Source organism: Setaria viridis, chromosome 8, assembly GCF_005286985.2.
Source record: "Setaria viridis chromosome 8, Setaria_viridis_v4.0, whole genome shotgun sequence".
Taxonomy (NCBI): domain Eukaryota; kingdom Viridiplantae; phylum Streptophyta; class Magnoliopsida; order Poales; family Poaceae; genus Setaria; species Setaria viridis.
Window position 1 is genome coordinate 3,237,987 of NC_048270.2, and position 64,469 is coordinate 3,302,455.

General features: G+C 45.8%; 9 protein-coding genes across 14 annotated transcripts in view; 6 read left to right on the forward strand and 3 right to left on the reverse strand.

Moving 5' to 3' along the window:
- Positions 1-497, reverse strand: part of LOC117833424 (uncharacterized) — a 3,547-nt gene extending 3,050 nt beyond the window's left edge. Inside the window, exon 1 of the mRNA XM_034712900.2 lies at positions 72-497. The gene's annotated coding sequence lies outside the window, so the exon portion shown is untranslated. The remainder of the gene's footprint in view (positions 1-71) is intronic.
- Positions 498-8,036: 7,539 nt separating this feature from the next.
- On the forward strand, positions 8,037-9,652 carry LOC140223587 (scarecrow-like protein 23). Its single transcript, XM_072295577.1, has one exon. It carries the CDS (start codon positions 8,117-8,119, stop codon positions 9,509-9,511), a length of 1,395 nt encoding a protein of 464 aa, XP_072151678.1. The 5' UTR covers positions 8,037-8,116; the 3' UTR covers positions 9,512-9,652.
- A 2,144-nt stretch (positions 9,653-11,796) lies between these two features.
- LOC117833268 (putative disease resistance protein RGA1) lies at positions 11,797-13,789 on the forward strand. The gene has a single exon (XM_034712708.2). It carries the CDS (start codon positions 11,896-11,898, stop codon positions 13,387-13,389), a length of 1,494 nt encoding a protein of 497 aa, XP_034568599.2. The 5' UTR covers positions 11,797-11,895; the 3' UTR covers positions 13,390-13,789.
- A 3,182-nt stretch (positions 13,790-16,971) lies between these two features.
- LOC117833460 (serine/threonine-protein kinase STY46) lies at positions 16,972-23,435 on the forward strand. Of its 3 annotated transcripts, none has more exons than XM_034712962.2 (15): positions 16,972-17,434; positions 18,247-18,361; positions 18,668-18,750; positions 19,548-19,617; positions 19,962-20,072; positions 20,504-20,554; positions 20,695-20,828; positions 20,919-21,026; positions 21,215-21,288; positions 21,669-21,757; positions 21,951-22,046; positions 22,310-22,390; positions 22,497-22,547; positions 22,723-22,863; positions 22,970-23,435. In XM_034712962.2, the coding sequence occupies exons 1-15, from the start codon at positions 17,148-17,150 to the stop codon at positions 23,033-23,035; spliced, it is 1,557 nt and encodes a 518-aa protein (XP_034568853.1). In that variant the 5' UTR covers positions 16,972-17,147; the 3' UTR covers positions 23,036-23,435. The 3 variants fall into 3 exon arrangements, with proteins under 3 accessions (XP_034568853.1, XP_034568851.1, XP_034568852.1); XM_034712960.2 differs by having other exon boundaries at positions 16,976-17,434; positions 21,582-21,757; XM_034712961.2 differs by having other exon boundaries at positions 16,978-17,434; positions 21,582-21,757; positions 22,982-23,435.
- A 926-nt stretch (positions 23,436-24,361) lies between these two features.
- Positions 24,362-25,367, forward strand: LOC117833269 (vacuolar iron transporter homolog 4-like). Its single transcript, XM_034712709.2, has one exon. The coding sequence runs from the start codon at positions 24,362-24,364 to the stop codon at positions 25,073-25,075; it is 714 nt and encodes a 237-aa protein (XP_034568600.1). The 3' UTR covers positions 25,076-25,367.
- Positions 25,368-25,373: 6 nt separating this feature from the next.
- On the reverse strand, positions 25,374-31,067 carry LOC117867121 (autophagy-related protein 13b). Of its 3 annotated transcripts, none has more exons than XM_034751466.2 (4): positions 30,710-31,067; positions 28,892-30,249; positions 28,601-28,752; positions 25,374-26,061 (listed from the first exon to the last, which is right to left on the reverse strand). In XM_034751466.2, exons 2-4 carry the CDS (start codon positions 30,113-30,115, stop codon positions 25,677-25,679), a joined length of 1,761 nt encoding a protein of 586 aa, XP_034607357.1. In that variant the 5' UTR covers positions 30,116-30,249; positions 30,710-31,067; the 3' UTR covers positions 25,374-25,676. The 3 variants fall into 3 exon arrangements, with proteins under 3 accessions (XP_034607357.1, XP_034607356.1, XP_034607358.1); XM_034751465.2 differs by lacking the exon at positions 30,710-31,067 and adding an exon at positions 30,466-30,681; XM_034751467.2 differs by lacking the exon at positions 30,710-31,067 and adding an exon at positions 30,395-30,681.
- Positions 31,068-32,653: 1,586 nt separating this feature from the next.
- Positions 32,654-35,321, reverse strand: LOC140223563 (cytochrome b-c1 complex subunit 6-1, mitochondrial-like). The gene is made up of 4 exons (XM_072295496.1): positions 35,162-35,321; positions 34,078-34,162; positions 33,077-33,166; positions 32,654-32,978 (listed from the first exon to the last, which is right to left on the reverse strand). Coding segments are annotated over exons 1-4 (210 nt in total). The 5' UTR covers positions 35,164-35,321; the 3' UTR covers positions 32,654-32,945.
- A 2,372-nt stretch (positions 35,322-37,693) lies between these two features.
- LOC117833634 (actin-7) lies at positions 37,694-40,264 on the forward strand. The gene is made up of 5 exons (XM_034713205.2): positions 37,694-37,852; positions 38,518-38,589; positions 38,676-39,069; positions 39,148-39,761; positions 39,871-40,264. The coding sequence occupies exons 2-5, from the start codon at positions 38,530-38,532 to the stop codon at positions 39,934-39,936; spliced, it is 1,134 nt and encodes a 377-aa protein (XP_034569096.1). The 5' UTR covers positions 37,694-37,852; positions 38,518-38,529; the 3' UTR covers positions 39,937-40,264.
- A 2,647-nt stretch (positions 40,265-42,911) lies between these two features.
- Positions 42,912-48,731, forward strand: LOC117866167 (uncharacterized). Of its 2 annotated transcripts, none has more exons than XM_034750317.2 (4): positions 42,912-43,095; positions 44,551-44,678; positions 46,652-48,067; positions 48,345-48,731. In XM_034750317.2, the coding sequence occupies exon 3, from the start codon at positions 46,732-46,734 to the stop codon at positions 48,034-48,036; it is 1,305 nt and encodes a 434-aa protein (XP_034606208.1). In that variant the 5' UTR covers positions 42,912-43,095; positions 44,551-44,678; positions 46,652-46,731; the 3' UTR covers positions 48,037-48,067; positions 48,345-48,731. The 2 variants fall into 2 exon arrangements, with proteins under 2 accessions (XP_034606208.1, XP_034606207.1); XM_034750316.2 differs by having other exon boundaries at positions 42,913-43,095; positions 48,354-48,731.
- Positions 48,732-64,469: the final 15,738 nt, after the last annotated feature.

Here is a 64,469-nt window from a genome sequence, read left to right on the forward strand (position 1 = left end):
GGAACCGGGGTAGTAGTTATTATCCATATAGCATGAAGTAAGAGTTAAAGAAATTCATAAATCGACAATACCTGCTTTCGAGTATGCCAGTTAACGGCGGCAGAAGGATCGGAGATGATCCGGTCGCCTGTGTCCGGTTGTCAGGACGAGGCAAGAAGCACCGACAATACCAAGTACGAGTTGGGCAGGGAAGGCATTTTGCCCCTTGCGTCAGTCTTATATGGGGCCGGAAGCACTAGAACGACATGTAGAGAAACAAAAGGAATCATTAGATCGAGCAAGCTAGATGCTTGAGTGAGTCACTTGGGCAAGCAAAGGTGACAAAGTACAAATCAGTTGAGACTTGAGACTCGATGAAAGAAAGGAATAGCTTCAAAGCATCAGCAGTAAATAATACTAGATTCCCTACTGTTCAGGTGTGCGTGAAGGAAAGCACACATATTGTTTTTGCAATTGGCCATAATCCACCATGTTTACTCTCATCGCTGGGTTAAAAAGGCCTGTTTAGCAGAGCTCTAGTTCTGAAAAAATAACTTCAGGTCTATAGATCCAGCTAGCTCCACCATATAGCTGCTCCACCGTTGATATGAGATCTCAAAAAGCGTTTGGTATAGCTCCACTCTTGTCTTATCTCACTGGCAATTTGGGCTCATGCATCAGAATAAAAAAAGAAAAAATGTCTTCTTCCTCACAACGCCGATTGCTGCAGCGCGACGAGTGCGGCCTTACACACACGGTTGAGGTACGGCCTCGCCGGCGGCCAGGCAGCCTCGCACGCGCTGGCGGCCGGGTGCGGCCTCGCCAGGGCACTGCATCAGGGCGCCGGCCAGCCATGCGAGCGGGGCTTCAGTGGGCGGTCGGGGTGGGGCCACGGCGGCGCGAGCAGAGAAGGATAACGGCGCTAGTAGAGGAAGGACGGCGGCATTTCGCACATAGAAGAAGAAAGCTACGAAGAAATAGAACGAACCGGTCATTTTCCACTAACAAGTGGCAGTGGTGGGTAATTTCTTCCAACTCCACCAAATCCATCGATCCATAGATCCACCATTTTCGTGGAGCAGATCTGTGGTGGAGTTTCTGGATCTAAAACTGTTTGGCTGAAAAAATCTAGGATCTAGAGTTGCGTGAAGCTCTACCAAACACGCCAAAAGTACCACAGTAATCAGAAAAAAGAAGGGAGAGCAAAAGAATGGCAATTATTGTCACTAAAAGATTAGCCCAAAATACATCTATATATGCTTTATATTACCGCTGTTGCCATTATAAAAAAAATAATCTAAAATACTCCAATCTCTGCTTCAGTATTACGCTGAAAGGCATCGCTGCTTGTATCACACTATCACCTAGAGGAGGAGGGAGGGGGCAGGAGTGATCTAAAAACCTTAGCCTATTAAAAGAAAAAAAGAAACAAGAAGCCTAATTAAACAAGCCCATGGACAATTAGAATAGTGAGCTCAATTATATAAGCCCAGACGTAACGCGCCATCAATTGGAAAATATATTAATACAGTCAGCCAGCCCAAACCCAACGCAGGCCACCTACGACGGAAATAAGCCCAACTATTTTGAGCCCATGATCGTTGCACCGAAGACGTCGACACGTGTCCTCCTCGGCCCATCCACCCGTCACCCGCTCAGCCGTGCCCCTCCCCGTCTCCGGCGCGCGCCGAGGCGGCGCTGGAGGCCGGAGCAGATCGCTGGCCGCCGCGTCCCACCTCCGATCTGATCCCCTCTCCGCCCACCACCATCACCCGATCCGACGCAGCGCCGAGTCAGCCGCCGGCCATCGACAGGGGCAATTGGCATCTCGCCTTCTCCGACCTCCGATGCAGGTAGCCCGTCCGCCAATGCTTTCCACATGGAGATTCTCTCGTTTCCCGCCGCGTTCTCTCGTCTCGCGCTGGGTTCGTTGTCGCGGTACGGCGCGCACCGCGTGGCTCACGCGGTTGGTGGTCCGGCCGCTGGCCGCACGTGAGAAGACAGGAGTGGGGAGGGTGCTCCGCGCTCCCTGCTGCCGCCCGTCGATTGCCGTGCGGTTGCAGTTGCAGGTGCGAATCGAGCCGAATCGCACGCACAATCATGGCATTGTCGTTGCACTTCCTCATACGTAAGGGCTCACTACGTAAGCGAATCGCGCGGCACGATCATGGCATCTGTTCAAACCACGTGATTTATTTGTGACTGAATTCTTTGATCAAATCATGGGTAGATGCGTTACTACCTGGAATGGTCTTTTGATTTGTTTTGGGCGGAGGGATGGGGAAGGGTTTCGATTGATGAGCTGTTTTGATTTTTTGAAGCTGCAGAGAAAACATGCCACTCTGGCACTCTGTTTTTCTAATCTTCAGCGAAACCAAGCCAAAGTTTTCCCAGAACATGGTCCACATGATGTTTCTTCTCTAATCTTATAATCCGATCCTATTCTAGTCTTGAGTCACGAGTCATGGCCATAGCAACTGGAGGTAATCAGATAATCTGATTTCAACTTTGGAGTACGACTGACTTGGACCTTAGCTTGCTAATGCTAAGCAACTTGCTAGTCCTTTTGTTTTCAGTAGTTAGGCAGCTAGGTTATGCAAGTGATTGTGACAATGTTCCTTTTCTTACCACCCCTTTCCAAACTTCAATATGTTTCTGCTTCTTCGTAGCCGTTGAAATTTTTTCCATCATCTTGCTAGGATCATCTTTCAATAATAGCCTAGCCTGCTGAAAGAGAAATCAAGCTGACTATGCATTGCCGTCCTTGGATCGTCGTGCTGCTCAAGCTTGATATTTCTTGGCGCTCAGTGTGCTAGGATGAAAAGTTAAGACAACCTATGTCTCATCTACATAAATGTTGACAAGCACAATTGCACAAATTGCTATTTACCTAGACGAGAAATAGGTTGTCTCCTACTCCTACTGCTGCTGCTTAATCCATTTTACTTCTTGGAACTGATGTTGGAATCTTCACCAGGCTTTCGCTGAAGTTTCAGATTGGGATTATTTTATCCACCATTAGCTCATTTATCCTGCACCCTGTCACTCGTGGGGCCATGTGGAATCTTTTGTCCTCCCCTAGAAAATTTGTGTCCACAGAACAAACTAAGGGTAGCTGATGTAATTGTTGGAGACTAGATGAACTAACCAATGAAACAGCAATATAGAAATAGCATAGCCTTTAACATGTGCCAATCTGAAAGTGCCTTTTATTTTACATTTTTACGTAGAGGAAGATTGGCTTCTTGACTAAGAACTATGTTTTATCTTTGATGAAGGCACTACCAAGCAATGTAAACTACATTATTTTAACCTAGTTGCCTAACTGCTGGCATTGTGACATTCTACTTGCACCTGTTTCATATAAACCAAAAGGTACTGTGCAGTCTGTACTTGACTTGCCACTTGTTGATACATTTTTCAGTTGTTCATCATGTAACTTGTTCTGTATTAAGAATGATGATACTTTAAGGTACCTTCAGCCTTGCTGGTGATAAGGAGACCATACTGAGTTGATGCTGCCGAACACAAGCCAACAGGATGTTATGGTGCTGTTGTCTTCTGCTATTCGTTGGCCCAAATTGATCTTTTCCATTCAACACTCCCACAAAAGGGTCTTTGGGGTACATATAGGCCAACCATGAGTAGGTGGCTTAGAAGCTAAGCGAAGCATCTAAAGAGCATCTAAGTAGATAAAGTGCACACAGGCACATAGATAGATAAATAGCACACCCGACACATACATGACTTAATCTATCAATCTCCCCCTAAGTACTGCGTGTCTTGAGCGGCAACTGGACCATCCCAATCCTAGAGCAGAGTTCCTGGAACTTGATCCTTTCAAGGGACTTAGTAAGAAAGTCGGCGAGTTGATCCGTGGTGTTGATGTAGTTCGCCCTGACACTCCCTTCCTCCAAGCAACCTCGAATGAAGTGGTACGTCACTCTGATGTGCTTGTTTCACTCGTGGAAGATGGGATTATTCGCCAGAGCCAGAGCAGACTTGCTGCCCACCTTGAGCTCCACTGCTTCAGCGTTCTTGCCAAGAAGATCACCGAGCAGCCGAGCGAGCCAAAGAGCCTAAGTCAAAGCAGGAGAAGCAGCGATGTACTCGGCCTCACAGCTGGACAGAGCCACCACCTGCTGCTTGATCGATTGCCAGCTGACGAGGCACTTGCCAAGGAAGAAGAACATCCCGCTCGTGCTCTTGCTGGTGTCGATGTCGCCAGCGTGGTCGCTGTCACTGTAGTCGATGAAGTGTGCCGCCCTGGGACACCTCGGGTAGTGGAGGCCGTAGTCGAGAGTCCCCGCGACGTAGCGGAGGATCCTCTTGACGGCCTGCTGGTGCTCCATCGTTGGTCGCTGCATGAACCGACTGATGTAGCCGACGGAGAACGCCAAGTCCAGCCATGTGTGGGCGAGGTAGCGAAGGCTCCCCACAAGGCGCCGGTACTATGTAGCATCCACCTCCTCAGCCGTGCTGTCACGGCTCAGCTTCAGCCTCTCCTCCATCAGAGTAAGAGCCAGGTTGCATTCGGTGAGCCCACCCAGCTCAACGACCCGCTTGGCGTGGGCGGTCTATCGGAGTGTGATGCCGGAGTCATCCTGGTGCACCTCAATCCCCAGGTAGAAGGAGAGAGGCCCCAAGTCACTCATTTGGAACGCGGCCTTCATCTCCTCCTTGAACGCTTCCACCTCCTCGTCCTTGGTGCCCGTGATCACCAGATCGTCGACGTAGATGCCCACTAGCAGGGCATTGCCTCCGTTGCCCCACCGGTAGATGGGCGCCTCGTGCGGGCTCTGCATGAAGCCCAGTCTTCAGGGTGGAATCCAGCTTGGCATCCCAAACTCGCGGTGCCTGCTGCAAGCCGCAGAGGGTCTTGCGCAGGTGCAACACCTTGTCCTCCTTGCCGAGGATGACGAATCCCGGTGGCTGGTGGATGTAAACCTCCTCCTTCAAGTCGTCGTTGAGGAACGCCGACTTGACTTCCATGTGGTGGACGTGCTAGCGCCCCCTGGGCTGCCAGCGCGAGGAGCAGACGCACGGACTTCATCCATGCAATAGGAGCAAAGGCATCATCGAAATCGACCCCCTCTTGCTGCACGAACCCGCGTGCCACCAAGCGAGTCTTGTGCTTGACAATAACACTAGCTTCATCCTTCTTCAGCTTGTACACCCACTTAAGGGTGATCGCGCGGTGACCGGGAGGAAGATCAGCTAGCTCCCAAGCTCGGTTTTCTCAACAGCTTCCATCTCCAGCTTCATCGTGGCGCGCTATGCCGCGTGTCTCTCAGCCTCAGCGAAGGAGTGAGGCTCGTCGTCATCGTACGCGAGGTGCAGCTCCACCTCCAAGTCGTGAGGCACCAGTCCCGGCACCGGCTGGTCGCCGAGGATGTCCTCCACGGTGTGATACCTCATCGTAGTACGCGTCGACATGGTCCTCGTTGTGAGAGAGCGGAGTGGCGAACTCCATCGGGCTATGCTCGTCGTGAGTTGGTGCTGGTGCAGGCGTGCCCCCAAGAAGTAGCTGCCGGTGCAAGGGAGTGTGGCATGGCCGGCTGTGGTGGTGGCGGTGGAGAGCTTGTCGTAGCCAGAGTAGTACTCGCCGGAGTTAGTGGAGACCCGGGAACTGGGGTAGGCACGCTCGATGAAGAAGAGCTGCCCACTCCCTTAGCTCCCTTGAAGTGGATGTAGTCGACGGTGAAGTCGCCGTACGTCAGAGTCGAGCCGTCATCCACCATCTTGCCCCACGCCCAACCTCGCCCTTCGTCGAACACAACGTCGCGCGCCGTGCGCACACGTTGTGTTTCTGTGTCGAGGATGCGGTAGGCCTTCACCGCCTCAGCGTAATCGATGAACACCCCTGGGGTGCTCCTGTCGTCGAGCTTGCCATCGAGCTTGCCGACGTGGCTCAGCTCCTTAACGTACGCGAGGCAGCCGAAGACACGGAGGTTTGCGACCGCCGGCTTGCGCCCATGCCAAGCCTCGTATGGTGTCATACCGTTGAGGGCCTTGGTGGGCGAGCGGTTGAGGATGTGGATGGCCGTCAGCACCGCCTCTCCCCAGAAGATGGCCGGCATCCTCCTCTACTTGAGGAGGGCTCGGGCCATAGCCACCACCGTTTGGTTGCGCGCTCGACGACGCCATTCTGCTGCGGGGTGTACGGCGTGGAGTAGTGGTGCTAGATCCCCTTGTCGGCGCAGTACGACGTGAACTCAGCCGCCGTGAACTCGCCGCCGTTGTCGGTTGACTAAATAGACCATGAAGTCATTTCAATCTGTTTTAGGGAATTAATTATAATCCTTTATGACGAAACCTTGGTCCCTATGAAATTAAATGCACTATAAATATATACTACATATGGCACCAGATTAATAAAAAAACTCGACCTGCGGGGTAAGACAGCCCCCGGGTATTTTGCTAAGAAGAAGATCTTCTCATGTAGGTCGAGAAAAACCCTGAACCCCTGGGCCACCCTTACGTAGCGGCACCGTAGCTCGTGTGAGATGACCAACGACCTGGGCCAGACCTTAGACCTATACTTTGGCATGGGACAGATGAGGGGATTTTTTTAATCCCAGCTTGAAATTCGCTCCCATAGGGAGTCGAATAGAGGAGTGCTGCTAGAGCCACTTAACCGAGGCCAGTTCCCTTTCGCAGCACCAGATTAATGATTTTTCCTTTCTTTCCGGCAAAACCTGTAGACTATTATGCTTTATATGTTTGATTTTGTCCTGTTATTATCCTAAACTGCATAGCATTTCAGAATTTATTTTCTTTCCTTTTTTTATAACAATTTTTCCTTTTCACTGCCTAGGATTGTTCAATTATATTCTGAAATCCTTTTTTTGTTGAACATGACAAGAAGAGTACTATCAAATTCAAAATGCAGAGTTAATCTTTTTGATGTGCAGGTGGCACCAGCTTAACCTGTCATTTTGTACCAAACACATTTTGGAGCAATGCGTGGCCAATTCTTTACTTACTTCGTTCTGGGAGGGAAAAAAATTAGAATCATTAATGCCAGTCAGCCTAAAGCCATGCATCGTTGTACTCCATCCAGAAGCTGCTGCCACTGCCGCATGTCTGGAACCGATCATATTCCTTGCCATGTTAAAGTCCAGGACATGACTTCAGAAGTTCGGATTAATATCAAGGGTCAGCTTGGAGCCAAGAAGCCTATTTGGCCCGCACTTATTTTTTGGTGTAAGTTCCCCTTCACAACAACTCTACTCCTTGAGACAGTCATCATTGTCCTCATTCAGTTCCACTGTAGTGGAGACATCTGATAACCATTTATATGCTGTGAGAAAATGACTACATTGACTACGTTCAGAGTATGCCAGCAGGTAGCTAGTGAAGGATCATCCTATACAATAACGGTGCTATATGATTGCCTAATAGGCATAAAATAAATGAGTCTGGAAGCAAGTTGGTGTCGTGAGCTCATTGGACACTGGTAAGAATTAAACGCACAATATGGGGTATGATAACTGTGTTTCCCCTGGCCATATCAAATATAAAATTTTAGGTCATATACATTTTTAGGCTATCAGAACTGTCAAATATAAATTTTAAATTTTATACCTTTTTTTCTGGATTAGATTAAATGAACTGTAGATACACTGTCGGAACTCATAGAGTCGGAGCTATTTCTTGTGCTCAAAGTTGAGATCGAAACATAAACTCTGCATATAGGGTTGCATTTTGGGTTTGCTTTTATAATTGTAATTGCCACATGAGCTTATCCATATATATTGTTGAGTCCAGACAAGGATTTATGACTTGATGCTGACACGTGGCAAGAAGCACTACAGGAATATGCCCTCAGCGCGCCCTGAGTTCCATCTGCTTCGCTGTGACATGCCAACAAAATGACACTGCACAGTGTCCTTTGTTTTAGTATGTACACTGAAGTTGGTAGAGAGCCACACAAAGCGACGAACACCTTTGGTTAGATCCATGTTGCACCAGGGCTCCAAGTTCAAGACAGTTTAGCTTGCATTAGCATGAAGGTCCACAACCTATTCTCTCTTTTCTCCTCCAATGTTCTCTCTGCCCTTTGTCTCCTCGCTCTCTATATAAGTGACACTAGAGCATATGGACCAAAGCAACTCTTAAGGTAGGCAGTGAGCCAATGGAAACCATGTCATATCCTTGTTCTCCTCTTCTCTCTTTTCCTATACACGAAGAGAGTTGCTATCCGCTATGGTCTCCTGAAGTAGCCTGCCATGAGAATTCCCCTGTTGATCCTTCCCCTTATCATCATGAAGATTGTGAGCTCTTTGACACCATAGCCACAGATTCTAGCGATACACATGGCCAAAATGCTTTTGGTGTTGATGCGCTCACCCATCGTCATGAGAAGCTTCTGCGCCAAGAGAATGGTAACTTGGCGGCTATCCAAGAGGAGCTCATGGAGGAGAACAGTCTAAGTGATCTCCTTCTCACTGGAGCAGAGGCGGTCGAGGCTGGGGATTCAAGCCTTGCCTCAGTAGTGTTCTCAAAACTTGATGACCTCCTTCATGTCACCTGTGAAAATGCAGCAACCAGCTGTTTTGATCGCTTGGCCTACCACTTTGCCCAAGGCCTGCAGTCCCGGATGTCTGGTGCCTGCTCTCCATGCTACCCGCCAGAACCAGTTCAGTCTGGTACCATGTCGGTACACCAGATGATACAAGAGCTGTCACCATTTGTCAAGTTCACGCACTTCACCGCCAATCAGGCCATTCTAGATGCCACCACAGGCAACATGGATGTCCATGTCATCGACTTCAACCTTGGCGAGGGCGTCCAGTGGCCGTCACTCATGTCAGACCTTGCTCGCCAAGGTGGCAAGTCGTTCCACCTTACGGCAATCATAACAGATGCTGATTACAATAACAACACTCATCACACAGCTGCACGGTGTCTTGCAGAGTTTGCCGAGTCCTTAAACCTACCCTTCCAGTACAGCTCTGTTTGTATACACAATAAGGAGGACCTGGAGGACTTTTCCAGGAACCTTGAAGGCTCAGTGGTTGTCTCATGTGACACAACGAATTTGTGTTACAAGTTGCGGAACAAGTTACAGATGCTACTACTTGGATGTGTCAAGAAGTTGCAGCCTACATTAGTGGTCATCATAGAAGAAGAGCTGGTCGGATTTGGAAAAGAGGCTTCTCTAGCTCAAGGTTCCTTTGTAGAGTTCTTCTTTGAGGCATTGCACCATTTCACAACGGTGTTTGAGTCCCTGTCGAGTTGTTTCAGAAGTAGTAGCAATAGGATCTTCCTGAGGCTTGTGGAGAGGGACATGGTGGGGCCGAAGATACAGGACTTTGTGGCGCAGTACGGGTCTGTGACACTTGAGGCTCCTCCTAGGAATTTGGAAGGGTTTATGTCTTGTGAGCTGAGTGCTCGTAATATTGCCCAGGCCAGGATGCTGGCTGGGTTGTTCAATAGGAGCTTTGGGATTGCACATGAGAAGGGCAGGCTTCAGTTGTGCTGGAAGTCCAGGCCTTTGATCTCTGTGTCAGTTTGGACTCCTGTGTGATAGAAAATGAGTTTGTGATGGTCTTAGGGCTAAAATTTCTTGTAAGACAGTAAGAGTTTGCACTGGAGATTGTTTTTGGTTGGAAGATATCTTGTAGAATGTAATTATGAAAATGCCAGTATTCTGCTAGAAGTTTAGGGCTCTCTGGTCTGTGGTTGCATAATCTTTTTAGGCCCTTGCAATGCTAAGCAGGGACTTGCATCGACGAAGCAGTCGTGGAAGTGCATCCTAAGCAGCGGTTCCTGGACGGGGAGGCGGCGGCGGAGGGCCATGGGAGGGGCGGCGGAGGGGCGCAGGAGGAGCCGGCGAAGGGCGCGGGGAGGCAGCGGAGGGGCGCGACCGTGCGGGAGGAGGCGGAGGGGCTGGGAAGCGGAGGAGGGAGGTGGCTAGGAAGGGGTAGCCGGGTAGGGTTTCGGGAGGAGGAGCTCCAGAAGTCCAGGTTATATATGGCTTCTTAGCCGGGTCGAAACAGGTGTAAAGTTTAGGCCGTGCCGCCCATTGGTGGTCCATGGGCCAAATGGGCCAGGCCGTGCCGGGCTAGCCCACGAGCTAAGGCAGCGGCCCAAGGATGGCCCATGGTGTAGGCCGGGCCGGGCCGGCCCATGGGCTGTGGGTCATATGGACAACTATACTCTGGTCTGTGGTTGCATAATCTTTTTAGGCCCTTTGCAATGCAACTTCTACGCATGATAAGTGACAGTATGTTTTATCTTTCTCCAATCGGGCGTTTCTTCTGAATTTTGAGGTTGTTGCCATTCCTTACCTGCCTTTGAGTTTTGGAGGCTGCTAGCAGCCTAGCACAGCAAGCATCGACATATAGTTGATGGAATGGTGGGCCCTTACTTCTTCTTTCTTTTTTTTTTGGTTTTCCACAGTGATTTCAATCGCGCGCGGGCTATACCACAGTGGGTCAGTGATTTAGCAGCGTCTCCATTTAGCGGATTTTACTAATGAACTAATTATAGCCAAATTTAAGAGACCCATTGGCAAACTCAGGAACAAACGCATGGGCCTCTAGCCCAGCCCATCACCACCACGCAACGCACACATAAACCAGCCCATCATCCGCACCTCTCACCCTCTGTCCTCTCCCCCTCTCGCCGGCGGCATAAGAAGGCGAGGAGCCCACCACCAAGGTCGCCACCTTTCCCACCTCTCCCTCTCCTTTCACCCCCTCCCACCTTACTAATTTCAGGGAGCAAGCTGATTCATGGCTCCCTTGACTTTCAGCTCGCCAGGCGCCAGCGTTCATCTTTGGGCGGACCTCCACAGCCTAGAAAATAATGTTGAACATTCAGTTAAATTGACAGATTGGAATCGCCTGGAGAGAGAAACAGAGGTAGAGAGAGCGTTGCCGACAGCGAGAGGAAGATTAAAAATGACGCGGCTCTACTGACGCACAGGTCGACATGAACGCCAGCGTGGAACCAAACCAGGGTGGACTGTGGCACTGGGCTCCGGGGGGTCACGTAACTGGTTTTTACAGTTCGGGGGGAGGGTGTCATTTAGACGGTTTCATAGGTCAGAGTTGAGTTTTAGACTTTGGTTAGAGATCAGGAGGGTAATGTGTACTTTTTCCTCAAAAAGATCCTGCAGGCTTGATGTAGACTCGCTACATCGATCGTACTCCCTCCGTCCCTTATTATTTGTCGCTCGGGAAGCGGGTTTATAAGGGAAACATGATTTTCTAGAGACAGATAAAAAAGATAGAGGGAGTTGACTGTTGTTTCCCTTTGCAGACTTCCTAGAGCTTACTGACCATACGTTGGAACAGACAGGTCAATTTACCATGTGAACTGCTTTCTGGCCTGGATTGGTTCTTTTGCTTATTTTTAAGCACCCGTCACATCGAATGTTTAGATACTAATTAGGAGTATTAAACGTAGATTATTTACAAAACCGATTACATAAGTGGAGGCTAAACGGCGAGACGAATCTATTAAGCCCAATTAATCCATGATTTGACAATGTGTTGCTACAGTAAACATTTGCTAATGATGGATTAATTAGGCTTAATAGGTTCGTCTCGCTGTTTAGCCTCCACTTATATAATGGGTTTTGTAAATAGCCTACGTTTAATACTTCTAATTAGTATCTAAATATTGATGTGACACTTGCTTAAAAATAAGCAAAGGGAACTGTCACTTTCAAAAACTCGACCATCGGCAAACTTTCAAAAACTCGACCATCGAGGTGCCGTGCTTGGAATTCGGGTCGGGACGGGAGTTTCGACGTGTCTGGTGTTCATTCGCTTTCATTAACTATTTCTAAAAGGACTTTCTACTTGTTGACGCCATTAGTCATTTGGTCACCTGAGAAGTCCTGGCTAGCTGTCTCTGTTTGCAGACTTCAATTCGATCACTTCGTCCCAGCGAGTTCTCATCATGGAGGCACTGATATCTGCAGTTGCAGGTGATCTTATGAGCCGGTTCATCTCTTTTGTAGCACAGAAGTTTTGCAATCATACAGAGAATGAGGATAATTACAGGAGGTTGGAGCATGTCTTGCTAAGGGTTCATACTATTGTCGAGGAAGCAGAGGGGCGGCACATCAGAAATCAAGGAATGCTCCTACAGCTGAAGATGCTCATCAAGGACATGTATGTTGGGCACTACATGCTTGATAGGCTCAAGATTCAGTCTATTAAAGAAGAAAAAGCTGAAGGTGAGGTGAGTCATCAGAATCAGCCATTTTCTATGTCTGCTCTTAGTGCTGCCAAGCGCTTTCGTTTTGCTTATACTACCAGAATGAACACACCAGTAGCGTCTGGTACCAGACCAAGTGCAGCAAAGCTTAGGTGTATGCTTGAAAGTTTAGAAACAAAGATTCAAGATATGAGGGAGTTCGTCATACTACTTGCCAGCTGCCCTCGACTGCCTCATCAGCCTTATAGTACATATCTGTTCATGGATAGGTGCATGTTTGGTCGCTACTCTGAGAAACAGCAAGTCATCAGTTTCTTGGTATGCAATGATACTCATGGCTGCCCAAATCTAGACATCCTTCCGGTCTTGGGTCCGCATAGAGTTGGAAAGAAAACGCTTGTGCAACATGCTTGCAAGGATGAGAGGGTATGCAATTGTTTCACGGATATATTGTTCTTCAAAGGACATGATCTAGAGAATGGAGAATTTGCAGCGAACTTAAAGGTTAACTCACGGAAGTGCTTGTTTGTTATTGAGTTCAGTTGGGGTGTGGATGAGGTAGCATGGATGAACTTTAAATCCTATTTGCAGAACGTGGTAGGTGCTGGAAGTAAAATTGTTCTGATAGGAAGAACTCAGGAGGTTGCTAAGTTTGGGACGGCTCATCCTATCTGGATGAAGAGTTTGTCTGAAGAAGAGTACTGGTACTACTTCAAGGCTCTAGCTTTCGGAAGCATGGATCCTGATGAGCATCCAAGACTTGCATCTCTGGGCATGCAGCTGGCTACTGAACTAAAAGGCTCATTCCTGGGTGCAAATATTCTTGGTGAGATGTTAAGATCTAATCCTAACCCTCAATTCTGGCACGCCATCTTGTCAAGTGTCAGAGCGCTAGTACAGGAACACCTGTTTTCCTCTGGCGTACACCCGGAAGACCTTCTCGAGAGAAATGCTCCTGTTGATTTTCCAATGGCCTTTGTGGGTGCTCATGGTCAGCGATGTCTGGTGTATGATCTTAGGGAGGCTGACCCTGGACAAGATGAGCTGCCGTTACCGACTTCTCAAGAAGTGCTAGTGGGTGGCAAGGTTCCTACTGAGGAGAAGTTTGATGTGCTGGTTTGGAAGTCTCGCATCCCACCATACTGCAGCTTCATAGCTACTTACAAGAAACAGAAGCCGCAGCGCATGGTTGGCAAGAGGAATCGTCTGGCACTGAGAGAAGCATCAGTGTAGTTGTTTGCTGGAAAAGTTCTCAGCAAGGTATTGCATGCATCCTCGGACATCTTTGCTCGAGGTTGTCTGCTGATGCATATGATCTCAAGGCAAGGGATCGAAGCCAACCGTGCCCACTGACGTATGGTTAGAAATTTTCTGGTGATGGGAAGTTTGATGTGCCAGTATGGAATTCTGGTCCTGCCTTTCAGCGAATGTCGCCACCTCTGTGAAGCCAAAGCCCATGTACATATTGGCATGATCTTGTTTGAAAGAACATATTGTTGCCACTTCCATTGTGAACTGTATGTAGCCCATTGTAGCCTTGTAGGCTTCTGGTCCAATGCTTTGTATGAAGAACATGTTGCTGTAACAGTGTAATCCCCTCCTTAGCTTGCTGCCGTCCATATGTTGCCCGTCACTGTTCCTTGCTCCGGCTTCCATCTGTTGGATGCTGTTTATTCTTTTGAGAGTTCAACTGAAACAGGAGTCTGATTCATGTAATCTTTGAAGCTCAATCTTGAGTCTGATATTCCTATCAGTGCACAAAGATTGCAAAACCGGCCCGGCTGCAACTTGGGCCATTGTTTTCTCAAAAAAAAGAAGAAGAAAGATGAACATCATTGTCGATTTGGTGTCAAATGGGTCTGTCTACTGGCTCGTGGAGTGCATTGCTGGACACGTCACGCTTACGACGGAAAGCACTAAACCTGCTGTCAATAAACATATGAACATCTTGACTCATGTGAAGTCACGGCCTAATCATGCATGCCAATCAAGTAGAAGGCATTTCAGAAGCTTCAAAGCAAAGTGTTGACGCTACATGAGATTGTGGTGCCTGATCATGACGCACATTATTGGGAGCAGAAAGTTGCCATGCATCATTGACCAAGCAAGAGAAGCTTCAAACGACGAATATAGCTAGGAGTAACCAGTGGATGAATTTCGCGTATATAATATATCACCCAATTTCAGGGTGCCCTTCAAATATTTTCTCGTATTTCAAGTATTTTTATAAAGTAATGCAAAATCTTTTTCATGGTGCCTTGATAGTGGCCAATCGAAGTGCTCTTTTTCTTGAGAATCTTATAGCTTATCAACATCCAAAAGATTTCCCTTTTCGCGGGCAGGTCTTGGTGACGTTGATCCTAAGCCTGATCCAGTGGAGCCAAGCCAACACACATCAGCCAGTTTCTTTCACCTTTTTGCACAAATAGTGCTTTGCACTGTTTATATGTCGTGCAAGTTGATGACATGGATAGACTCTTTATAAGGTGAAGGGATGAGCAATGAATTACATGTAAATCGATCTAGAGTGCTGCTGTTATATGAAATTGTATTCCGATCCCTTCTTTACTAAACCCAACTCTTTATTTGGATTGATAAACAAGGTGGTTTGTTTTCACTACCAATTCAAAAAGATTTGCCTAATCCAGTAATCCCTGTTCGTCTAAACAATTTTCATAAGATGCATCACAGTATCACATTCACAAGTGTGCATACCTTCTGTTAGGGAAAAAAAAAGGTTCAACTACACATGAAAAAGGAGGAATTATCACTCATGTGGCATGTAGTAGCCATTAGTAACAACTCTAGCTTTTTATAAAAACAGCCCTTAGGAAAGGAATCACAAAAAAGAAAAGGGTCCCCTGGAAGTTTAAAATTAGGGCTAAATTTGAATAATAGAAAGAAGGACCATCCTATGTAGAATCCATTATTAGGATTCTTAGTTTGGCCAATGGGAGATATGATAAGTGACGTGCCGATTGGGGAGCAATGGTTCACTTGGAGTTGTTGTAGACCCAGGCAGAGAGATTCATTATCCAGGTTGCCTCACTCACATCATCCTTTTTCCAACTTGCACTTGTATGGCTTGGCTCCAATCCGCATTTTGGATAGAGCGGCGGAAGGTCAGTGAAGTCCACATCAAGGGCATCTTGGTCTTTCCTGTTCACCCGGAACCTGCCGCCCATTATTGCTGTACAATACACTATTGCCAGCGCAAACTGGATACTGAAAACAGCGTTCTTGTTTAATAGGAACTGTGCACAGATTAATGTCTGCAATTTATTTTCAAGGACGACTTTGATGCTTTTCTATAAATCCAACAAGATGGCTTTCAAAATATGCGAGAAATTCTAGCTATCTTCCTAGTAATGTAATTTCATTGCCACTTTCAAAAGTCTGTCGAGTATGTGTGTGAAATGTGGCTGGATTTGACGAAATCTCTTCTGGTCATTGGTAGCGGGTGTCATGATTAACTTGGACATGATCGAATGCTTAAATCATTAGTTTCACAGGTCTACTAATACCTTCATCCTCAGATATACGATGTTAAGAACAAGCTAGTCATGAACTAATTAGCTTGTTCTAAACGTCATATATCTAAGAACTAAGGAAGTATTTGAATTGGTTGTAAATTTCCTTATAGCTGGCATGCATATATTTGTTGAGCAAGTCATTGGCAAGCATATTCCATGACATATCCTGAATCCCTATTCCTGACCCATTTTTAAGGGAACTTTTTGCACACATGCAAGCCAAATGGTTATCACAGAAAGATAAGTTATTGGATCTGCAAATAATTTTTCACAATATATTACAATTTGCTTGGCAAAAGGCTATGGCCTTATAACATGAAGTTTCCAGGAACTTCATTGCCATGCATGTGTCGCTTTTGTGACTAACTTTAACTATAATACTAGGTGCCGTGAAAGCAACTTCGTACCTAAATGCTACACTTCAGGCAATGAACTATGAACTTCTCTGCTGTTTTCTTCACACATGGTGCTCATTGGATTAATGAACACGCATTAGCTATTGCTACAATCCTATAGTAAACAAACATGCACAAAACACATTTGCCGCAATAAGGGAAAGTATAGACTAAAATACAGCCTTTGAATTTGAATATGAAATTCAAGCCAATACTATTGCTCCCCAAACAATTCTAAATGACACCGGTCTTACTGCAAGTTGGACATGTAGTTTGCAAATTGAAATAAAATAATTTAAATGTTTATATTCAGTCTAGATTATAAATAAAATGTTCTATCTAAACGCTCCTGATGTAACTGCAGTTCCAAACCCAGAATTCCTTGAAGACACCAATACCAGCTCCAAGTGATCTAAATTTTTTTTTCTTCTAAAAGTGGAGCTCTGCCGGACATGATAGGTACCTCATTTACCCCCCACAACAATTTTAAATCCCATTAATAATTAATACAAGTATAGAAAACCATTTTAATTAATATAATAGGCAGATATCCTGTCCATTCATTTCAAAAATAAAAAAGGAAACCGTTGTTTATGCCTCGTTTGCTCGAAGCAGCAGCAGCGAGGAACAGGATCGTTCCAAATCACACCAGCACAAACGGCATGCTTCCCATTTGTGACTTGTGCAGTTGTGCGTGTGACCCTATCCACTTCCCCACCTCCATCCTCCTCCCTACACCGCGTCCACGGGCACCACCCACCGGCTCGCCGGTCCCACCAGAACCGGTCCCGAGGACGGAGCCCACCCGGAAACGCATTCGCAGGACCCGCGACGATCTTACCATTTTAACCCCGAAACTGCGTCGTATTTCCAACCCGAGTGCCTGCCCCCCAGCGCCCGCACGGCACGATCCTTAAAGCTTCCATTGCTCCCTCGCCTTGCCTCGCCTCGCCTCCTTCGACTTCCAGCAGCACACTACCACGCCCGCAAACCCCCCACCTCGCGACGAACCCTCCCGGAGCGCACGGCGCGGCGGGAGAAGCCCTAGCCCCGGTCCCCGGCGATGGCGGTGGAGGGAGGTGAGGCTGGCGGTGGCGGGCCAGGCGGCGCGGAGGAGGGCGTCGGCGAGAGCTCGTCCCCGCCTCGCGCGCCCGCGCCCGCGCCCGCGCCAGCTGCATCAGGCGGGAGCGGTGGCCGCGGCGGCGGCGGAGGAGGAGGGGCGGGAGCCCGCGACATCTGCCGCGAGGTGTTCGAGCGCCTCGTCGCCGACGGCCACGTGGAGGCGGTGGGGGCGTCCGGCCCGGAGCTCCGCGCCCGGCTCGAGGCCCACTTCGCCCGGCTCCCCACCAGGTGACTCGCTCGCTCCGCTCGTCCCCGCCTCTCCCTCTCTCCCTCCCCTCGCTTCTACACCCAGCCCGGGGGGTCGGTTTCGTTTGGGTGGGTCGGGAAGGTTTGCAAAATGGTTGGGGAATCCCACGAGTTCAGGGGGGCGGGAATCGCGGAATTCGCGTCGGTTCGTGCGCGGATTCCGCCTGAAATGTTCGTTCGTTTGTGGATTTGTGGGCACTGCAATGACCGTACTAGCCGTCAATCCGCCATAGCCCATACCGTGCGTGACTGAATTTTTGTTGACCTGTGTGCTTCAGGATTCATCAAGTCAGTTTACTTCACTCGATTATGTCAATGGAACAGTACTTGGTCCAGAGACCCTGCTTGTTTAGCTGTGCTTGTTGGGCTTTGAAAGGGTGGTTTCCGGATTAAATTAAGTGCGTGTGTTTGTTTATTTGACTTTGGTTGGTGCGCTCTGCTACTTCTTTGTGGTTGTGGGACGTGGTTCTGAATTGTCGACAACATTTCTGTTATTCCTGCTGTGTCTGTAGCCTTGTTGTTTGATCTTAGATTTGGACTAACTCAGAGACTAGAATATTTTCGTTAGAACTGTGGGATCAGGGGTCGCAAGTGTGTGACACTGATGGGTGTTTCGCACTTCCACTTTCGTAAAGAATATTTTGTTCTGGTTCTGATTTATTACACTTTCTTGTTACCTCTGTAGTAGTCTTGTAGGGTGTTTAAAATTCGATTCCATACTGTCACATATTGTTTCGTTGCTGCCTCCAATGTTTGCTTTAATGCTATTCTTCTACTCTTCCATCGCTATGTAGCTATCAGCTGGATGTGAATGTTGACAAAGCAGAGCAAGTGTTAATCCATCAGAAGGTTTTGGCAGAAGCAAAGGATCCTGATAGGCGCCCAGCATTTGCTGTCCGTTTCCTCAGGGTAATGATTTTTCTTGCTGTTTTTATGTCCTATGTGTTGGGTTTTAGTTACACTCAACAAGCAATTAAGGGTTCTGTAGAATTCTGTGTATTATTAACAAACTGTCATAAGAAGTCACAGGGACATGCTAGTACCACCGCATAACATTTTGCCTTCATAGCAACTTAAACCAGTGTATCTTCTAAATTAAATTAGTCTTGTCATAAGAAACAGTTCTTGATTGTTCTTTTTTAATTGATGCCTGTTTATATCAATATCACCAGTAAAAGTTAGAGTAAACTATTGACACTAAAACTTTGATCAAAGCTTGATGAGGTAAATGTGGACGAGACAACTAACTCTGATGCACATGAAGAAGGGGCTGATATTGGTGAAGCTCTTTCTACCAGGTACTCATGCACTGTGCTAGTGTGGTGCTTTTGTAGTTTGAGTGACCTTGACGAACAAGTTATGTGCTGTTTCCAATCCAACCTTTACTTCCAGACTGTTTGAAGATACTACCTATTGTTAGATTATGACAGATTATGATGCGGAGATAATACTGTAACAGCAGGACATGCATAAGCACAAAGGGAGAACACACAAAATGTACATATTAAACAAATGGGAACTGCTGCTGTAGTTTCAATGCATATTCCATTTTTCATATTTTCCTTGGATTTGATAAGTGATGTACTTGATGTTTAGGCTAATGGTAGAAATATGCTATTAATCTCATTATTTTGCTGGTGAGTTGAGGTTGGAAGTCTTCTTAGTCAATGACAACATGAACCAACACAGCACCTAACCATAGTTACCTTATGCAGTTCAGGATTAACGTAGTGGCTATTTTATTTTACCACATAACTGCATGTTCTTTGTTTGTCTCCACATGAGAAACCAATTAATTTATATTTAGCTTGTTTTACTGTACCTTAATTGAACTAACCAAAGAGGCTTAACATATTAACAGATTGAGGTTTTATACATTAATACACAATTTTCATATAATTGTTTCAGAGGTGGTATGGAATAATAAACATGGTAAAAAATTTTAGGCATGTCACCGCACGATGCTTCTTATCAAATTTAAAACTATTTTTACTTTTAGTAGCCCAGCATTGGCACCTGTGCTCACAGAACTACCCCTTTTAGTGGTCCCAGTGCTCGAGCCTCTCATGATTGTGGTTCTCTGTATATTCCATAGGTCAAAGGCATATACATACATTCATGAGATTCTATTCTCCACTACGGACAAACCCAAGCTCCTGAGTCAGGTCAGCAATACTACAGTTATAAAGCAGAAAATACTGGAAACCTAAAGCATCTACATTCTTTACTAGTTTCTATTTAAAAGAGCTTGGCCTTTTAGCCTTTATGCTTGTTGATATAGGAACCTAATGTTGCAGTTCTTGTTTTCAATCTTGTATGCTCTCAGATATTTTCATACTAACACTGGCTGATCTCTGAACTCACTTGTGTATATTGTAATAAAATTAGCTGGTCTTTTAATTAACTCATGTGTCAGTGCTAATAAAGTACTAACTGTCACTATATGTGCCTTTTTAATTTCCTGGGCACTACAGGGCTTCTAACTAAGTATTTCTTTTTGTTCTGACAGCTGTCTGCTTTGCTTTCTGACATTGGACTGAACATTAGGGAGGCACATGTGTTCTCAACAACAGATGGTTATTCTCTTGATGTGTTTGTTGTCGATGGTTGGCCCATTGAGGTAAGTTTGGTTTGTTATCGTGTGATGTGTTGAATTGCCTAAACAACAAAGTTGTGGATCTGATGTGCACTGATATCTTGTTACCACTTGATGTTCTCTTTTGGATTCGATTTATATGGGTTATTTAATAAACTTCAAGATTCCGACGGATTTAGTTTTTGGATAAGTATGCTACTTTCAGTTATAAGGTTACCTTTGCTGTGTGACAATTGCTTTCCTCTCTTGGCATGGCAAATGAATTCTAGATTTGTTTTAACTGAGAATGATATCTTTATTGGATGCATAGATAAAAGAAAATTGATCGCATTTCTATATGAACAGCAATGATATATCATACAATGTTCATCGACGCAAAAGGAGCATGGTTGTCCTATATATGATCAGTTCTTTTTTCACTGCTCAAGTTTGACAAGTCTGCATCATGTGATCAGGATACTGAGGGTTTGCATAAGGCACTTGAAGCATCAATTTTGCGAAATGAGGTATGTTGCGTTGTCCATACACGACTTTACAACGTTTTGAGCCTGCTTAAGTATGATAACTCAAATTATATTCAATATGTACCAGTCCAATATCCACAAGCTAACATCATATTTTTGACTCCTTTGCAAAATATAAAAAGGGTTCATGGTCTGGCTCTGATTCCTCAGCTTCAGGAAAGTCACTTCCATTCCTAGCACAAGATTGTGAATCAGATATTGACACAAGACTTCTGAAGATTGTAAAGAAGGTTGCTTCTGGATCTTGTGGGGCTATGTGAGTCACTGTTATACTTCTGAGTTTAGTTGCTGATTTGTCATATAAAGTAGTGCTTTCTTTATATAATGCATGTATGCTTATGTGAAGGTTTCTTGGGACTTATGGTGGTGAGGAGGTTGCTGTTAAAATCCTTAATCCTGAGAATTTGGACCAAAATGCATGGAGTGAATTTAAGCAAGAAATCTACATATTAAGGTATTCCACATTTCTATGATAAGACTTGTTCGGTTATGATTGTTATGTGCACTTCTTGAAGTTATACATCCTGACTATACTATGGTCAGAAAACAATAGCATAATTGGGCATGCGATTACCTCAACCAGCTTGTTTGTTGCAAGCACCATATATATACCTAGCCTTCACCTTCCACACTTCTTTTCAGGGAAGTTGATCATCCCAATATTGTCCGATTCATTGGCTCATGCACAAAGCCACCTCAGTTTTACATAGTTACAGGTGAGGTTTCATGCAAGCAAGGACCAAATCTTTAAAAGGGAAACAGCATAATTTTACTCATTTTCATTTGTCATACTCATACCGATAGTTAGACTTCCATAGAATTTGGTACCATGTCCTATAATTTGGTAGCATTGACTTAAGTGAGAAGAAGCTACTGTTCAGCCTTGCCATGCGGGAAATAGTGTTTTCCCTCTGATAAATATCTGTTATTGCTTGCTTCATAGGAGTATACATCTTATAGAAGTTCATTTCAGGTAGTGTAGCATTAATATCTGTATTTTATCTTGCAGAATGCATGTCTAGAGGAAGTCTGTTTGATTTCTTGCACAATGAGCACAATGTCTTGGACCTCCCAGCAGTTCTGAAGTATGCATTAGATGTATGCAGAGGGATGTCCTACTTGCACCAGAAGGGCATCATCCACAGAGATTTAAAGTCTGCCAACCTTTTACTGGGCAAAGATCATGTATGTACCCAATGTCTATTAAGTTTGTTGATAGGAACTGTGTGTAATTTGCAACTAGTGGATGTTTAAGATACTTAATGGCACAGATTATATGGTCTATTTCGTTGCCTTGCCCATGTTAGGGCCATGGTTATGGATTTAAAAGTACATAAGATGTCAGTTTATAAGTCATTTTTTTTGCTCATTTTTCTAGGTTGTGAAAGTGGCAGATTTTGGTCTAGCCCGTTTCCAGGATGAAGGAGGTTCTATGACAGCTGAAACTGGGACCTACCGATGGATGGCGCCTGAGGTAGTATTATTAGCTACTGCAACATTTGTCTGTTCAAGCTAACACAATTTCTATATTTTCCTTTGTTCGAAATTGACTTGGGCTCATAATATATTTGAAAGTGTATGTGCATTCACAGCAGCATTAGGACAATCAATAGTTGTATGCATAAGCATCTGAATCGGTGGTTTACAACATGTCATTCATATAGAAGTACTTTGTAATTGTTATCAAAGATGACAAAAGAAAACCCTGAACCTCTGATCACTTTTATTTTTGGGCAGGTTATCAATCATCAGCCTTATGATAACAAAGCAGATGTGTACAGTTTTGCTATTGTACTTTGGGAGCTCATGACATCCAAGGTGTTTATGTTATTTTATATGAGCTTGCAGCTCCCTACAAACAATGAGATTATCAGTTATCAGAGCCAATGCTTATCTTTGAAACTGTTGCTTCTGATTCTTCCAGATTCCGTATACTACCATGAGCCCCCTCCAGGCAGCTGTCGGTGTGAGGCAGGTTAGTTCTTACGATCATACACAGTGCTAAATAAAGCTATTCGTATGCTTTTCCACTTCAGAAGTTATTCTTTGTTGAAACATAGGGTGTCGTTTGAGCAACATCTATTTGTTAGAAACCTAAAGTGATTCATTGAAACATCGCATTTATGCTAACATTCTAATGACTGTACCAGGGATTGCGACCACAACTTCCAGAAAACGCACATCCCAGGCTATTAAACTTGATGCAAAGATGTTGGGAAGTCCTTCCATCTGACCGGCCTTCATTCACAGATATCATTGCTGAACTAGAAGATATTCAGGCGCAAGCTCAGGTGCGACCACAAACCCTCATAGTTGCTTTCAAACGAATCCTACGCATTGCTCAAAAAAAACTAAAAACCCTAATCTGGCTGGTTCTGAGAATGTGACGCTCTCCAGCTGCTGTTGCAGGGAACATCAGGGGAGTCGAGCCAGAAACAAAAGGATGGTGACAGTGCCCACTAAAGATTGACACTCAGCACGTACTTGACGGCAGTTTGGTGCATCTAATCTGATTAACTTGAGTTAGGATCCAGGCCACTAACATTGGAGAAAATATACGTAACCCAGTTTTGTCTGCGCTTCTTGGGGCCAATTTCTCGGTCCTGTTCTCGTCTTACGCGGTCCTAGTCCCATTTTTCTTGCACAGAGAGGAGGAAACCAGGACCTTCTGAGTTCTGACTGAGTTTTGGGGTTGCGGCTTGATATGTGAATATTCGAATGAGAGGAAATCTTTGCTGCCTGGCATGTAAAATTGCATGCTTCTTGTATCTGCTTCACCCGTGTTATTGAGGCGCAATGGTTGATGAATAACTTCAGGAATGCGAAATGCTCAGATCAGTGCGGATTGAGGTTTTCATGATTATGTCATGTGTTGCGGATGCCTGTAGGTGACTGGTTCTCGCTCTCAGCTTTCATATCCTGCTGCAACCATGCTGGTTGGCTCATCTCCTGTTTTTTTCTTCCCTGTTACATCTTCCATGCAAGAAAAAAAATTATGGCGCTATCACATCGGTGTTCACAGCAGCCGTCTTTTGGCATTGTCCTTCGATTTCAGTTGCACTTGCTGACTTGCACCTTCTAAAACAATGATATCTGTGAATGAAGGCTCCTAGGGTCCGTCAGTCACACGCTTGTACTAAGAAAAAAAGACAAAAGGAGTACCTGAGTCGTAATTGCTGTTTCAGATTGTTGGATCGGAAATTACTCCGGCCCGGCCAGTATGGGTCACAGGAGCTTTTAGAGTGGTCGACAGCGTAGGTTTGCAGCTGTAGCTTCTTCCTAATAGCGTAAACATCCAACAGGTGCTAAAATTGAGATGATATACGAAAAGGCAAAAGGGTACCGGGATTGGAATCGGCGATTACTCCGTTCACAGATACTAATGTTCTCTGTTCTGTTTCTTTTTTGGACAAGATCGGATCTAGTCAAACGTGCAAAATTTCGATTATCAGTGTGTCGAAAATGTGGTACGGAAATATGAGAATGCAGTTGAAGGAATCAAGGACGTACTACTGTGATTGTCATTGGAAAATTTTGAACATTTTTTTTTATACATGTGGCAACTGGTTAGTGTGCAACAGTATGCTGCTGTCACTTGTACGTTGTAACATCAAAGTAGCCATCGGCATGAGCGCATGCGAAGACGTGTAAGCTCTCCCCCTCATCGATATAAGTAGAGCAGGTGCTCCACCTCTCGCTCTCAGTCTTGTGTTCTCCACGCTCCTGCGCGCGTCGGCGGCGTGTGCCAGTCACAAGCGTTTTTCTGCGTCCCATCTCTCCCCGGCGGCCATGGCCGCCACTGCTGACGACGACACCAAGCTCACCATCATCATCGGCCCGCCCACCGCCGCGCCGGGGTCCAAGGAAACCTGCGCCGCCTGTGGCGCGCTGCCCACCGACGGCGACGCCGCCATTGCCACAACCATGCCATCGCCGCCGCCGCCGCCGTCGGCGCAGCGTCACGTCCAGTGGCTGCGCGCCGCGGTTCTGGGCGCGAGCGACGGGCTGGTCTCCACGGCCGCGCTCATGCTCGGCGTCGGCGCCGCGCACGGCGGCGACGGCGACCTGCGCGCCGTCCTCCTCGCGGGCCTGGCGGGCCTCGTCGCGGGCGCCTGCAGCATGGCCATCGGCGAGTACGTGTCCGTGCACGCGCAGCTGGACGTCGAGCTGGCCGAGCTCAAGCGCGGCGGCGGAGGTCCGCCGGAGCCGGAACGAGCTGCAGGGCTGCCGAGCCCCGGCCAGGCCGCGGCGGCCTCCGCGCTGGCGTTCGCGTCCGGTGGGAGCGTCCCGCTGCTCGCGGCGTGGTTCGTCACCGGCTACGAGGCGCGGGTGGCGGTGGTCGTGGCGACGGCGACCGTCGCGCTGGCGGTGTTCGGCTCGCTAGGAGCCGTGCTGGGCCGCGCACCTGGTGGACGGGCCGGGCTGAGAGCCGTGGTGGGTGGGCTGGTGGCCATGGGGATTACGTATGGGCTCATGAAGCTGTCCAGAATCCATGGAGTTTGATGGGCTCTAGAATTGTATACAATGTGTGTTGTTGTTGTTGCTGTCCATGATCCTGAGTTGTTGTTGACTTTATTTATTGTCCTGTTAAAACAGTAATACAGTAAATATTGGTTGCAAGAAAACCTCTCGATTTTAAACTTGTATCAGTAAAACTTATAGTTTTTTTTTCAGGCAAACTGCATTTGCACGAGGCTTCAGATCTGTGGCTTATGAGCCTGCCCAATTTTGGCTCCAGTTCCTTGCATCAGATATCATATCATCCACCCAAAATTCAAACTTAACCAGAACAAAAAGGAACTTCATGGATGGACTGAACGTCCAAAACATTCATTGCACTTCCACGTGTTCAATGCGTGCACTTCAGTTAAACATTTCAGCTTTACACAACCCAGCATCTGGGTCATCATCTCAGGGCACCTGGATGGATGGATATATGTCGTAGCTTATACATATATAGCATATATAGAGAGAGTTGGTCACGTCCTAGCAGCTACTTTGTTTCCAAAAACATCTCAGCAGCCACCAGCTACTTAAGGAAAGTCAGGTAGCTTCTACTAGACTACTACTTATATACAGCGAGCTTTCGTCCTCATACTGTATGCTAAGGATCTCCATCTGCGGGTTTCTCCTCTAGCTCAGCGTCGTCGCGGGGATGCCCTTTGCCGCGATTCAGTATCGATTCCCTAATCTCCTTGTATCTGTTCAGCTCCTCCAGTGCGTCCGCTGCTGTCCTTGACTTCAACAGAGTGCTAGGCATCCCTGCGGAGCTTGATGCGCCGCTGCAATGTTCCTCGGTCACGACCCTCTGGAGAGAAGAAGGTTCTTGAGGAACTGGGGCGGCAGGGGCCGTCAGTAGCCTTTCCCTGAGTCCTGGTGCATTTTTCAGGATGCGCATGAGAATACCTATTGCTGCATCTGGAGACCTTGTTAACGAGCCCCCAGCTTCCTGACTCGAATCATGGTTCTCCCTGTCAGAGAGATCAATTCTGGAAAATAGATGAAGACCTACATTAGCTTACGTGATGAAATATTGAAATCAAGAAGCAAATGCAAATACAAGAACATCTAAAAAAAATATGTCTAGAACAGGTAACAAAACTATTAAAAATTGTTTGAGACTGATCCCACTGTAACCTCATTGAAGAACATAATCGGTAAGTCCTGCACAGTCCCGATATTTATCTTTACTAGGGAACAAACTTACTAGTAATATGTATTTAACATTATTAGGTTAATATGAGGTTCTCAAATTATCTCCACAATTTTGAACGTAAGCCACTGCGATTCGTTTAACCTGTGAAAGTAGAATTAAGTTTTACGTTCAACAACTCTTGCTTAACAAAGCATCTTCCACAAAGGGATGTAGCAGCAAACTATAGAGGATGTTTATCTTGCACAGAATAAGCTCTAAGACTTAATACTAGAAGATTTTTTTAACCGGTATGTTTCCATATATTGATTTAGGAGAACTAAGACTGTAGTCTATAGTTTGAAAATAACACAGGGATACTAAGATTTTTCATGTGCAGTTTGTAAATAACAGAGGTAATAAGACTGTCCGGAGCATGCAAATAATACAGGAGGACTAAGACTTCAGTAATCAGTATGTAGTTCAACAATAACAGGGGTACCACGACTGCGTCTGTAGTTTGTACTTTGTATAAACTACACATGGTATATAAGCAGTAGAAGACCTTTTGGCCAACTGATATTTGCTTTATCCACTAATTCCCATATTCCTTGCTCTATCAATCACTGTTCTTGAAGGCAACCAACACCCACTTGGCCAGCCTAAGTACCCTAGATGCTAGGCAACACCCTCAAGCATAGTTGGATGGTAGATTCTAGTGAACACCCACCAATTTCTTCCTAAAACTGTACTTGTTCAACTCAATGTCACAACCCACTGGTACAACTGGTATATAAACCACACAAAATTTAAGCAAAGAAAAGCCCTATCCAAAACAAGCCGATCCAGAGATCAGTAGCATACTGAACCTAGTCTAGGACAGGGTTAAGGCTTGTTTTACCCCTGACCTGATGATGTCTGACCCATATCCACTTTTGTGTTTAGAACCAAACTAAGGACATCCAAAAGTACATTGGTTTTTCCCAGAAACTATACCAAAGCTACTAACAAATGGTTTTGTCTACCACATGCCCTCTCGAATGTCAAGGTAGTTTGGCTCCTCCAATGTAAAGTTGCTCATACACCACCCAAGCATCTCCATGGCTTTAGAAATATGTTTCTCAGCACATTAAAAGATATGGTACATTCCATGCTTCTACTATGTTTGCAAGGTCATGCTTAATCTAAATCATAAGTATCAACAAAAAAAAAACAGATGTGACATATAGTGTGGCCCATCAGAGAACAGAGACATAACTGAGCATTGAGCAAGCACAGAAAATTAGGCATCAAAGCAAGTAACAGAACCAGGAGAGAAAAGATGCCATTATGTCTCAAATAGGTGGTTTCATTTGAAGAACTAAACAATAACATTCTTTGTTTATCCTCCAGATGTATATCAATATAGACATGTCTGACTATAAAATTGCAGGCAACCAACAAACATATCTTGATAACAGAGAGAACAAGAGGTTATCGAAAGCAGATCACTCAAAAAAAGAACGACTGAAAAATGAAATGCACATCAAAATGTAATCAGAAATAGTTACAAGTCCTCTAATGTATTATCAACTAGTACAATGAACAAAACTATTCTGACTCATAACATATATAGATGCACCTCCATAGCTACCCGAGCTCAACTAGTTTAAAAAAACAATAGTGCCTTTTTAAAAAAGAAAATACCTATAGAAATGAACAAATCAACAACTTGATTGAATACAAAGGCAAGAGCAAGTTAGATCTGAATCCCTTATTAAAAAAAAGTTAGATCTGAATGAGCACTGAAAATCTGAAATTACTGTATCATCTAGGTAAAAGGCTATGGAAGGTCAATCAGGCCACCTGAACTAATTAAGATACTTCTCTCCCATATGGATCCCTTTGACATTTATTATCCTCAAACAAAACCAATACACAAAAAATGCCATGGCTCTATATCTGCTAAGTGTAAAGTTCCCCTAAAAAATTGTGTGAAATTCTAGAACATGCAGTTTAAATACAAAGACTTGTGCTAACATTGTTGCTCCAAAGGCCTTCTGAAAGATGAGATGGTTCATGAAAAAATTGCCTAAGATATGTATATCAGTGGGCAGTGGCCACCTTGTGAGCATAATAACCATTGACACGGCATTCCCAAAGTAAAAATAGTGTTATCACTACTAAAACAAAATAAAGGAGCATTCAATCTTTATCAGACAGCTAGAACATCTGTTTACACAGAGAAACCACATGCATTCATGAGGATACACATGTAAGGGGGATCAAACATAAACCACAAGAAACAGCAGACAAAAGGATTGAAATTGTGACAGATGGGTAGGTGAGTCCTCTCAACGAAGATATCATGGCATAATGTCATAAACTATACATATTTTCATGAGTCAGAAAGAAACCTGCTAAGCTGATCAATGATGGTGTCTTTATCTTCCCATGCAAAAACCAACTCTCGCTCATCCAGTTCATCCATGATGAAAAGCTTACTGGAGGTCCGAGTCAACTTTAGTCCACGAAAATATACCAAATCATCTTTGCCAAAAGATAAAACCTGCAGCAAGAAGCCGAACCAGGAATTGATAAGTCAGAAATGAGATCCAATCATTCACGAGAAGAATGGCACAATATAATAACAGTGTTCCTTGAGCTTCACATTTCGCTTGAGAAGATCAACAACAAAATGCAATTACCTTTTGCAAGGACTTTTCATTCTGAACCTCACCCAGCCTGACCAAATTATTTGTTACTATTGATTTATCATAGGGAGAATGTGTCGGATTCTCATTTTGAAAGGGGCATTGTTGCTTATCCTTCCTATGTGGAGAAGGAGGCAGCCTGCTGGATGGAGCACTGTCATATCGGAGGAAAGGATTTCTCGGGTAGCTAGAAGGTGAATGGGATGGTGATGGTGACAGAGGTGGTGATGGATAGCACTCTTCATTTACTGTATTTCTCTTTCTCCCAGATGATGATGTGTCATGTGGATGTGAGTATGCTGTTGGAGAATTATCGGTGGGCATACGTGATGGTGATGCTGATGGCCCAGCTCCATGCTCAGTGCTCCAACTGTGCCGCCTGGTCATTGTAAAAGATGCAGGTGCGATGCCATCTGAAGGTAATGAATTAAACTTCCGCAGGAAATCTGTTGTGGGGCTTCCAACATAATCCATTATAAGCTCTGTTGCCACCGGTGTGGTTGGCTCTGGTGCTGCTGCCACCTCCAGCACTGGCACATATGACACTGACAAGCTCAAGCGACCAGACAGAGTTTCAATAGGAGCAAATGCATAGTGTTTCATCTCTGCATCCTCTGCACGGGTGAATGGCTCAACAAATGATGAAATCTTGTGTGAGAGGCTGAGAGGACGGATTCTTCCAGATGAATTGAGCTCCTGGAAGAGATGGTATGCTGGCAAGAGCCTGACAACCAGATATAGTGAACGGAACAGCACTGTCGAGCCATTGTACGCCCTCCTGTACAAGCTATGATCCTGAGCAGAGCTGCTCCTAGATTTCTTTCCACTGTTCTTGCTACCATTACCACTACCACTGCCAGAGCAAGTTTCATACTTTATTACCCACCTCTCAATGATCCTGCCGGCCCCAGCACTGGTGGTTTTGGTATTGTCACGCTGCAGGAGGACAATGTCAATGACCAGAGGCTCAAGGTTGCTCTGTCGCCACAGGTCAAAGTTCTCAAGCGCGGCAGGGCAGTCCCTGAGAGCAAGGTTGAACCACCGGTCACGCGGCTGGCTGCCGGACAGCGGCGATGACGGCGGGGAAGGCCTCGTGAAGTTGCGCGACGAATCATAGGGCGACCTCGACTCAAGGATGATGTGGAGGCTCTTGGCGAAGAACTCGGTGATCACTTGCTCCACCATCGGCGACTCCGAGGCGCCTGTAGCCGCAGCCATGGCCGTGTGGCTGTGTATTGCAGCGGCAGACTTAACTCACAGGTTCAGTTGAACCCCACAAAATTCTGAAAAACAAACTGCACCGGCACCATGGCCAGATCGATCGATCTTGCACCACGAAGAAATTAACCGAGCTGCCAATGGAAGGGTGGATCGAATCGAAGTTAGTGGGTATATATAATACATGCAGATTGTGTCAGATCCGAATACAATAACTGTTGCAAAAAGATGGAATTTAGTAGGTAAAATCATGGTCAGATCCGAATACAAATACCATACGTTAGGGGTTTTGGGTGTTTGATTTCGCGCAGCAGGATGGGAAGGGAGGGGAGGGGAATAGGCAGGCGTACCCCTGTCGGATGTCCGTCGCCGCTAGGAAAGGAAGACCGAGGCCGAGAGAGGGAAGCAGGATGGGAAGGGGAGGGAGGGTGCTGCCGCACCAGCCGGACTCGAGCTGCAGCTGGGCAGGGGAGCGTGGAGGGCGGCGCGCGGGGCCGAGCGCGTGGAGAGCGGCGGGCGCTGGGGGGAGGAAATGGGTCGCGGTCGCCGGGAGGAAGAAAACGGGGGCGGGACCTGGATCGTGTGCAGTTATACCTGTTACCGCAAGTTCAGCAGTAGGGCCAACATCTACCGTCCGAGAGCCGACCAACGCTCCAGATTGATAGCTGGCCCACCCATCCATCTTCCCCCTCGCAAAGTCTTCCTCCTCCTCCGTCCACTGCATCAATCATCAAAAGGAAACCAATCCAAATTTGGGCTATATATGTTGACCCTGTGTAAGTGTAATAGGGAGGATGGATGAGCAGCTTGGGCATAGACGCGAAGTCGAGAAGAAGCTCCTCCCATTCGTTGTTGGCAGCAGCCATTCCACTTCACAAATTTGCACTGCATGCTCATCATCCGCAAGTGCAGGCTCCAAGTCTCCAACCTCACGCCTGGCCACCATGAACAGAGAGGAGATTCTTCTTCGCGACCTAATGACTCAGTTTTATTACACAGAGTGTTGGTCATTGTGACTTTTATTTTCAATTTACTAGTGCAAGGGCAACACAAGTTAGATGGTGTTTGGTTCGGCGGGTGGCAATGAAAATGGAAATGGAATCGGATTACAATGGAATCAGCACAGGGATCACATGTTACATGTGTTTGTTTGGTTCCTTGCTATAACGGTATCAGATAGCTGATGCTTTAGCGAAAAAATTGAAGATAGAAGAAACCTGTGTCCGACAAAAGCTGGCCTAGGGTGCGAGAAGGGTGCTGCCGGCGGCACTGGACTCACTAGAGCACGAGGTGGTCGCCGGTGCTGGATCGGACTTGCCTCACCTGGTTCAGAAAGCAAGTCAGCTTTCGTTCGTCTTCTCTTTCATCCCCTTCTTCTCCCAAATCGTGAACCATGAGAACCCAATCCAGAAGAGAAGAGCATATGATTCGATCAAGTAGGACCTCGATTCGAGGAGTGCGAGGTTGATTTGGATGGGTGTAGATCGATTCGGTGCTCTTTTGAGATGTCTTTACAGGTGCGGGAGGTCTAAGGTGCGGCAATGACGGAGTAGCATCATGCAACTCGCTTTGGGCTGTGTAAAATCGATTTTGGGGCATCTGAGCTTGAACCTGATTGCACGTGGGTTCGATTCACCATGTGAGAGCTAAATTTTGATGTGAAAAGCTTGATTTGGAGATATGCTGGTTCAATTTTGCAACATTCGAGGAAGCAAGAAATCTTTCATACGCATATTCAAGAGATACCATCCTTAACGTGTTGTTGGGTGATGCGTATAACCGGGTACGACTTACAACACTTAATGAATCACGCGTTTTTCAAAGCATTACTCTTCCTGAGTGCGGGTTCGGTGATTCATGCCATGTCGGATGAGCAAGATATGCGGAAGATGGGGATAGATGAAATTGGAGAACCGAGTGCCACACAACTACTTGCGCAGGGGAGTCAAAGGGGAGCAGCTCGCGCGCAGGAGAAGAAGCAGATGGTGGCGGAAGCAGAACCAGAGAGCCGGAGGGACGATTCCTTGGCAGTGCGCAGACAGTTAGCATAGCTCATCCGCATGGAACGACGAGAGGGCGGAGCTGCTCATCACAGGAGGAAGACGGTGGAACATGAGTAGGTGTTAGAGACTTCATCGAGTCTGCTAGCAGCATCAGCACCGTGAAGCGATGGACTGGCGGGATCAAACTTGTACAGGCCAGTATCTGATTACACGGTAATTGATTACTGACTACACCTCTGATTACACAGTAATTGATTACTGACTACACCAAACCAAACGCATTTAACAGTATCGGTCGGTGGTCGGTATCAGTTATCCTCCGTAATCCAATTACGTTACAAAATGCTGAACCAAACACTATCTTAGATTCTATGAGAACCACAGCCAGCTCAATCAAGCATCACACACGATGCAACCAAACCTTTGAGTGAAAGTCAATGTCCAGTCCTTCCATGACTGGAGATTCTCTACCTGGTGACGAGGGACCAAACAATGATCCGGGCACACGCACACGGACAATTTGATTTTCCTCGCATAAAAGCTAACTCATAATATTATATTCCTCGCAAAAAAAACACATGGAGCAAGAATGACACCAGATTCACCACGCACCAAATTATCGATGCGCAGTCCAACGCAGCAAACACGCTTGCAAGGAAAAATTAGTTGTTTCACAATAAGTTCACGGAATTGAGGCACAGACGCAACAGTTTACGAGCCCAGCTAGTTTCCAGAGCGGGCAAGGTTAATGCAAATGGATAATGCCACTTGTCCAAGTAGCATCATGTCATCATTTGGGGCACTCGTCGAAAGTAGCATCACATACATCATTTGAGCTTCTTAAGGAGCTTTGGTGCCACCTGCAGATGCATGTTTAATAGAAAATTGGTCATTCTCTAGCTCAGCAAATGCTTTTCGACAACTAAATTTAACAAATACGCTGGGAGCAAGTACTTACACATTTGTCAATGCATGCCCAGTAATCAAAATATTGCCCAGTGCAGTGTTTGTGTCCAGTATCATCATTCTCGACTCTCTTGACACATTTCTGAAAACAAACAGACACCCTTCATTGGTTGAACAGTTGAAATATTATCATCCGTAAAATAACACTCTATGAAGGCCAAAATTGAAATTCATTTTTTTTAAAAAAACAAATAGTATGGTTCTGTAGCACCATACCCAAGGAACTCCAATGAAGATCTATATGATTCTCAAACAGACAATCTTACAGCTTAAATTCTCATTTGTGAAGTTAAACCTTAAGAGATTGAAAACAGGACAACATAAGAATTCTATTATGATACAATCAAACTACCGCCTCAACATAACAATGGTTGAGCAGGAGTCAGAAATTGATATTTAAGCAGCCCATTGGTTCATCACTTTTGACTTTATCAGAAAATAACTAGTTGACATGACTGGAATTTAATAGATTGGGAGCACAGCTCTCAGAATGTCATAATGGTGTTGTCAGAACAGGATAAGGGGACATGTGAATATAAGAATATACATGTTATCATAACACAATACCACTTGGCGGACAGTATTAGCTCCTGGCACTTGCTGCCAAGAATAAGTCTTATATAAGCCAAAGCAATGTGCAGCATGCCAATATTCTGGGAAAATAGGTTGGCTAAAACTCATATGTTCACACAGGTGAATAATGCAAATTAAGTTGCCCATGATTGCACCAAAAAAATGTACCATGGACACTACCAGCAAGAAGCCATGGCTAATCTGGTTAGACATCCAAAGTGTGTTGTTTGTGGAGAAAAGCTTCGTGTGAAATTCTTCTAGTGTTATATTCAATCTCGATGAGCTAATTTTGAACTTCCATGCAGGAAAAGAAACACTGCAGTTCCTGACCCCTTTTACCAACTGAAGGAACAATAATACATAAATGTGCAAATTTTGTGCTTCCATGATCCATAGAAGAAACTAAAATAGAGCGCAGACCTCATACTCATAAAGAGATTTTACACACTGTGGCTTGCATCGTTCCTCAAGATACTTCTTCTGATCAACAAGTTCCTCATCCTCCCTGAGAAGTAACAACATTAGGAAACCATCAAACTTGAGACAAAAAGGGAGTGATTCACAACATTTTAGTACCAGCCAAATAAATGGCCCTTGTGATGTGAACAGCACTTGAGCATTTGCAATGTGGCAACATACTAAGTTGATTAACATTGTGATTCTTGAAACAAAGTATATCTGCAGAGTAATGCTGCCAGCAAACAGGATGCCTACAGTAATCTTAGAAATTAAGCTACAATGCAAACAAACTTCAGTTCTCAACTAACAGCGAGATAATGCAAATAAGGAGCATGGCATTGGGACATGGTAGCATTATAGAGTCAGGAAAACCATACTAATTACTATTTACCCTGCTGGTCATCAGAAAATCATGAATCCCCTAGGTGTCACCGTACAAGATCTAGCAACCTCCGAGGAGGAAACAGCCAACAAGAATTCGGTGTTGTGTTGAACTATTGATTAGAAGAAAAAGGAGCCAAGAACCCCTGAGGATCAGGTGGCAAAGCTAATCTGCAATAATCTTCCAACTATGATCAAACAAGACCTTCTTCTTAAGTGAGTTTGCATAAGGTTATGCATTGCTGTAGTCTGTAGATGCTGCTTGTAGGCAAGATAAGCTACATTGGCTCCCGAGGCCCGAGCACAACCCCGGCTCACAAAGTCAATGCTACAATCCAGCTGCCACAGCCCACAGTTACGAGAAAAAGAACGAAAATTTAGCATCTAGCACGCATCAATCTAACTCTACTCCACCATGGAGGAAGCTTTGTTCTTTCCCTCTCGAGACTGAAGCCGCAACTAATCAAACCGCACACTCCTCTCGCGGAATCCCTAGGCGCAAGATGCGGAGGTGCATCCGCAGCTATCTCGACCCAGCTCCAATCGAAAGAAACAGTAACGCATACACCGGACGCGCGCGCGCAGAAGCAGGGAAACAAGATTCCGAAGCTACCGACGAACAGGCTGGCAAGAATCAAGAGGGCGCAGAAGAGAGAACACTCACATGGTGATTGATGGAGAGATCCGGACGACCTGGCCTTGCTCCGACAGGAAGGGGAAGAGGGGATCTGATCCGAGAGAGTGCTTGGGAGGATTAGGGTTGGGGGTGGCAAATTTGGGGGAAGCCGGTGGACTCTGGAAGAGTAGACCACGAGGTTGACGACGCCGTTTCTCATTGGGCTCCGTATTGGGCCGTGGACCTAGATTAAGCCCTCGTTCGTTTGTTCAGGCAGTCTTGCTACTACTAGATTGAGCCTAGCCACCACGGGAACAGCCCAGCTGTGGAACCCGTTAGCCCTGAGCCCGGCTTTGGGACATTTCTTTGAAAAAAAAAGGTTTTGGACTTTTGCAAACACTTTGGGAATAGAATTCAAAATCTTTTTAAAAATCTATTGAACAGCCATGGCCAAGAGCATGGCTCAGTTTGTGTGTTGTCCTGAAAATTTGATGGGTCCATGCCCACATGGCACTACCCTGCGCTGTTGATAGCAAAACGAGGACCTGTCATCTTCGTACCCTCGAAGAGCTGCAGCAGGCGCCAGGAAACGAATTCCCTGTTCCTCCAGCATCATTGCCGGCGCCCATCACCTTCGCTCACCATCACCATCAGCAAACAGCATCAGCTGCAAGCTTCCCGCATCTAATGAATGGCTAGCTCTGATCTGTGATTCCATGCATCCATGCCAATAATCCCCTTTTTCAGGTTCGCACTGCACTGCTCTCACATGGGATCATCATTGCCACAGTTGGGGAGGAGGGAGGGAGAGAGAGATCAGATCAGGACTAGACCAGATCAGATCAATGAATGGAAGCCGGCCGCCGATCAGAGACGATCGAGAGGTCGAGGGGAGGAAGAACGCGGCCCACCTTTCCGACGCCACACGGGTACGCTGCTGGAAAATTACCAGCTAGCCCAAGATCGCATCAGAACTCGAGCAGCTGTTCTTCGCTGGTGCCGTGTGCCGCCGCCGCCGCCCCTGATGGATGAGTGATTGGGCGAAGTCCTGGTGACCACTTGATTAGCGCACAGATCGCCCGATTAAACAGTGCCGTCCCCGTACGCCATTGATGGCCCCCCCAGCAGGTCCTGCTTGGAGCTTTTAAACCGGGCTATCTTTAGAGCATGGGCTCATTAATCTGTGTCATCACGTATACTATCTATACATCAATGGTAAGTGTAATGTGCTAACAAAATGATGGTCCACCTGATATAATATGCATTCTGAATTTAAATCGCATTGAAACTTGTTGCAGCTGCAAGTTGTTGTTTTTTTTAAAAAAAAAGGAAAAAGGAAAGAAGAAAGCGAGAAGGATCTGGTGCTATTTCACCTGTTAAAAGGCGGCCCAGGCGCGAAGAGGATCCAGCGAGGAACGGGTTGGGCTGATGGGCGCACCGCGCACGCGTCCCACGCCCACTGGACAGCCGCACAGATGGGCCCTCCGCGCCATCTGGATCGACCGGACGAGTCCCAGTTTTCTCCAAGTGGGCCATCGGAAGGTCCACGCTGGCCCTTGCCTTTTCCCGTGTTGCCCCTTGCCAGGTATTCTTATTCCCTTGCATCCAATCTTTTTGCTTCTTTTTGTATTGTTTCTCTATTTTTGCTATGGACCACTACTAGTTTGCTTTAGTTGAAGGCATCAACCGAGATCGATCAGCTGTGGATGTGTCATTTGTGGGTTATGTATGAGTAATGAGTTGCTTGTTGTTGTAACGTCTTAAAAACCAAAAACGAAAAGGAAATAAGAAAATTGCTCCAGCACATTTTATAATTACGCAATTTGCGCGTGTGTATTCTTTATGCTAATCGATTTGGGTAAAGGGCTATCCTACAAGATTCCTCGTAAAAAAAGCTACTTCCTCCAATTTGTGTAAATGTGTATGTTGTTTTAGCCTTCTTAACTCTTTATGTGAATTTATGTCATTGTTGAAGCTTATCTACATCTTTTACTCTTTTCTTCCTTGCTTGTATTTACATGAAAAATGCTATCGCGAATGAAGGTATCATTATTCCTGAGGATCAAGTTCACTTGATACAATTTCTTAATTCTTTATGCACAAGTTGGAACGCAACCTGCATAGGCAATAGTAAAATAGTAACATATAATAAGTCATCTAGGGGTAACTTGTTTTGGCAAAAAAAAAACGAGTTCTAGCATATATAGAAGGAGTAAACCAAACCCCCTCCATCCATCAATACGAAGTACTCCAAAAGATTAGATCATGTGTAATCACATATGGGGTCAGTAATGTAGAAGTATCTAATCAGCTCACACCATGTGTAACCTAAGTAATTGTTCTGGATATTTTATTACCGTTTATTGAAAAAGTACATTTGAAACGTCTATGGAAAAAGAGTGAACTTCTTTTTACAAGGAAAAAAAACTTGCATCTGCACTAAACAAATAAGCAAAGACGATAGGGGCTTCATTGCCATTTTTGCTATCAGACTGGACTTGGGAGAATTTCCTTTTCTTTTCTTTTCTATTTTTTTCGAAAGACCAATTCTCTTTTCTATTTTCTCCCACGCCCAACCCAGTGCGCGTATAAAAGCCGGTGCAAGGCGAACCCGAACCATTGGCTCTCCTCAGTTGGCCACCACAGACACTTCTCCTCTCCTTCCGCTCCGCTCGTGTCTTCTCCGTGGGAGGAAGGACACGAGACCGGGAGCAGCGGCGGTTCCTCGTAGATCTCCGGGTAAGAGAAGGAAAGATGAGAAGGGATTGGAGAAATGAGTTCCGAATCTTTTCTCTATTGCGATTTTGGTTGTGTTGAATTTGGTCTTGTTAGTCTGACAACAACCGCTCATCCCATTCTTGGGAACAGTAGATCCGATTTGTTCCTGCGACATTGCGATTGATTGGCCCGGTTGCCGGATAACTATCTGCATAAACTGCGGCCAAAAAGTTCTTGCGGAGGGATGAGAAAGACGATTAACAATTTGGCCATCTTGGTTCGGAGAGATAACTGGCCTCTAGGCTCTAGCCATTACTTGATTGCTGAATAATGCGTTTTATTTTTTTGATTCCTGAATAATAGATTGTTGTTACTCGATTCCTGAATAGTAATGGTTTGTCATTATTTGGTCCCTGCATAATGGTATCTAATGCATATACCGTACTGCTTCTGTATATTAAGCTAAATCGCCGTGTCCCAAAGATTAGATCTTTTTGTAAAACAGGGAGACAAGATCCAAGATCCTGCATCTCTCAATGTCAATGGAGGGTCATAGAGAATTTGCTTATCCTGTTTTCTTTGCTGAAAATACAGTAACTTGTTAATAGCAAGACTTTCCGATATTTTCTATCGAGTTAGTTATGCTGTTGCTGATTTTTGGCCTTTGTCTCTTCCTTTTTTTTTAGAATCTGTAGCAAATGGCTGACGGCGAAGACATCCAGCCCCTTGTATGTGACAATGGAACCGGCATGGTCAAGGTTTGTTGAACTCATTTATATTTCTTCATAAGCAGCAGCCTTGTTTTTGTGATCTAACTATACACATCCTTGCAAATTGTTGGCAGGCTGGTTTTGCCGGTGACGATGCACCAAGGGCTGTTTTCCCAAGTATTGTTGGGCGTCCCCGTCACACTGGTGTGATGGTTGGCATGGGGCAGAAGGATGCTTATGTTGGTGATGAGGCCCAGTCCAAGAGGGGTATACTGACCTTGAAGTATCCGATCGAGCATGGTATTGTTAGCAACTGGGATGATATGGAGAAGATCTGGCACCACACCTTCTATAATGAACTCCGTGTTGCGCCCGAGGAGCACCCTGTTTTGCTGACCGAAGCCCCACTCAACCCCAAGGCTAACAGGGAGAAGATGACCCAAATCATGTTTGAGACCTTCAATGTTCCTGCCATGTATGTTGCCATCCAGGCTGTGCTTTCCCTGTACGCCAGTGGACGTACAACTGGTAATAATCTATTAACATGATGGTCCAATTTCATTTAGGGCACTTTTCCATATTGGTTATGAATTTCTGTCCTTTCAGGTATTGTGCTGGACTCTGGTGATGGTGTCAGCCACACTGTGCCAATCTATGAAGGTTATGCCCTTCCTCATGCCATCCTCCGTCTTGACCTTGCTGGGCGTGACCTGACTGACAGCCTGATGAAGATCCTCACTGAGAGAGGGTACTCCTTCACCACCACTGCCGAACGGGAAATTGTAAGGGACATCAAGGAAAAGCTCGCATATGTGGCTCTTGACTACGAGCAGGAGCTGGAGAACGCCAAGAGCAGCTCATCTGTGGAGAAGAGTTATGAGCTGCCTGACGGGCAGGTGATCACTATTGGGGCAGAGAGATTTAGGTGCCCCGAGGTCCTCTTCCAACCTTCCTTCATTGGTATGGAAGCTCCTGGCATCCATGAGACCACCTACAACTCTATCATGAAGTGCGATGTGGATATCAGGAAGGACTTGTATGGTAACATTGTGCTCAGTGGTGGCACGACCATGTTCCCTGGTATTGCGGACCGTATGAGCAAGGAGATCACTGCGCTTGCACCAAGCAGCATGAAAATTAAGGTGGTGGCACCACCTGAGAGGAAATATAGTGTCTGGATAGGAGGTTCCATCCTTGCCTCCCTTAGCACCTTCCAACAGGTTGAACTTACACCTTTCATAATCCACTTGCTATGGCAAATATTGCAACTTTTCAGTATATTCTGTATGTTCTTCCTATTAAGTATATGCTCCGGTGTTTATGCTACAGATGTGGATCTCAAAGGCGGAGTACGATGAGTCTGGGCCAGCAATTGTTCACCGGAAGTGCTTCTAAGCTCAAGGGCTCACTTCGTCTTCATTCTCTGTATCCGTTCCGTTCCTTGATTCTGTTTCATGTAAGGTACTATGTTTGAGACTGCCAGCCTTTGAGCAGGCAGTGTTGTTGGATTTATTATTTTGTGGCTCGCTACAATGCATGCATTGCTGCAGCTCCTTTCCATGCCAAGTTTGTTGCTAGTGGTGAAAACAACAAAAAGAGGTTGGAAGTTATCAGAGTACCTAGGATCATTTATTTTGGCTGTATGCGAGACACATTATTGGTTTTCTTTGTACATCCATCTCTGAGATATGCAATTCCTTTGATCGATTGCTATTTGTGCCAATGATTTCTTGGTGCTGGTTGCGCCATTGTTATCTTACAAGTTGATGTCTGGTAACTAACATGGGGTTACCTTTGGCTGCTAGTCAGTCCCCTGCGTTGCAGAGCGGTGGATGGTTCTTGTGCTGATGACTGAATGCCCTGATTACTAGCATAGCAATTATGTTGTTGGTTATACTGTCCTGTCACTCTTTGGGGGGTATTGTATTTGTTGCCGTGACCAATGCAAGGTTGCTGAATTTCCTGTGCTGATGAAGTTCTCCCCATGGTACTGAAAAAGGTACCATTTGTGAGTGCATGAATTCAGGAACATGGGTTGTCCTCTGTCAGTCTGTCTGTCTGCGTGTGCCTAACATGGGCTGCTGCCGTGCTTGAGGTTTAGGGGCCAGGCCAGCGTACGAGACCACTGCTTCATTGCTGCTTCCAACCTTCTTTCAGTACCCACAAAGTGATTGGTTATGCTCCAAATGATGCCTTTTAATTGCAGACCATGGTAGCAGGTAGCTCTGTTCTTAGTGTTCTTGTTCTTGCTGCCGCTACTCTTCCAGTTCCAGCTGCTTTGCAGCCGTAGCTTATGGAGTGGTTATGCACTGATAGGAATAGGTTTTGCACTGGTAAAATGAAACGCCCATCATTTGCCCATTCTTTTAGGTTTATTTACCTGATGAAATAATGTAGATACCGAAGTACTATGTTATTAACTCGTGGTGGCACCCTAGACCTAGAAAAATCGAAGGGTGTTGAACACCCTGTTTTTTGTTCCATAGACAACCTGAACCTGGCCCATTTTTCTCGCAAAAGAAAGAGTAAAGTGCGCTAACAGCCCCAAAACTTGTTCCAATTTGTCACTTAGGTCCATTAATTTTCATACCTATGCCTTTAAACAAGCTAAATGGTTCCTCTAGGCTATAGTTAGTGTTGATTGGTCAACTTGACAGCAATGTGGGGTCAATTTCACCCAAAAATTCCAGTTCAACACTCATAACATCATGCTCATTCTCATTCTGTCTCTGTGTGTGTCTCTCTCTATTTTTGTATGTGTGTATCAAATGGCCATTGTACTATGCCACGCTAGCAATTATATGCTGATTAGTGATATTTGGACTCCCGGTAGCACAGTTAATAAGTTAAGGGCTCCATATTTACAAATTAATAGTAGAGAAATCTATATTACTCCCATAAACAATTGTAGTACACTTTCTTAAGAGAAAAGCCCATTCGGATGAACTTTCATCTTCCATAATAGAAGGTGGATGTCAAGCTACCATAAACGCGTAAATCTCAAACTTTATAGCCAGAAGATGCAGTAGTGGGCCTACAATTTCATCCACCAAGCCTAGTGTGTTATTGGGTCAAAAACTGAGCCCACTAGGCTTGCTCAAGCTCAACAGTAGAGAGGGGAGAGGGGAGGATTTAGGGCATGATTGGTTCCTTGGATTCAGCCCAACCAAGTCCCCAAGAGGCAACCTTAGCTTGATTGTCAGTCTACCATTTGGACTCGGCGGTCGAGCAAAAATCGGTGGGCGTATGCAAATTGGAAGATTAGGGTTACTACCCCGGTTTAGGATTATCGCCCCCGGTTTAGAGGGTGGGCGCATGCAAGCTGGAAGATTAGGATTCCTGCCCCGGTTTAAGATTACCGCTCCAGGTTTAGAGGTTGTCGCCCCTGGTTTAGAGGTTACCGCCCTCGGTTTCGTGCCACTTGCTACCCATATATCCTCGCCACCATCGCTCCCACTTGCTCACACTCGATTTTCGCTGTCACTCAGGTGAACCTCTCCTCTCTTCTCCTTTTTCCTCCCTGATAATCTTATCATCAAATCCTCGTGGGCCCTAACCTCTCCTCCCCCTCCCCATTCTTTGTTTTTGCAGCGGAGATTTCTCAAGGACTTCGTGCGCAGGCAAGTGATTTCGCCCTTCCCCTTTGTTTTCTCTCCCCCCTCTTACCCCTAGAATGCTTGAAAAGTCATGGTTCTCATCTCAAATGTGCAGCTCCCACAGGATAAGAGTTGTTTGGTTATTTGAGGTAAAAAAGCAAGTTTATGTTTGCCATAGATTTTAAGTTATGCTGCTTTCTTGTCAATTTTCCTAATATCCCGATTGCTAAGTTCTTCCTCGTGCACGGTTGCAGATCTGCCGGCCTCTTCTCCATCCCTTCCCCTTTGTTTTGTCCGTCGATCCTTCCTACTACTCATATTGCGGTAAAAACTCTACAAATCTTTGGATTGCGCTTGCATAAGGTCGTGTGCTCTTGATGCTGTTTGCATGCCGAAAATTATGTTAGTTTCCTTTTATTCGTGGATGTACGTTATTGATGGCAATGCTCATTTATGTGATAATCGAGCATACATGCTAACAATTTGTGTAAATCTTAGCATACTTGTCTATACTAGTGATGTATTTTCGGTTAATATGATCATCTGCCTATGCCATGCTTTATGTGGGAAGAGTTGTTTTAGCTATGCAATTTACTGCGGGACCCACAGTAAAAATATATAACCCACGCCACGAGCGCCACGCCACACCGCACCTACCCCAACGCCCTGACTCAGTCCCCACGCCCCTGGCCCCACATGTCAGCGAAAGCGGTCGCAAGGCACGCGGGTGCGCAGCACAGCGCGTCGCTTTCAGTTCGTGCTCCAGCCTTTCGGTTAGTAGTTTAATCGTTTTCCACTTTTCCTCCTCGTCTTCTGGGCTCTGGCTGCCAACTCCAAGAGCGGCCTGCCAATCCGAGGAGTGAGGGAGAGGGAGGCGCGCAACTGGTGCGCAAATGGCAATCCGATGGCACCGCCGCGGTTCTTCTCCTCGTCGGCCGGGCGCGCTGGAGCTCCGCCGGTGAGCCATATCCCTTGCTTCCTCTCCTGGCCTGTAGTGTTGTGTTTATTTAGCTGCCGTCTCTGCCGGCGCGTTTAGGCCAATGTGCTGTTCCTGGCGGGAGGAATCATGGATGGATTAGGCCTAGTGGGCGGTTCTTGCTCCGTTGGCAGTCTGTTTGATTGCAGGACTAGCGCCGGTGGAGATTAGTTGTTGCCCTGTCTAGACTCTAGATGGGAAATCGATCGATAGGTGATGTAAGTTCGTTCTGCACCAAGCTCGTGAATGTTAGCTTTGTGAATATGATGCTTGCTGTCTCAGTAATATCCTGCAATCATTAGATACAGATAGCCTTTTGCGAAATAATGGTCTGGGTTGAGGGGAACAGCAGTTTGACTTGCATGTTCTCCTTTGGATGGCTACCCGTTTAGGCATCCATTTCCAGTTTGTTGTCAATAAACCCATTGCTGAATGAAAAGACTATGCTACCACTAGCTACTAATTAGTTACCGCCACACTAATTTATGGAGATTTCCGAATGGTGAAATCACTTCTTTAGGCCTGAGTATGATATCAAAATGACATTTTTCATGGCTAGGCGAACAAATGATTTTCTTGTATTAACTTAATAGAAAGGATTTGTCATCGAATCATATTTTGCCTGTGTATTATCATGGAAGTGCCGTCTTATCCCAGTCCTGGCTGAATTGTTGTATGTACATTCAATGCTTGATGTCTTGGGTGAGGAGAATAGTAGTACCCCTTCATATTCTTCTTTAGAAGACTACCCACCTTTTTCAGTGAGTTTCAGTTTGCTGCCAGTAAACCTACCAGTGAAACATGTCAAAGCTGCAGAACTTGCTACCTCTGGCTACTGATTGGTTGCAGCCACATCCACACTAATTTATGAAAAAGTTCAGCTACGTAGGCCGATAAAATGGCTCTCTGGAAGTTTAGTTGCAACTATGGTTGCTTTCATCTTGCGTATTGGTTAATTATGTTAAACACAGTGTGGTTTAAACTCTGAGTGTGCTTGTAATAATCACGGACTGATGCCTCTTTCTGAGGGGTTTGAAGCCGGAACCTTTTCCATTATCTAAAAAAAACTACGGTTGCTTTACTCATTGCAGTCACTGCAATATTTCCTTTTCATGTTAGGTATTTACGCAACTAGTACCACACCATAATTCAGTGGCTACAGATTTTTTATATCATCAATCTTCACTGCCATCAGAAAGACTGGCGGGCTGAGTTGTCTAATTTGTACACTGATGTATAGAATATATCTAGAAATATATAGTAGTTGATTGTGTCCTCAAATTTCACATTTTCCTTTGATCTTACATGATCCTGATAAAAATTGAACTCTGGCTGTGCTGTGAGGTCACACCTAAAAAGTATGAAATGTGCATGAAATGGATTTTAACACTTTATCCCAAATTGCATTTTAATACTTTATTCCTAATTACATTCCAGGTCCTCCTTGTCCATTGGCTGCCAACCCCAAGAGTAACCACCAATCCAAGGAGTGAGCAAGGGGGTGCACGAGTGGCAAAGCATCAATCCGACGGCACCACTGCTCTTCTCCTCGCTAACCCCCAATGGTGAGTTCATCTCGTTGTAGCCTTTAGTCCTTTCCTGACCTTGAGTGTTTTTGTTTAGCTGTCGTCCTTTTCTGCCGTGGCATTTAGGCCAATCCGCCAATGCGCTGTTCCTGGTGGGGGAATCATGGATGGATTAGGCTTCTGTTTGATTGTTGGACCTGCGTCAGCAGAGATTCTTCCTTGTTTCTTCTTGGGGAAAATCGATAGGTCATGAAATTTGTTCTGCACCTTTGATTGAAACTAAAATCTCAATTATTTTGGGCTTAGTATGAGATCTCTTGGGGATATGCAAAGAAATGGGATTCTGGTATGAGCTGTACAATTTTGCTCTGTTTATTGGTGCGGAGATATCCTCTTATCCCAATCATGTTTGAATGTTAGCTATGTGAATATGATGCTTGTTGTCTCTGTGATATGCTACAATCATTAGATACATATAGCTCTTTGTGAAAGAATCCATGTCTGGGGTGATGGAAAGAGCAGTTATCTTGTATGTTCTTCTTTGGATGGCTACCCATTTAGGAATCCAGTTCCAGTTTGTTATTAATAAACCCATTACTGAAGCATGAAAAGGCTATACTACCACTAGCTACCAATTTAGTTACCACCACACTAATTTATGCAATTTTTCGAATGAAGTAAGTCATTTCTTTATGGCTCAGTAAGATATCAAAATGGCATCTTTTGAGGAATAGGTGAACAAATGGTTTTCTTGTATTAAATCAACATAAGTGATTTGGCATTAAATCTCTTTTGCCCTGTGTATTTTTTAGTATGGAAGTGTCCACTTATACCAGTTCGGGCTGGATTTGTTCCATGTAAATTCGATGCTTGATGCCTAAGGTGATGAACAGAGCAGTACCCCTGCATATTCTTCTTTAGACAACAATCCACTTGCCACTTTAGTAGTGAGTTCCAGTTTGCTGCCAGTAAACGTACTGCTGAAGCATGATAAAGGCGGCATTTCCTAGCTCTGGCTACTAATTAGCTGTCGACACACTAATGTCTCTAGAAGTTTGATTATAGATCTGATTACCTTCCTCAATGTATTCCCTGCAATGTTTCCTTTTCATGTTGCCGCACTTGTTTGGTTCATTTGGCAACTAGTATCAGTGGCGGACGCAGGATTTCAATATTGGGTGTACGGAGATTATAAACGACATACTACCTCCGCATAAGCAATCATATCCTCGAGATCGACTCGATCCTAATGCAATATATCTCATCTTGCATCAGCTTGCTCATTGACATCATATCATAAACCAATATGGCACTCGTCTCCCTTGATCATTCGAAAGCCCGCCAACATCATAATTGTCCTTCCATCTTCATGAATTACCAACACCACATGTTGTCCCATCAACCTGATGCTCTGGCCTGCAATTTTAGTTTCGCTACTTCATGAAATTTGAACGAAGGCATCAAGACATGGCCATCACAAAGACACAGCCATTCTGTAGATGAGATGGGACTTAATTCGTTGAGCGGAAGACAGACCTCGGCACCTCTTAATGGTCGAAGCAACGAGGCAGCTGCTGCTGACATTGGGGAAAGCAAGATGGCCCATCATGCCATGGGAGAGAGGGAAACTGGATTGGCTGCGCTATTTGGAGTGTTTGGCTTAAATATACATGCTCTGACGGGATTATAAACATGCATATACATACTAGTTGCTGGTGTTTTGCAAAAAATATTGGGTGTACATATGTACACCCATGTCCCTATACTAGGTCCTCCCCTGACTAGTACCACCCCATTAAGTGGCTACAAATTTATGATATCATCAATGACATCAGGAAGATTGTTGGGCCGAATGGTTTCATTTGTATACCATTGTACAATCCAGAAAAATATGGTAGTTAATTGTGTCATCAAGTTCCACATTTTCCTTTGATCTTAGGTAATCTTGATTAAAATTTGAACTCTGGCTGTGCTGTGTGGATTTTAATATTTCATCTCAAATTGCTTTCCAGGTGATAACATGATATCGATGTGAAGTTTTGTGGCACTTGTATCCCTTACAAGTAAGTGTTCGGGTGATCCTTTTGAGCAAATGGAAGGCACTAACCAACCCCCTGGAAGCAGGATGCAAGGGGCTCCCTTTGGCAGTTTAGACTTACATGGCAACTCTATGGAAACACATGCTCCAAACTTAGGAAAGCAGATCTTTATCAACTCTCAAATACCTGGGACCCTCACAATGAACAGGGCTTCAGAGCCTGATGACTTTCCTGGGTTTCAGTTCAAAGAAGATGGAAGGAGTGATAAGAACCACCATCAGCACAGTCATCACTCAAAGAACGGCTTGATTGATGACGAGGGACATTATATGACTGAAGATGCTACCAATACCCCCAGTGTCAAAGGCAAGAAGGCCTCTATGTGGCATCGCATGAAGTGGACAGATTCAATGGTAAAGCTTTTGATTACAGCAGTGTCTTACACTGGAGATGATCATGGTGCTGATTTAGGTGGTGGCAGGAGGAACTCTACAATAATGCAGAAGAAGGGCAAATGGAAGGCGATATCGAAGGTCATGGGGGAGAGAGATTGCCATGTGTCACCACAACAGTGCGAGGATAAGTTCAATGACCTTAACAAGAGGTACAAAAGGCTGATAGACATCCTTGGTAGGGGTACTGCTTGCGATGTTGTGGAAAAGCCAGAACTTCTTGATAGCATGAATCATCTTTCTGATAAGATGAAAGATGATGCGAAGAAGCTACTTAACTCAAAACAACTGTTCTTTGAAGAGATGTGTTCCTACCATAACAACAACCGTAGGAAATTGCCTGAAGATCATGCACTTCAGCATTCACTACTGCTTGCTCTCAGATGTAAAGAGGACCATGATCCTCTGAGGGATGCAAGTGGAGATGCTGATGAAGATGATCAAAGTGCGGATTCTGATCATGAGGAGAATGATGATGAAGAGCAACATCCTGTGCATACAAACATGAGGGAGCCCTCCATGGACAAAAGGGCTCGCCACGGCGATGCAGCTTTGCTCACCTCAAGCTCTCATGAAGGTATTAAGAGGTCTGATCCCCATGGCATAACAGTGGACATCAACAAGGCTTTCCCAGATGGAACCAACTGGGCTTTGTTGCAACAGGACTTGGCTTCACAATCACTAGAGGTCCGGAAACGTCTCTTGCAGATTGAAGAAAAGAACCTGGAACTCAAAAAGCAGTGTGTTAAGTGGGAGCGATTCAGGAAGAAGAAGGATAGGGAGATAGAAAGGATGGCAATGGAGAATGAGCATATGATGATTGAGAATAAGCAATTGGAACTTGAGCTAAGACAGAAGGAGCTAGAGTTAGAGCTTAAGCTAAAAGGCCAGGCCAATCATGCATGACCTTTGGTTGATCAAAGCTTCTATTCTGAAGGTGTTAAACTAGTAAATGACATCTCAAACTATCTTAGCTCTAAGACCCTAGGTTGTTGATGCTTGTTCTAGTACTGGAAGCCCAAAATTTGATCTAGTTGTAAGTGTAACACTATAATTGACATGGTTAGTGATTAATTAGTTCCAATATTATTACCAAAGGTACCTTTGTCTGGAAATAACTGATTTGCTGCTTGCTTATATATTGTCGAGTTTAGCATGCCCTGGTTGTCATGTGCTTTGAGATGATGAGAATATGTTTGCTCATTCTGTTTCAGTTGTTTCAGGTCGCAGATGGCTTCTGATTCAGAACGGAGTTGCGCTTCTGGAAGAGTTAAAGGTGGCGGGTTATCAGAGTACTCGGATAACCATTTCTGTGCATATTACTTAGTTCTGTGTGGTGTACTGGTTGGGCCTCCTGCTTGTAACATTCCCCTCTTGGGCAGTAGCAGTATCAGGCTTGATGTGCTGTGTCTGTAAGGCCGTAACTTGAACTATGTCGTGGTACCTTTTCCTCTTCAGCTTTTAATCTTTTATGTCAGGGTGTTAAAAGAACCTGAAGAGTAACAGTTTTAGCTGAAGGAAGAAATCTGGGGTTCAAGAATGGAGTAAAAAGGAGGAATAATAATAATTAATCATGTGCCATTGCAAACGGGTTTTCCTCATTTGACGTCGCAAAATTTCTTTGAGACCAAAACGGGGAGAAATAATTCCTTCTATGTGAATTTGGTGCCTGCTGTCTCATAGTCATAGATATTCGGCCGTTCTCGCTGATTAGTGTCTCTCTCACCGTCGTGCTCCGCCATGGTGCCACCAGGCGAGGTCATGTCGTCTCGGTGGAGCGTGACGGTTCGAACACCGGAGCCAAGCACCTGGGAGGTGGTGCTCGGCGGAGCGAACCCGGCGCGCGGCGATGCGACCGGCGGAGGTGCAGTCCGGCGAGGCAGCAACACACGTCGTCACCGCGAGGGGGAGCGCTGCTGTCGCGAGGCAGCACCGATTTTTTTTTTGTTTTTTTTCCGGCAGGAGGACGACCTCCCCGTGGTGGAGCTCAGGCTCATCGACGGCCGCGGAGCTGGAGCTGAAGGTGAGCACGCATGCTCGCGAGCCAAACGAGTTGGCTGACGAGTTGCTAATGAGCCGAGCCTGGAAGCGTTTTCTGCTCGTTTCATTAACTTGCCGAGCTGAGCTAGCTCGAGCCAGCTCGACATCCACCGTAACTCTGGCTAATAATTAGCTGCCGCCACACTAGTTAATGGAAATTTCAACGATCTAGGTAAAATGCTGCTGCACTCCGTTTGGTTATTTTCGCAACTAGTGTCACCCTATTAATTCAGTAGCTGCAAATTTACGATATCATCAATATTAACAGGAACATTGCTGGGTTGAATGGTCTCATTTTTATACCTCTATACAAAATCACGCTCCATCTCGTGTTTGGTTGGAGGGATGGGTTCGTTCCAGTTTTTTTAGAAGGGTAGAGAGAGTTGTATACCATCATCCATTGGATCCCACGTGTCATTCTCTTCTTCCTTGCATTTTCTTCTTTTTCCTTTTACTCTACCTTATCTTCTTAGAACTGCCTCCACCGCAAGCTTCCTTGCCGTGCCGGCCAGGTCCTCGTCGCCCGCCCCGAGCCGGTGGCGGAGCTCCCCCCGCAGGCCCCTCCCTCTCCCCGACGCCCCTAGCCGCACGTCCCTCCCTTTCCCGGGCCTCCACCCCTCCCTCTCCTCGACGGCAGAGCTCCCCGGCGCCGCGCTAGCGTCGTGCCGAAGCCCGCACTCGTGCCCACGCGAAATGGAGAAACGATAGCGTCCAACTGGGTTGGGATGGTCTGCTCGTTTTGGTGGAATCCATCCAACCTGGATCTAAAGGGTATATTCCCTCTTGAATCCAACCCAACCCACACAACTTTCTATCCAAACACGGAATCATCTAGGTCAAACCGATCCCAACCTACTTCAACTCTCGAACCAAACACACCTAAATTATGTTGGAAGGCCAAGGGAATCATGAACATGATGCAAGGGACTTCCTTAGACTTTGGCTCGGAGAAACGGATCTACGGCAACTTTCAGATGACCGGGGCTACAGAGCCAAATGATTTTAGGGCAGCCATGCATGTCAGTGCGTGGCGGGGATAGAAGCCCATTTAGGTTTAGATGACACTTGAAGCCAACTCGGGGGGGCCATGTATATCCCTTTTAATTTGATACATAGATCTAGACGATACCTAAATGACAAGTTGAGTGGCAGAGTAGCATTTTAAGAGTGTATACGTACCTAAGTGACACAATACATCAAGTTTAAAGATCGACCATGTATAATACTACACCAACAATTCTTCTCATGACATACATTCTCCAGGTTATTTTGTCTCATTAAAATGTCATCATCCTCGGGACTGAGCTGATAATTTTCTTTCCAGTGGGTCATGGACTTGGCATTTTCCCACAGACAACAAAATAAAAAGATTATTCAAGAGAACTTGATATTTTTCTATATAAGACCTTCAGAAGTAGGCTGTTCATAGGAACTGTCACGGCTAGGGAAAACGTCTTTACTACTGGTTGGGAACCCATTTAGTACCGGTTGTGCAACTGGTACTGGTAATTCGGTACCTTTAGTACCGATTGAAATAACTGGTATTAAAGGGTACCCTTTAGTATCGGTTGGGGAGATCCACCGGTATTAAAGGGCCTGCCACGCCGCACGCAGGGACGGCCTAAATAGTACCGGTTGGGTTTTTTTCTTTTCTTTTCTCATTTTCTTTTCTATTTTTTATTCTATATTCGTATTTCATATTTATTTCCTTTACGTATACTAGTTCTAATACGTTAATATATATAAAGTTCTGTTTATCTTTAATATTACATTTTGAGATACTATTATATATAGACATATTGTGCATACGCATATATGAATAATATTATATTGCCTTAACTTTCCAAGTTCAACATTTTGTATCTACTATTCTGAACCCGAGTCCTGACGGTATGTAGATTTGATTCATCATTATGAAACTCCCCCGCTGGATTCATCACCACGTCCAGAAGAAATCCACATAGTTGTTCTTGAACTGTCGTGATGCAGTCCGTGTCGAGGACTCTTTGTCGGGGATACATCCCCAGTACCCGCAAGGAAGGAAGAAGTCAGACTCCTACTAGGATTCCCCTGTAATCCGACTAGGACTACTCCCGTGTACTCCTACTAGGACTCCTCCTTGTAATCCGACTAGTACTCTGCCCCCTGGAGTATATAAATGAGGGCAGGGGTACCTAGCTCGGCAGGTCATACCTCAACACCCAAGTCCAGGACACACAAGAACAACCCTAGATCATCAATCTCCAAGATCAATACAAACCAACACATAGGATGTAGGGTATTATGCGATCTAGCGGCCCGAACCTGTCTAAATCGTGTTCCTTGCGTCACCATTGATTCCTTGATTCTCGACGACTCTTACCGCATAAAAGACCACCTAGGGTACCCCCTAGGCGGGTTGCCGGTCTAAAACACCGACAGCTGGCGCGCCAGGTAGGGGCGCTCGTCGAGTTTCTCAGCGCGAACTCAATGGCAAAGATCATCATCAGGCCCGTCTTCTTCATCAAAGCCGGCGCCACCTTCGTTTTTGGATCCTGGCTCTGCATTGCCGACGGCGCCGGATCGTTCCGGCACCAGATCGTCAACTCCGACGGCGACCTCGGGTTCCACCGCGATTCGAACTCGAACTCCGACGGCGACTCCGGGTCCGACTACAACTTGGAGTCCGACGGCGACTCTGGGTCCAACTCCGACTCGAAGTCTGACAGCGACTCTGAATTTGACTACAACTCGAAACTCCGACTACATCACGAGCCCGTCGACGACTACGAGCGGCTCGCCGATGATTTCTTCGACTATGTCGCGGGCACGCCAACGACCACGGTCGGCTTGCCGACGACTCCGTCGACTACGGGCAGCTCATCGACGACTTCAACTACGTTGCGAGCTTGCCGACTACTACGGGCGGCTCGGCAACGACTTCGACTACTCTCCTCGACTACTTCGCTCGGCAAGACACTGACGACTACTTCGTCATGACGCTCGCTGACGACTTCTCCGAGTACGTCGCGACGCTCGCCGACTACTACGGGCGGCTCGCCGACGACTACTCCGACCACATCGCGACGCTCGCTGACGAGTACTTCGTCCTGACGCTCGCCGACGACTTCTCTGAGTACGTCGCGGCGCTCGCTGACTACTACGTGCGGCTTGTCGACGACTACTCTGACCACATCGTGACGCTCACTGACGACTACTTCCACTACTCGTCTCGACTACAAGGCTAGTCGAGGGCAGACTACTTCAACTCGTCTCGACTAAAAATTAGTCGGGGCAAACTTTGCATCACCGACAACTAGTCAGAATCACCTCCGACTAGTCGTCAACAACCGTTACGGCTTCATCAACGATTGTCACGGCTTCGTCAACAATCATCCACAAATCAAGCTAAGTCACTTTTCTAAATTTTTTTCCAGCTTATTCTCCGTTTGCGCGCAACACGCGCTCTACTCGTCGGAAACTCTTGCGCGCAACGCGCGCTCTATTCGCCGGAGGGCAGCAAACTCTTTCGCGCTACCTCGCTCTCTTTTTTTATCGCAACAGCGAGTTTTCCTTGTCTTCTCTTGAGGTCACTACTCTTCTCGAGTAGTACACGCCTTAACTCGTGAAAGCCTCAGGCGCATCTATCACGCCTCAGCCCATACGAGTATACGAGGACGATCTCACACACGCAGCGGCAACGGCTACCCAGAGACTGAGAGCCTAAGCGTAACAGGCTAACTACTCGGGAAGAGTATGACCGAAACAAGAGCTTGACTCGCAATCGTGCAGTCTCTTTCTTGTCGCAGCAGCGACTACTCTCACTTTTGTCTTCTCTTAAGGTCACTACTCTTCTCGAGCAGAACATGCCTTAACTCGTGAAAGCCTCAGGCGCATCTGTCACGCCTAAGCCCATACGCGTATACGAGGCCGATCTCACACACGCAGTGGCAACGGCTACCCAGACACTGAGAGCCTAAGCGTAACAGGCTAACTACTCGGGAAGAGTATGACCGGAATAAGAGCATGACACAACTTTCATACTGATCACTGAATAAATTTCAGAAGTTTCAAAATCCTACAAATATGCTACATAATGTACGCATTTTATCTTTCAGGTCAAGCTTTGGCAACGACGCTCGTCGCGACGCCCACTAAGCATGCCTCCAACGGCACAGGCTAGTTCCCGAACTCGGGGGCTAAGCACCAATCAGTACTCCTAATATCTCCAGTGGCTCAGCTAGCTCCCAGGCTCGGGGGCTGGATGCCGCAAAACCACTCGACGTGGCTCCAACGACTTACCTGGCGCATAAGCACGGGGGCTGGACGCCGCAAGACTACTCGAATGATGACCTGAGTGAAGATTCAAGACCCTCGGGTTGATTATTCAATCAATCCAAGGCTCGGGGGCTGATAAGCTACACCTAACAATCGATTTTTTCAAGTCGAAAGAGGAAGATTCAAGATTTTGACCCTCAACCTGATTCTACGATTCAACCTAAGGCTCGGGGGCTACTCCATATGGAGTGCGACTTTCGCCGCCCTCCATACACGAAGACTACAATATCATGTTGATCAAGAGTTTGAGCACACCATAGCCTCATGGCATCTTTGAGAAGCATTGAAAGATTCAGCCTGACAAAGTACTCGAAGAGCACCAAGACTACTCGGCGAATATCTCAAGACTACTCGAAGACTGCTGCATTCGATTATGAAGCGCTCGGGGGCTTGTCGGGGATACATCCCCAGTACCCGCAAGGAAGGAAGAAGTCAGACTCCTACTAGGATTCCCCTATAATCCGACTAGGACTACTCCCGTGTACTCCTACTAGGACTCCTCCTTGTAATCCGACTAGTACTCTACCCCCTGGAGTATATAAAGGAGGGAGGGGTACCTAGCTCGGCAGGTCATACCTCAACACCCAAGTCCAGGACACACAAGAACAACCCTAGATCATCAATCTTCAAGATCAATACAAACCAACACACATGACGTAGGGTATTACGCGATCTAGCGGCCCCAACCTGTCTAAATCGTGTTCCTTGCGTCACCATTGATTCCTTGATTCTCGACGACCCTTACCGCATAAAAGACCACCTAGGGTACCCCCTAGGCGGGTTGCCGGTCTAAAACACCGACACTCTTTCCTTCCTGTACATCATCTGCGTCATTGACAAAAGTTATTATATATATAGTAGATCAATGGGTTTGCACAATTGAAACTTACTTGGTAGTTTCTAAAAGTATCAAAGTAATTATCACGTATGTTTATACATTTTTAAGAATTAACAGGATTTCAATAATTTCTAGCTACTTCAAGAATTTTTCTATATTTTCTAGCCAATTAAACAATTTTCTAATACTACAGGAATACAAAAGATGAAATACTTAATCTAGTTGAAATATAAGCAAATAAATTTAAATATTTAATCTAATTTTTCTAAGTATATACACATGAATTGATTTTTGAATTATATACATATGAATTGATTTTTGAAGTATATACTTAGAAAAATTAGATTAAATATTTCAATTTATGATGTCATTGTATTCTTGTTTTGGTTTCCTCAAAGAGTCGAAGACATATACGAAGCTCATATCTGGCATGACAACAATGAGTATCTAATGAAATCTATACAGTCAAATTAAAGCTAGTTAGTCTTATGTTTAACTGCTTGTTCGAAAAAGAAAGAAATGGGAAATACTCTCACTTGAAGTTGTATGGTAGTAGTATGTACTTCTGGTAATGTTGCTTGTTGAGAAACTTATATATATATATATATATATATATATATATATATATATATATATATATATATATATATATATTCCTCAATGTCCGATTTACAACATCGGAGTCCATGAAGCCTATGTGATAGTATGCTTTACTCCGATAAGTTTGAATCTCCATTCTACATGATACAAAATCGAATAGGAGTTAAGACATCACATAATGACTAGAGCAGGTGATGTAGCACTGCCCCGATCTTCCGATAGGTATAGATAAACTCGATTTGGTGGAGACTCGTTGTTGATGATACGGCTTCAAATAAAAACACGATTCGAACCCTACAACCGCTACACCACTACTCCATTGGTTATCAACCAAGCACAACTTGATTGACCTCACCAAAAAGGCTTTCCCTGCAAGTGAATCGAAGAACACAAGCAAGAGAACGGTAAACACGCAATCTGAAATTGCAAATATGGATGAACCAAAGATCAATATGGGGTTCAAGCTCTCGATTCGAACGGACTAATCGTCACAGGCAAGGAGAACAGGAACATGGGCCTTGGATCACTGTAAACGGATTTGTCATCACAGTTACAATGAATCATCCAGGGGGAAGGCGTCCACAACATGGGCTCAAGGCCCGACACGATACAAGGCCAAGTTGGCCCAAACAGGTGACGCAACACCTTGTTGTGGTCACACAGAATGATTCACAAACCTTCTGGTTCTAGGACCAGAACCAAAAGAACAGCGTCGTCATCCCCTTTCCAACGTATCAAAGAACGCCTCGTTTCGATATCGTATGAGGGAGATATGGCCGAAACCGTGCAGGGGTGTCGGCTGAATCCGAACCGAACGCGACGACCAATTTGGTGACAACTTGTGACTTGGGGAAGACCATGACTCGTGTGTGTCCAGCAGGACAATATCCTTATCATCCTCCCCTTCTTGAATTGGAGTTATCCTCGACTCCATCCCATCATCAATCTCCTGCAAAAGGTTAGGGACAACAGAATGCAAAGTACGAGACATAGGATTATCGGTGACACAAACATCTCGACAAAGCATAGCATAGCAAGGTGCATCATGATTATCACATAAAATAGAAGTTGCAGCAGTGGTGAAAGATAAACATCCTCTTTTAACTCAATCCCATTATGTTCAGCGTGAGATGGATCTAATGCAGGATCATTCTTAACAATTTCAACAAGCTCGTTATGATGTTTCCTAATATCCGCAGGAGATAAAGGAAGCAAAGTAAGCTTCTTGTTCTGATGCATGAAAGTATATTTATTAGTTCTACCATGGTGTAAAGCATCAATATCAAATTCCCATGGGCGATCTAACAAAAGAGAGCATGCTTGTATAGATACAACATCAAAATCAGCATAGTCATTATATGATCCAATAGAAAAATGCACGCGTGTTGATCTAGTTACCTTTGTCTTACCACTATTGTTGAACCATTGTAGTAGGTCTGGTTTAGAATGCACACGTGTGGTCAAGCTAAGTTTCTTGATGAAATCGGAACTCACTAAGTTGTTGCAACTCCCACTATCAATTATTGTGAGGACACGGCGATCCTTGACAATGAGAAACATGTAGAACAAATTGTGATGTTGGAGCTTCTCTTCCTCATGTCCCAATTATGAAGTGAACACTTGTTGCACAAGAAGGCTCTCATAACCTACCGAGGCAGCCAAAGAATCAATGGCAACCTCCTCCTCCTCTTCTCCTCATCTGCAACAATGTTAGCAGCAAGAGCCAATTCATCTTCAACTTCACTAGCACTTACATATCCGGTGCCATCAGCAGAAACCAAGTAAGCACGATGACTTGGGCAATCCTTCATGACGTGTCCCATGCCCTTACAGTGATGGGAGACAATGTTGGTGGCGTTGCTCGTAGAAGCACCCGGGGACATGGTCTTCTTTGCGGTTGGGACTGCACAGAAGACAAATTGCTCACCTCAGAAGCATGTGTAGAAGCAGGTGGTGTCGATGGTGGCTTAGCAACAGAAGCCTTGGGCTTGTCGATGTCGGAACGCTGCTGCTGAAAAGATCTTCCAGGGTTGGACCTGAAAGTGTGTTGTTGATGACGTCCCTGTACTTCTCTTTCAGCTTTAAGAGGAAGATGATATAATTGGTTGAACCTGTTCCAATCTTTGTAATCAAGAATATCCTGTATATCACGAAAGAATCTAGCACAAGTATCTTCATCATCCTCATGTATATCACAACATGCTAAACTAATAAGCAATAATATTCTTCTACTTCTTTTCCACCTTGTTTTAAAGTTTGTAGTTTCATAGGCAAATCATGTTGGTAATAAGGAGGAACAAAAACAAGATTTCATACATCGTTTTAATGCATTCCAAGTCTGAGGTGTAGGATTGGTGTTATTAGCAGTAGTTCAAAGATCATTCCACCAAAACAGACCAAAACTAGTAAACTCACTAGTAGCAAGTCCAACTCTATGCTCAGTAGGAACTAAATGAGAATTAAACTTTTGTTCAACAGCAAGTTCCCAATCTAAATATACCTTAGGATCAGCATTACCAGCAAAAGGAATCATGGTAAATTTAGCTTTAGCAAAAGGATCATTGTTCCCACGATTATGATTACCTCCCATACCATAACAATTACGCCGAAGATGGTCCGCGTCGCGATCACCACCATCAAAATCAACATCATCATCAGCATCATCTTCATGCGCCTCACCATCAACACGAGGACGGTGTCGGCTGTGTGGCTTCTCAGGGGGAGGTCGTTGCTCGACAAGTTCAATCCGAGTGACCAGATTGGTGACATTGCGCATCAGATCATCAAACTTCTTGGTAATATATGTGTGCTGTTCATCAAGAAGCCTCCGAAGCTCATCATTGGATACACACTTGTTGAAGTCTGAGGGGGACTCCAATCCTTTCCCTGCCATAGTTAGAAGATAGCAAAAAACAACACCAAAGTATTATCCCTATCAACTAGGAACTACTAGGCGATGGAGAAAGTGGAATGCAATATCTCAAGCAGTTTACCACCGTCTTGCAAGTGTTCTTACCAAAGCCAACAGGGCGGCACAATCTGTTATCAAGCTTGGGTGTAACAGTTGCAAGGTGAACCTGTGTTGATAGAAGTATATGTGGGGCTATGGGCAGGCACAATACAACAACAAGGATTAGCAATAGCCGAAACAGATTAGCAAAGTTCAATAAGTATGCAAAGTACAAGCCACAATTGCTGGCTAAGGCGTGTTCTAGGCACAGCACAACAAGTTGAAACAAAGGATGATGGATAGAACTCACAGAACAAGCAAAGAGCAACTCAGGCAATTGTTTCTATTCTTTTCCCTGATTTTCCCTCCAGGCTTAGTAGGAAACCACTTTTTTTATTTTTCCTAAATATTTTTGTTACATTTTTCTCTGAACAGGGATCACACAAGATGGAACCAAAATTTTTTTTCACCTTAAACAGATGTGTGATGTTGTCTACAGAAAAATAGACACGTTTGCTGAAAACCGTGCAACAACTTAGAAGCTTGAAAACTCCCACTTCCTGATTTTTTTTGGAGTTCTGAGAATCACAAAAATGTCCAAGGAATTGAATCTATGTGTAAAATTTGGTTTTGAAAATTTGAAAAAAAAATTCACCTCAATCGGAGTTCCGAGCGAAAAGTTATGCCTATTTTAAGGACGTTGCCCGAAGCAGGGTTTTCGGAAGGCACAACTCGGCTGGTAAGACGGCGACGGCTAGGGCAAAGCTTCCTTATCCTTGCAACACCGATCATGGCTGAGCAAAGCTTCTCAGCAACAAATCCAAGGGCAAAATATCCCTGGTATGCAGCAATAGGTATTCGCCAGATGAAACAAGAAGGGCTGCGATGCAAAGGCGACACAATGCGGCTTGCAACCTATCTAGGGTTTGCGCGGCGAGAGTTCACACAAGGTGGCTAGTGGGGCAAGTCAAGTAATGTGGTGGTTCGACTTGTTGTTTGGGTAATGGTGGATGGGATAGCGGTAGAAATAAACAAACAGCAACAGCGCGATTGAACTATGACCACGAATCACAACCTAAACTAGCAACAAGACTCGACCATGAACACGAACTCAACAAAGCGAATCTGAAACAAAAATTGCAAAGGCTAAAAAGGTGATAGGACAACGGAAAGTTTAGATATTTTTGGGCTTTTTTGTGTGAACTATAGGTGATGAACATGAACTGAATCTAAAGGGGAAACACAATACTATACCTCACGGCCAACCTAGAATCCTGATACCAGTTGATGTAGCACTGGCCCGATCTTTCGATAGGTATAGATAAACTCGATTTGGTGGAGACTCGACGTTGACGATACAGCTTCAAATCAAACACAATTCAAACCCTGCAACCGCTACACCACTGCTCCGTTGGTTATCAACCAAGCACAACTTGATTGATCTCGCCAAAAAGGCTTTCCCTGCAAGTGAATCGAAGAACACAAGCAAGAGAACAGTAAACACGCAATTTGAAATTGCAAATGTGGATGAAGCAAAGATAAATATGGGGTTCAAGCTCTCGATTCGAATGGACTAATCGTCACAGGCTAGGAGAACAAGAACAGGAGCCCTGGATCACTGTAAACGGATTTGTCATCACAGTTACAATGGATCAATCTCAGTTTCTCGATGGAAAACTAGAACTAAACAATACCCAAGTTCTATAGGTGGTGACTACTGAGTTTTATACCCAAAGGGGTGTCCTAGGGTTGGAGGCGACTAGGGGGGAGGCGCCCACAACATGGGCTTAAGGCCCGACACGATACAAGGCCAAGTTGGCCCAAACAGGTGATACAACACCTTGTCGTGGTCACACAGAATGATCCATGAACCTTCTGGAGCTAGGACTAAAACCAAAAGAATGGTGTTGTGATCCCCTTTCCAACGCATCAAAGAATGCCTTGTTTCAATGTCGTATGAGAGAGATATGGCCGAAACTGTGCAAGGGTGATGGCTGAATCCGAACTAAATGTGACGATCGAGTTGGTGACGACTTGTGACTTGGGGAAGACCTTGACTCATGTGTGTCTAGCAGGGCTATGTCCTAATCAGCAGGGATCTTGAAGTTAGAGGATATTAAAGATTTACAGAACCCAGCAACTGATGAGTGACTTGTCAAGTGCGTCTTGACTGAACAGGAAATACAATTCCTCCAGCAGTACATTTATGATCACTTCCCCACGAAAAAAATGTTGGTCACCAATCCGAACTTCGATGGCAAAACCCTCGGCTGAAGCCTGCATGTACCTTTGGTGCAACTTGTACATCTTCATTGGGAGACGGTCCACCAACTGCGGCCATACAAGCGGTTTCCCATACTCATATTTCCATTTAGTAGCCCCAAGGTGTTTTGGAATGTGATCCTCCCCTCGAAGTTAGAGCTGCGGTCAGATTTGTATCTTTTGTGAATTGGAACAGGTTCTTATCAAACTCAGAAAGCACCTGAAGCGGCGCAACCAATTGGTTGGATTGGGCTCCGAGTTGAGGAATAGTTGACCCACTTTTCTTCCTCTTCTTAAAAGCCTTTGTTATTTGTCTATCGTAATCAGAAAGAGGTGGTTTCTCTAGATTTTTCCTTCACTCCGCCTCCACACTTTTGATGAAAGCCCAAATTTTACCCTTATCAACTGGTGGACCCTCTGGCTATTTCCTTCAGTCTGCAAAAATTGCAAAGAAAGCTTTTTTCTTAGCATCCATTACTACCCGGAGTTCTTCATCTTTCATATACATGGGTTCTTGGGCGTGGTTGCTTCTCCTTCTGCTTTTTTCTGCTTCTTCATAGCTGCAATAGGTGGAACTGAAGGTGTCTATTGCCGTATAGCCATGCTCATAGGAGGTGGAGGTGGACTTATACTTGGATCCCTGTTTGGTAGTGGACTCATGCTAGAATCCTTGTCTAGTAGTGGAGAGGGTGCCCTAGCTGATGACGTAGGTGATATTGCCCTTGAGCCTTGAGGAGATGATCCCAAGGTCGGGGTATTCGGTTGCATAATCCTTATGTAGCGCTTGGGCCATAGAATCCAACCATGGATGGCTTCTCCTATATTCTTTTCCCTGTCACCTCCAGGGATCTCCAGTTTCATGTCATCCCAACCATCGACCACTCGGTCCCACCCAACTTTAGTGTAATCGCGAGCAGGAATCTCCATGTCATGAAGTGTTTGGCCTTGCGTCGGTTGCTCAGCCACATCATAAGCCACCATGATGAGCTTGTTTTTCACGGGAGTAACAAGCTCACAAGGGGCTCTCCTAGTGATGTCATCCACGGGGTGGCGTTGGTTGTCCTCAAGTATATTGGAAGATCCTTCAACTGGGGCTTCCGTGGAAGCGACACTGCTTCAACGCTGAGTGGGGCTTACGTCGACATGTGCCCCTGATGTTGCAGTAGCTGCTTGTTCACTAGCTTGTTTGGTAAGAGCTAGCACCACACGCCGATCGATTACTTCCTCCATTCTTGCCTCTGATGCTGCTACTTGTTCTTGCAACTCTTGCAGCTGTCGTGCGTGGTCGGCCTTACTTCTTTGGCAACTTTTGTATGAATCAATGTACTCATGAAAGGCTAACTTCCACGGAATTACTCCTTTGCCTCGGCATTGTCCAGGGTGTTTGGGATTTCCAAGTGCTATAGTCAACTTGTCTTTCTCTCGATCAAGCACGAAAGATCTATCGGCCATTTTCTTTATTAAGTCAACAAGTCTTGTAGCCACTTCTCTTAGTTCATGGCCGAACATAAATGATCCATCTTTGGGATTGAGCGTGCCTCCATGAGCATAATACCAATTCTTTGCTCGCTCTAGCCATTCGAGAGTTTGCTCTACTATTCCCCTAGCAATTATGTCATCTTCCATCCTCTTATAACGACCCTGGTTAAATCAGCAGAGTTAATCCTAATCCGAGTCCTTAATCCCGCTGACTCAGCTCCCCTAAGCTTAAGCGCTCAACCTCCAGTTCCCGGTCCGGACCCCTAAAAACCCAACCAGAACCACCGGTTCCTTCTAAGTCTCAATAGCAGTGTTCCCTCCAATCTTGAGCAGAGGAGAAACCGAGACTGACGGGTGGACCCGCAAATCTCTTCCCCGGATCTCCCGAGGCAGACGCGCCCGAGCAGCATGCGCCCGCTTCAGAGCTTCTCCACCGCGTGGCTTGATCTCTCCGACGCCGCCGCTTCACCCAGTTGCCGGCCGCGACAGGATGGATCCACGCGCTCTCCTCCCTAATCGCAGCAGAAGCCCCTCTGCAACCCTTTCTGCATCGCCTTGTCTCGCTCGCGCCCTCGCCGGCCGCACCAAGGTGCCCCGTCGCCTTCGTGGCAGAGTTTTGCCGCTGCTACATCAGACCGCCTTGCGAACCGCGCCCATCATCATCTCGCCGGATCCCCGGCTGCAAGACCCGATGCCTTCCGGCTTCTCCGCCTCTCCACAGTCGCGCCGCCCACGGACTCGCTCCACGACGATTCCTCCCTCGCCAACCCTGACTCCGGTAGCGATAGCTCCTTTTCTCGCCCCGCCAGTAACGTGCTCCGACAATGCTGCTGTTTCGCGCTCGCCTTCACCACCGCTCGCCCTGTCTTTTCGCCTGTTGCAACCTCGCTTGCAGCACCTTTTTTCCGTGTCACACCAATGAAGTCCGCCGCTCGACACGACCAGGCGACGCCCGCCTCCGCCAAATCTAAATCCCGGCAAAACCACGCCTGCGCCGCCTTGTCTCCAGTGCCCAATGGCCGAAGACGCTATCTCCGAAGCTCTGTTCCACCGCCCATCGCCGCTCAATCGCCGCCATGGCAGCGCACTCCATCCTTTTCTTCCGGTTTTTGTGCTGCTCGAAATCTCTCTCTTCCGCGCCGCTATAAAAGGAAGGCCAGAGTCCCACCGGAGTTCCTTCGCCATTGCTGTTTCGCCGTCCCTACTCTGAGCACACTTGAGCAATCCCACTGAAACTTTTGAGAAGTTCCGCTCTCCGCTCAGACCCGCTTCTCCCCAATCCACCCAGCCGTCTGCTCCTCCGTGCTGTGCTAGAGTTTCCTTGTTGCCCACAAGAAGCTCCTCCGCCGCCGGAGCATTGTCCATCCTCGCCGCTGCCCAAGCCTTAGCGCTTTAGTCTTTCCACCCAAGTCTGTTCCTTCCCGACCCCAAACTTCACCTATAAACCTGAAGGTAAGCTGCCGACTCCTTTCCGGTTCGCCCGACCCCTTTTTCCGTCTCGCCCGACCCTGTCTGTTCCGCCGACCCTTATCCGCCTCACCCGAGGGCTCGGCTGTATCCTTTTTCCTTGACCCGAGGGTATCTGTGCAAAATATCGGGGACTCCCCAGTGTTAAGTCTGAGGACCCGGCATAGTTATTGCTTAACTGTAAGGGTCAGATCACAAGTTTATCCCCATCCGACCCCTTTTATCCTGTTCTCCACCAACCAAAGTGAACTTCCCCCACCTTTTCTGTAGCCTTGCTACAAGTGTCCGAGCTTTAACTCGCAAGTGTTGTTGAAATAACCGTCTAAACACTAACTCCTGCATTTGCATTCGTGTAGAGTTACATCTCGCTGACGGCAACTACGAGCTACACCCGGCGCCCGAAGACGGAGCTGTAGCTGAGCTGCCAATCCCAGAAGCCGAAGCCGCCCCAGCTGAAGAACAGTTTCCCTCCCCTTCACTTGAAGGCAAGCCCCGGAGCATGAACCCCAAATTTCTAAACTTGCACATGCCTTCCTTCTCGTGTTTGTGCATTTACGTATAGGAGTTGTTTGCAACCATAAATGTATGACATAGTTCCTTTGATCTGAACACTAGTCTGATGAGTCCGAGTAGTTGCATTGCTTAATAGGACTCGGTAAAAGTCGAGTGATTTCTTATCACTCGCGAGTTATAGGAGTTGGTTGTTCTCCTTCTAGTTACAACTATAAGGACGACGGACGGGGCAGGATTTTGGTTAACTCTTTTGGTGGTCGGCTGATCGCCCCGTCTGTTTATTGAATCTGTTAAGGCCCGACAGTGGTGGTGTTCGTGATCAAGTGTTTGAAAGTACTAACCTCATACTCAGTATGGGATGGGGAAGCCTAGTACCTGATTGAACCTAGACGTGAGCGGTCGCTCCACTGTCCTTGGAACGAAGTTCCCCTGCGGCCGCACGTGGTGGCAAGTGTGGTCACAGAACGGCAGAGGCCGGGTCTATGGAACCTTGCACCAAAGGAAGTGGACCCGACACGGGTTAGGGAATTGATGGGGAAGGCCGACACAGGAAGCGACCCTCGGTGGTGCGCGGATGTCGTGAGGTTAGGTTCACCATGCATGGTTAAAGAACTCGAATCGATTCGTTTGCCTCTCACAGTTTGAGACTGCTAAATCATAATGCTACACTGGTTAATGATCCTAGAATCTAAGCTAAAACTTTGGAAATAAGGACCTAACATAGTCGCTTTTGGCAAACAAACCCCTCAGCCAAAGAGCCTGGCATGTCTAGAAGTGGTGGAGTAGCTTTCACCACCGGTCGGTTAAGTCTTGTTGAGCTTAGAAGCTCAGCCTTGTTTGTGGCTTCTCTTTTCAGGTGAAGTTGCAGCCTCT

Excerpts from the sequence above, each read along its gene's own strand:
- LOC140223587 (XM_072295577.1), top strand. The coding sequence starts at position 8,117 with ATGGAAACCATGTCATATCCTTGTTCTCCTCTTCTCTCTTTTCCTATA.
- LOC117833268 (XM_034712708.2), top strand. The coding sequence starts at position 11,896 with ATGGAGGCACTGATATCTGCAGTTGCAGGTGATCTTATGAGCCGGTTC.
- LOC117833460 (XM_034712960.2), top strand. The coding sequence starts at position 17,148 with ATGGCGGTGGAGGGAGGTGAGGCTGGCGGTGGCGGGCCAGGCGGCGCG. Across the intron at positions 18,751-19,547 it reads GGTGAAGCTCTTTCTACCAG|GTCAAAGGCATATACATACA; the intron begins GTACTCATGCAC and ends TATATTCCATAG. Across the intron at positions 21,027-21,214 it reads CAAGAAATCTACATATTAAG|GGAAGTTGATCATCCCAATA; the intron begins GTATTCCACATT and ends ACTTCTTTTCAG.
- LOC117833269 (XM_034712709.2), top strand. The coding sequence starts at position 24,362 with ATGGCCGCCACTGCTGACGACGACACCAAGCTCACCATCATCATCGGC.
- LOC117867121 (XM_034751466.2), bottom strand. The coding sequence starts at position 30,115 with ATGGCTGCGGCTACAGGCGCCTCGGAGTCGCCGATGGTGGAGCAAGTG. Across the intron at positions 28,753-28,891 it reads ATGAAAAGTCCTTGCAAAAG|GTTTTATCTTTTGGCAAAGA; the intron begins GTAATTGCATTT and ends TTCTTGCTGCAG. Across the intron at positions 26,062-28,600 it reads ATCATTGATCAGCTTAGCAG|AATTGATCTCTCTGACAGGG; the intron begins GTTTCTTTCTGA and ends TCTATTTTCCAG.
- LOC140223563 (XM_072295496.1), bottom strand. Across the intron at positions 33,167-34,077 it reads AATCTCTTTATGAGTATGAG|AAATGTGTCAAGAGAGTCGA; the intron begins GTCTGCGCTCTA and ends GTTTGTTTTCAG. Across the intron at positions 32,979-33,076 it reads GGGCATGCATTGACAAATGT|GTGGCACCAAAGCTCCTTAA; the intron begins GTAAGTACTTGC and ends ATGCATCTGCAG.
- LOC117833634 (XM_034713205.2), top strand. The coding sequence starts at position 38,530 with ATGGCTGACGGCGAAGACATCCAGCCCCTTGTATGTGACAATGGAACC. Across the intron at positions 38,590-38,675 it reads ATGGAACCGGCATGGTCAAG|GCTGGTTTTGCCGGTGACGA; the intron begins GTTTGTTGAACT and ends AATTGTTGGCAG. Across the intron at positions 39,762-39,870 it reads CCCTTAGCACCTTCCAACAG|ATGTGGATCTCAAAGGCGGA; the intron begins GTTGAACTTACA and ends TTTATGCTACAG.
- LOC117866167 (XM_034750317.2), top strand. The coding sequence starts at position 46,732 with ATGGAAGGCACTAACCAACCCCCTGGAAGCAGGATGCAAGGGGCTCCC.